The 72089-nt window shown below is 42.2% G+C and overlaps 2 protein-coding genes across 5 annotated transcripts; both read right to left on the bottom strand.

The window, feature by feature from the left end:
- Window positions 1-3757: 3757 nt before the first annotated feature.
- LOC112261492 (thioredoxin-related transmembrane protein 1) lies at window positions 3758-14565 on the bottom strand. Of its 2 annotated transcripts, none has more exons than XM_024436868.2 (8): window positions 14290-14565; window positions 13141-13256; window positions 12623-12668; window positions 12068-12175; window positions 9802-9847; window positions 7781-7882; window positions 7400-7466; window positions 3758-7075 (listed from the first exon to the last, which is right to left on the bottom strand). In XM_024436868.2, the coding sequence occupies exons 1-8, from the start codon at window positions 14490-14492 to the stop codon at window positions 6852-6854; spliced, it is 912 nt and encodes a 303-aa protein (XP_024292636.1). In that variant the 5' UTR covers window positions 14493-14565; the 3' UTR covers window positions 3758-6851. The 2 variants fall into 2 exon arrangements, with proteins under 2 accessions (XP_024292636.1, XP_024292635.1); XM_024436867.2 differs by having other exon boundaries at window positions 12068-12196; window positions 14290-14558.
- A 29710-nt stretch (window positions 14566-44275) lies between these two features.
- LOC112261491 (potassium channel subfamily K member 2) lies at window positions 44276-71352 on the bottom strand. Of its 3 annotated transcripts, none has more exons than XM_024436864.2 (8): window positions 70750-71352; window positions 67451-67670; window positions 65872-65962; window positions 62450-62567; window positions 60867-61027; window positions 59524-59710; window positions 58963-59102; window positions 44276-50116 (listed from the first exon to the last, which is right to left on the bottom strand). In XM_024436864.2, coding segments are annotated over exons 1-8 (1242 nt in total). In that variant the 5' UTR covers window positions 70751-71352; the 3' UTR covers window positions 44276-49792. The 3 variants fall into 3 exon arrangements, with proteins under 3 accessions (XP_024292632.1, XP_024292633.1, XP_024292634.1); XM_024436865.2 differs by lacking the exon at window positions 70750-71352 and adding an exon at window positions 70485-70704; XM_024436866.2 differs by lacking the exons at window positions 65872-65962; window positions 67451-67670; window positions 70750-71352 and adding an exon at window positions 64473-64582.
- Between the last annotated feature and the right edge of the window lie 737 nt (window positions 71353-72089).

Genomic DNA, 72089 nt, shown 5'->3' with positions numbered 1-72089 from the left:
TGCCTGCTGTGCGATTAATACGGAGAGTGAGTGTAGTGCTGTTTGATTAAGGAGTGACCCAACACCACACTGCAACTCAGCACTACACATCTACTGTGACATGACAGCACTAAACTCACTCACTCTCTTTACAGCCAATAAGCGGGATGGACAGAGACACTTGTGTATACAATATATATATACAGTGCGTGTGATACAGCGCGTGTATCACGATGGAATCCTCCAGAGCGCATACCAGGAATCCTCCAGAGCGGAGCATACTCCCCAGTCATTGTCTTTTTCTCATTTGTGCAAAAGTCCATCCTCCTTCCTCTCTACTCCATGACCGGGAAATCGTTAAGTGGTAGAGTGGACGAGGAGTGTGTCAAATAGTAGGCAAATAGAAGGTCCACCCCTCCTCAATAGCCTCCTTTTGGCAAGAAAGCACAAGTGTATCCTACCGCGGAAGAGATTTGATATATGCCACCCCCAGCTGTTGTAATTGTAGGAGGAAAAAAGCATGCACATATTTAAAATTGATACGCTACTTATCATTTTATCTACACTAAACAAAAATAACTTCAACATGTAAAGTGTTGGTCCCAAGTTTCATGAAGAGACATTTTCCATTTGTACAAAAAGCTGATTTCTCTCAAATGTTGTGCACAAATTTGTTTATATCCCTGTTAGTGAGCATTTCTCCTTTGCCAAAATAATCCATCCACCTGACAGGAGTGGCATATCAAGAAGCTGATTAAAGAGCATGATCATTACATAGGTGCACCTTGTGTTGGGGACAATAAAAGGCCACTTTCAAATGTGCAGTTTTGTCACACAACACAACGCCACAGATGTCTCAAGTTTTGAGGGAGGCCCACCCATGGCTGCACCACTGCCCAGTCATGTGAAATCCATAGGTTAGGGCCTAATGATTTATTTCAATTGACTGATTTCCATATATGAACTGCAACTCAGTAGAATCTTTGAAATTGTTGCATGTTGCATTTATATCTAAGTTCAGTATATAAAACATCTTGCACAACGAACTTAAAAAAAACGAATTATCACTTCTCACATTTATTTCTGGATACATCCAGTAAACGTAACTTGCCTGATGATGAGAAGGAGTGGAGAAGGAGCTTCTCATTGCATACAAGCGCATTTTCGTCCAGGTTCACTCTCCTCGCTGCCTCTCCTCGATTATCTTTGACCTTTTTCCAAAGGAGGCGAGAGAAGATGGAGGAGAGAGAAAAATAAAATTGCTCCCATGATAGCACATTTGAAAATGTTGATTTTCTGCAGTGGAAAATAAGTGAAAGACTGCCACCCACTGGACAATATTGGTTTTACAAGCTCAAATCCTGTCACAAAAAAAATGTATGTACTAAAAGCTTGGGCTGTAAACGAAAGTAAATGCTAAAAATGAAACTTCTAGACATCATTGTAAAACTTCACAGTATTTTACCGATTGTGAGTCAGCTAATAAATGTAGATTTCCGTCAAGGTACTGGACTGACAAGAAAAGTTGGATTCAAACATTAGTTGATTCTTTATTTATAGAAAACAGTAAAAAAGCACATGGAATCAGATATTTCAAGCCACATTTCAAGGCACCTTCATAGTTGGTTTGAAGTCAGATACAAATCTGATTCCTGGCCATGTCGCTTAGCTAGTGTCTGAATGGTAAAATCAGATTTATTTGCCCTCAATAGTTTTTTGGTATATTTGTTATTTGGTATAAACTATATATACAAAAGTATGTGGGATACCCCTTCAAATGAGTGGATTCGGCAATTTCAGCCACACCCGTTGCTGACAGGTGTATAAACTTGAGCACACAGCCATGCAATCTCCATAGTATTAACTTACTGAAGAGCTCAGTGGCTTTCAATATGGCACCGTCATAGGATGCCACCTTTCCAACAGATCAGTTCGTCAAATTTCTGCCCTGCTAAAGCTGCTCCGGTCAACTGTAGGTGCTGTGATTGTGAAGTGGAAACGTCTAGGAGCAACAACGGCTCAGCCATGAAGTGTTAGGCCACACAAGCACACAGAACGGGACCACTGAGTGCTGAAGCGCGTAAAAAAACATATGTCCTCGGTTGTAATACTCACCACCGAGTTCCAAACTCTCTGGAAGCAACTTTAGCACAAGAACTGTTCCTTGGGAGCTTCATGAAATCGGTTTCCATGGCCGAGCAGCAGCACACAAGCCTTAAATCACCATGCGCAATGCCAAGCAACAGCTGGGTTTGGCAGATGCCAGGCGAACACCTATCCGAATGCATAGCGCCAACTGTAGAGTTTGGTGGAGGAGTACTAATGGTCTGGTGCCGTTTTCATGGTTCGGGCAAGGCCCCTTAGTTCCAGTAAAGGGAAATCTCAACGCTAGAGCATACAATGACGTTCTAGACGAGATTCTGTGCTTCCAACTTTGTGGCAACAGTTTGGGGAAGGCCTTTTCCTGTTTCAGCATGACAATGCCCCCGTGCACAAAGTGAGGGCCAAACAGAAACAATTTATCAAGATCAGTGTGGAAGAACTTGACAGGCCTTCACAGAGCCCTGACCTCAACCCCATCGAACACCTTTGGGATGAATTGGAACACCGACTGCGAGCTAGGCGTAATCGCCCAACATCAGTGCTGACCTCACCAATGCTCTTGTGGCTAAATGTAAGCAAGTCCCCTCAGCAATGTCCCAACATCTAGCGGAAAGTATTCCCAGAAGAGTGGAGACTGTTATAGCAGCAAAGGGGGGACCGATTCCATATTAATGCCAATTTTGGAATGAGATGTTCAATGAGCAGGTGTTCACATACTTTGATGGTGTATTCCCAGTCATTTGAAAACCCATAGATTAGTGCCTAATTAATTTATTTCAATTGGCTCACTTCCTTAATGAACTGTAACTCTGTAAAATCTTTGAATTGTTGCATTTATATTTTTGATCAGTGTATAATTTAGGTCACCTGCTAAAATAATCTATTATAGCAATCTAAAAAACACCAAATTTTGCCCTTGGTGGGATGAATATACAATGAAATCCATGTAAGGTACAATTCAACATTAGAAAACAGCCTTCTTGGTCCATGTGCTGAGATATAAGGGACAATTCTGTATTCTTATTCATCAGGATGACTACATATCTTACTTACTGACTGTCCCCATGGGGACATTTTGTTGCAGTATCATGTACACGTTTAAAATGGCGTTTAAATACAGTAGAAAACAAATTGACAATACAACATTCATAACAGTTACATACCAATAAAAAGAGACTAGCCTGCTGGTCTTACTGGGTCGATAGGACCATTAGCCCGAGCTGTTTAGGAGGGATATCACACCTGGCACAAATGATTCAATCGAATGTATTTATAAAGCCCTTTTTCACATCCGCCGATGTCACAAAGTGCTATACAGAAACACAGTCTAAAGCGCCAAACAGCAAGCAATGCAGATGTAGAAGCAAGGTGGCTAGGATCACCATGCGCAATGCTGTCTAGTTCCGTCTTTTCTGCCAGGGGGCACCCTATACCTGCACTACACCGCTGCTGTTACGACAGTAGGCGGCAGCATCGGCCTCTCCAACCCAGCTCTTTAAATTAAATGTAACTCTTGCAATAAAACTTCTGACAATCTCTTTAAGTGTTTGAGAACCATATGCTTTTTTCTTCTTCCCTCCTCCTCATGGAGCCCATGCACATGCCATGTGATAAGTTGGATTTTGTTGGTCTTTACTTCCAAATGTCTAAATAATACAAAACACAAAACAGATTAAAAAGTCTCAATTGCTTTACTGACAATAATGCAATATTAAACTAAATCTGATGTTCAGATCTACAAATGTTTTGACATATTACATGTTATCAAGGGTAGTTGTGATCCAGGAAAGTCCAGCATACTGTAGATGAGCAGCCGACATGTTGGTGACACAATTTACTGTAAACGGTCAAAAGGTAATGCAGTAGCATGGGAGTGTGCAGCGCTTCTCAAATGTAAAATGTATGCGTTTCCACACTCTCGTCCTAATAAATGTCACACTCAAGAGAATGCCCTCAAAGACTGCACTAGGAGCACGGGAGTGAGGAGCGCAGTAGTATTTAGAAACACCCATAGTTTGTCCAAAATAGAAGAGCCAGAGTGACCATAGGAGTTGGCAAGGCAGCACAAACAGATCTGGGACCAGGCTATTAAAGAACTCCCTTAATAATTGTAGCTGTAACGACGGGCATGCATTGTGTCTGACGGCTGACTGACATGACAGCCCATTACCAATCAATAATCATAAACGGTTCTGATTAATATGGAAGAACATCACACACAGGTGAACACAACATAAGCTACAAATCCAAAATACAGTCCACTGCCAGCTTTACAAAGGGGTGGATATTAGCTTTACAGTGGAGATTGACAAAACAAGGTTATTTACATTTTACAGCACAATATCTTTGTAACAGGTTGGTGTTGTGAACGAGCCCCAGTATGGCCCTGTTAGGAGAGATCCGCTTGAACACCTCTCCAACTGCTAATTACTAGTGGGAAACTTGTCTATCATCCCTGAGCTCCGACTTCTCCCACATGCTGACCTCTGACGTCACCTACTAAGAATATGACCTCGATAACATACAATTTCAGCACTTAAACACAATAAAACATTATTTATGTAAATAAATCTGTTTTTTGAACATTACAACTTGTTCACAAGCATGACAGCTGTACTTTTTGTTTATGGTTGATACCGCTTGTTGGCCATTAGCCAATCAGCGTTTCTCAACAAGTTCACAACACGCATCCAACTGGTATTTATGACTTCCCAACTGCTAATTACCACTTTTCTAGTTGGTTATGAACTCAGTATTAAAGTGGAGCTGAACTTCCTGATTTAGCCTCGGTTTCAATTCTCATCATTCAGTAAATGCAACTGAGAACAACATCTGGGTTATGGAGGCATGTTTTGATGTGGGTGTCTCTTGTGTGTGTTCGAATGAGGGAAGTGTTTGTACTTTCACTCTGACAAAACAGTCCACAGTTACTCAACCTTCTAGATAACTTGAAACCATCAATCCAGATCTTGTATCTGGAAGTAGCCTAGACTAGCTAGCAAACTAGCTAGCAAGCTTCAGCCAGCCCAAAATTGGTTTGACTTCGTATATCCTATTGTTGGTGCTATTTTTCCTTTTCAGTTTTTTTAAATGTACCCTTTTATTTAACTAGACAAGTCAGTTAAGAACAAATTCTTATTTACAATGACGGCCTACTCCGGCTAAACCTGGACGAAAAATTTGACATGTAAATGGTACATAATTTTCATATTGCACACCTTTTAGTTGCCTCAAATGCTTTCTATATATATATTAATTTCTAGAATTTCAAAAATTGACATTAAGTCATTGAAATCTGGCAGTATTGATATTTTAAAATAACTGTCCCATGTACCTTGAGTAATTCTAACTAGCCCCATAAACATATTGAATGTCAAACCAAATTGACCATGGCATTGTGCTCCAAATTGATGATTACTTGGGGGCAGGATAAAAAAATAAATAAAATAAAAACTTCATTCCATGACACCATTTTTTCCTAATCATCTCATAAACCTGTTATGGACGAGACTGACTTCAGGAGCGAAATGATCCCATTTCCACTTCATAGTCAATTTTGACACTAGAATAAAATGTTTGACTCATACCGATGCAACACCAGCCGTTTTTTAAAAAGGATAAATTCCTTATTACGTTCAGTTGCTCTTTAATAATCCATACTGAACAACATTCACCAGGGAGGTTTAGCACCACAAGCCTTCATACATTGGTGTGAAATTTAATAAAAACCAGGCAGGCAGCAGAGATTAAACCATCCAGTCTTGTAGAGCCAGAGCAGAGCATCGTAACTCAAGTCAACATCTTTGTGCCATTGCTGATTAAAGTCCAAATGGAAACAGAGAGTCCCTGCCCCGAAGAGATTTGATCATAAGTTCCTGTATAAAAGCTTGCCAACTGCACTCATTATGAAGGTGGAAAAGAGGTTCCAGATGTACTTCTGCACAATATTTAACCATTCTAAACCATTATGGAGTAGCACGGTGGGTGGATGCACGTTCTGTCAAGGAAGACTTGGATGAAAATAAATTATGGGATTTCTGAGATACAAAAACAGTGAAAAGGAGAAAAAAAACAAGTACATGTTAGATTATATGGAATATATCATACAATGAAATGCACAAAACACAAGCTGTATATAATTTGTTAAAACATGGATTAACACACAGAGATTCAATAAACACTGAAGAAATGCATAGCATAAAAGTGGCAAAAAAATGTGCCATTTCTACTGCACTCCATACCTAAACCACACCCAATTTAATTGGTTCATTAGGGCACGCAATGGAAAATTAGCATTTTAGATTGGACAAATTTGGATAAACCCTGCCTGTTCCAGTCTGTTCTCTTCAAAAGATAGATAATGAACACGACCCTAGTCTTGGGAGTGTACAGTAGCGGTAGCACCTCCAGTCCAGGAGTGCTGGTGGTGAAAGCAGAGCACTCCCGGTGAAGCAGAGGGAGAATACAGGAAGTACGACGTCGCCGGGGCGTCGCTAGGGCTCTCTGTAAGCGGTCTGCTGTAAACTCTACTGCTGCCAGGTCTAATATTCATAAAGCATGAAAGAGTAGGAGTGGTGACCTAGGATCAGTTACCCCTGCTCATGTAATCTTATTTATTATGATCTAGAAGGCAAAACTGATCCTAGATCAATACTCCTATTCTGAGGCGCTTTATAAATATGAGCTCGGGCCCCGAACCGGGCTGCTTCCCCAGCCCCGCCGCGTCTCCCACGGGTGTTAGGCGGCATCTGCAGTTCCCCTCCAGCCCTCTAGGAGTCCTCCTCCTCCTCACGGTTGCCAACCACCCTCTTTCGCAAGACCTCCTCTGGGTAACCTGGCCCTCTGGCCTCGGGACGGCCCACTGGAGACACTCTCCTCCAGACCTCCTCCTGTTCTCCATCTTCATCGTCCTCCTCATCATCCTCCTCTCCATCGGCCTCCTGCTCTTCCTCCAGCTGCTGAATAAGCCTGGCTTGTTCCATCGTCTGTTTCTCTGGAACAGGAAAGTGACAAAAGCAATGTGAATAACAGAACATGACAATAACAAATATGTTACATTATTATACTCCATGCCATTGCTCCTAAATTAAAACATGTATGCACGCATGATTTTGAAGCTGGGTCACAACTTAGGAAGAATACAAAAAAAGACAAAATGTCTGTTCTCGGAAAGAAATGTTTATGATAAATGATTTCATGTATTCTTCCTCTATAACTTCTCTAAGAGTTCTTGCTTAATGTCGGCACATAAACAGTGCTACATACTTCGCAAAGTTGCATTTGCATGAACATGGATTCGCTGTCATCTCATACTCACTCTGGTAGTAGTTTGGGGAGTTAAATCGTCGTGATGGGAAGACAAAATCAGCTATGAACACCAGTATCTGGGAAGAGAATGCACAAGGGAGGCTGGTGAGGTTATCGAGGAGAGCAGACTTGATGTTACTGTAAGATATTGATCTCTTGCGCTCGTTGCCTCCAATAAGATCCAAAGTCATACATTTTTCCTACATTGCTCACATTTTGTATAGGTGGCCCACTATAAAGGGTATGCACATACTACTAAATAATACTTTGTCAGATGCCTTTCAGGACACCTTACATTATAAGTACATTCAAATCAAAGTGCAAGTAAAATCCATCAAACAAAGACAGAATACATAGGGATCACATATCAAGGGGTATGACTTTAACGAACCAGTCCCAGGGCTAGGCCAGAGAAGAGAGTGGCCAGTCCAAAGATGATGTACGAGCCCCACACTGGAATACCCAACTGCTCTGTCAGGTAGTTATGGCAACGCTGGAGGGGAAAGGACAACAGGAACGCAATAAAAATTTAAGTTAAAGTCAAATGCAAGTCAAACCACCCGGACCATGTTTAAGAAGAACATTCTCCTAAAATTGTTCACAACTCATGTGAAAATTTGTCCCAAATGGCAGCTATTCCCTATACGTGTGCCTTCAGAAAGTATTCACACCCCTCAACTTTTTCTACATTTAGTTGTTATAGCCAATATGTCAAATGGATTCAATTTAGATTTTTTGTCACTGTCCTACTCAATACCCCATAATGTGAGTGGAATTTTCTAGAGCCTATACATGAGGGTGATGGAGAGAGAACTCGCAGGCTGTGGAAATTGAAAATACTGCATTTTAGACAAGCCGGGAGAACAAATACAGCCTATAGCTCAAGTGTCAAACTCAATTCAAATGGATTAAATTCACAACACCCACTAATGTCAAAGTGGAATTATGTTTTTAGAAATATGTATAAATGAAATAGAAATGAAAAGCTGAAATGTCTTTCGTCAATAAGTATTCAACCCCTTTGTTATGACAAGCCTAAATAAGTTCAGGAGTAAAAAAGGTGCTTAACAAGTCACATAAGTTGCATGGAATCACTGTGTGCATTAGTGATTAACATGATTTTTGAATGACTACCTCGTCTCTGTACCCCACACAAAATATATTATATGTAAGGTCCCTCAGTTGAGCAGTGAATTTCAAACACAGATTCAACCACAAAGACCAGGGAGGTTTTCCAATGCCACGCAAAGGACACCTATTGGTAGAATTGTATTCTTTTTTTTATAGCAGACACTGAATATTTCTTTGAGCATGGTGAAGTTTTTAATTACACTTTGGATGGAGTATGAATACACCCCGTCACTACAAAGATACAGGCGTCCTTAACTCAGTTGCCAGAGATGAAGGAAACTGCTCAGGGATTTCACGATGGGGCCAATGTGGTGACTTTAAAAACAGAGTTTAATGGATGTGATAGGAGAAAACTGAGGATAGATCAACAACATTGTAGCTACTCCAAAATACTAACCTAATTAACAGAGTGAAAATGAAACCTGCCCAGAATACAAATATTCCAAAATATGCATCCGGTTTGCAACAAGGCCCTAAAAATAATACTGGGAGAAAAAAAAAAGTGGCAGTTGAAATTGTCATGAATACTAAGTGTTATGTTTGGGGCAAATCTAACACAACATATTATGGAGTACCACTCTCCATATTTAAGCATAGTGGTGGCTGCATCATGTTATGAGTATGCTTGTAATGTTAAGGACTGGAGAGTTTTTACAGGATAAAAAAAATAAACAGAATGGATCTAGGTACAGGCAAAATCCAAGAGGATAGCCTGGTTCAGTCCGTTTTCCACCAGACACTGGGTGATGAACTCACCTTTCAACAGGACAATATAACCTAAAACACAAGGCCAAATCTACACTAAAGTTTGCTTACCAATATGACCGAGAATGTTCTTAAGTGGCCGAGTTACAGTTCTGAATTAAATCTGCTTGAAAATCTATGGCACGACATGAAAAGGGTTGTCTAGCAATGATCAACAACCAAATTGACAAATATTGTACAATCCAGGCGTGCAAAGCTCTTAAGAGATTTAACTAGAAACACTCAGAGCAGTAATCACTGCCAAAGGTTATTCTAACATGTAAATGAGATATTTCTATATTTCATTTTCAATACATTGGTTAACATTTCTAAATACATGTTTTCACTTTGTCATTATGGGGCAGTATGTGTAGATTGGTGAGAATACATTTTTAAATTCAGGCTGTAACACATCGAAATGTGGAACAAGTCAAGGGTTATGAATACTTTCGGACTAGAACCCTAAAGGCCTTGTTCCAAAGTGTGGTACAAATGGGTTCTAACAGCACGCAGGGAGAAGGCAACAGCAGGACTCACCCTAATGAACATTGACAACTTGAAGAGAGCTGACATTGTGTTCATCCTGCAGAGGAAGAAAAGGAATAAAATGCCTTTTAAACTTTTTAAAATGAGAATCTAATAATCAACAGCTAAAAACAAAAGACTGTAACCAGGTTAAAGTGTCAGTGGCTGACAGAGGGAGAAATAAGCATGGTTTGCATCCCAAATGGCACCCCCTTTCCTATATAGTGCTCTACTTTTGACCAGGGCTATGGTCAAATGTAGTGCACTATATAGGGAGTAGGGTGCCATTTGGGTCTGTTGGTTGCATGTCTAAACCTAAAACTAAGTGGCAAGTAACTACCAGGAGAGGTTGGAGTGTAGTATTTGATATTTCCTGTGGTTCTGAAGTGTAGTGTGTGTCACTGACGAGAAGAACAATTGTGGTTAAGAATGAGTAAAAATAAGATGCTGTCTTCATGAGATAGCTACCATACATTTCCATGTAGAGTCATCTACCCCTATATCACATACTGGGTACAGGTCACTCATGTTATAGCCTTAAATATCTCAACAAACCTTTTAGACCGAAACTATAAATATGTATGAAACATCCATCCTCTAAAAGCAGCCACCAACCTCTGAGTCAAGATCACTTTCGCAGTCAAAAAGCAATTAATTTTTATATTTTTTAAACATGGCTTAGAAAAAAAAATGTAAGCCTATGCACCATTAACGTAATAAAAACAGCAGCTCTTTGCTGTATTCTTTGTCAGTGCACTTGATTTAGCCACAGCTCTCGTGGTCCGGTCGCTGTGTAGGTGAACAAATTAAAATGGTTCAAAGGGGAACACTTTTCCAAAGCCCTTCGCACCTAGTAGGAATCAGTTGCACTACCGCCAAGAGCACAAGACCGAAAAAAAACGAAGAAAAAAAAAAACAGTACACTAAGATAGGCAGAAACTGCTTCTCCAATAGAAATCCCCAATCACACATGTAGGTGATGTCATGGCGACGGATAGCTACGCTCAGAAACACGTCATCGGGTCTAACGGTCATCTCGCGCCAAACTGCACAGGCTGTCTAACCAAAAGGCACTCATTTGATATAAAAGTAGTTTTTGATGAAAATGTTAACGTGTCAGTTTGGCACTTTCACGAGTTTGGAGTAATTAACGTTCAAATATTTAAGACTGTGGCTTGAATCTAGGTTGTGCCTTTAAAACGATTGAGACAATTAACTACCATGGGGGGAAAAAAAGTTTGCTTCTCAAACCCCGGCCTGGTCTGCTTGGCCTGTTTTGCCACCGTTTTTTTGGGGTACTCGACTATTTGAATATTTTTTATTTTTATTTTTATTTTTAAGGCCGGCACTGGAAAATACATTTCTAATTTATCTATATGCCAACAGTGAGCAACAATGCGCAATTTATAATAACCACTACAGATAACAAATCCTAATTGCCTCATATATACAGTCATGGTCAAAAGTTGAGAATGACAAATATTAATTTCCACAAATTGCTTCAGTGTCTTTAGATATTTTTGTCAGATGTTACTATGGAATACAGAAGTATAATTACAAGCATTTTATAAATGTCAAAGGCTTTTCAATTGAGTTTATTATGCCTGCTGTGTGGAATTTTCTTTATGACTAACCTTATATTAAGACCAAAAATGATTTTACACGTTAGAGCCAATTTTTACTTTGTGGCTGTGGTAACTAGTGACAACCGGAAAATAGCCTAAGCTGAAAATGACGCAATTATTCCAAAACTGCAGCTCATTGTTGGAACACAAATCACTACTTCAGCCAACCAGTACATTTTGAATTTGTGATAAAACTATAATTTGGCAAGGAATGTAGCTTGTGTATCTCGTCAGTTAGATACGTTTTTATAACTAGGCTTTTACCTCTGTAGGCGCAGAAGTAGAGGGAGGGCGTGAGACATGGAGGGAAAGGGAATTTAGGGAACATAACTCTGATGCTTGGCTTATATACTTTTTGGTCCCTCAAATGCATATGTACAAATGGAACACTAGAATCAAAGCAAATTAACTTAGTCTCCAAGACAAACTTTCAACCAAATAGATTTTTTAAAACATTTTTTAAATTTAAAAAAAATCTCTGCTTAAAGATTGAGTTGACGTCAGTAGGAGTACTCGAGTTCTCAATTACTCATGCCCATCCCCATCTCGAGTTGACCTTTTCATTACAGAAAGATCCAAAAAGGATTTTGTTTAAGTTTCACACAGAACGACCCAGTATGGAGAAGAGACTGACGATCAAACCATCCACTCACATGAAGGAAGATGGTCCAAACCAGGAAGAAACCGGTTCAATGCCCTGCCACTTCTTCTCATCAATAAAGCTTAGGAATTCATCTTTGGTGCGAGCCCCCTGGTACCTCCTGAACACACCATCCTTACAGCTGATTCACACACACAGTTATCACAGAAATCTAGCACACAATTGAAAACAGGTTAACAAGCCAATAGTGGCATTAACCACAATAAGGACAGATGTAGATTATTTGCCTATTGCACCACTAAGCTATAGGGTGCAATTGAAAATCATTTACTTTTTCATAGCAACATAGGAAGCTAGTGTCTAAACTGTGTGTAGGATCACAACAGTAGCAAAAAAAAGAGACATGAGAAAGACACACTAACATGTTGTCTTCCCAGACAAAGTCTGAAGCTATCTAACAGCCTCTCACATTCCAGTGAGGGTTATAAACTGAAATGATCACATTTACTGGTGAGTGCAGTCTACATAGTGGTTAGTTGGCATGCATCTGTGAGAAGAACAGGATATGAGACATACAGCAACTTCACGTAATGGAGAGAATACTTACTGGTAGATGGTCGGAAGTGAAGTGATAATGAATCGTCCACTCAAACCTAAGGTGCGGGTGGGGGAAGGAGAGCAGAATGTTAGTGAATAGGACTTAATATATATAATATGACTTTCTCTGAATGACACCAACATCTTGTTCTTGACTAATATTACAGGACTACAAAAACCTGGTAATAATAGACTATAGCTAGATAGAATGACATGCATTGTCTACACTACAGAACATAGTGGGTGTTGTGGGAAACAGCCAGGGCCTTAATACAAAGCTCTCTGACCCCTCCCCGCCTAATTTATCTGTGAAAGGAGTAGGGTGCAGTTACCCATAGACAGTAATCTTGGGTCAGTTTAGCATTTTCCCTACTAGTAGTTAAGGTTAGGATTGGGGGATGGAGAGCTGATCGCATATCTGTACCTAGGGGAAACTTAATCACGGAGCTCTGTGAAACCTGAAAAGGGAAGTAATTGACAAGCAGACGGTTGGGCAGGCAGTCAGCCAGGGAAGGAGAGTTTACATACCAGGCTGTTCAGTAACATCCACTTTCGCTATGTTGACACCCATGTCCTCCCCCCAGTCGGCAAACTCATTCCACATGGGCTGGAGCTGCTGGCACGCCGGACACCAGGGGGCAAAGCTGCCGGGGAAGAGTGAATTGAGGCCAAAGATTGGCATGACAATAACATTAGCTAGACAGTTTTCAAACAAAATAAGCTGACACAACTACACATGATTCAATGGTAGCAGTTGTCAACATGTTATGAATGATCAACATTAGTCATATCTATGATTGTAAAAAGATTTTAAAATCAGAGTTCTTCATATGGACACTGAAGCATACCTTAGCTAGGTCAACACAACCTACCCCATTCATTGACGCTAACCATTTTTAGCTCCCATGGAGGATAGTATCTTCTGGCTGGGGAGTTTTGTTAAGAGCCCAAACGCTCGTTATGAACGTTAAAATGCATCGCTTGCGGTACGGTTTTGGAAACATACGAAACGCATCTTTCATATTAGCGAGAAATAATTACTTCATACACACATTTATAGGGTTCCAACATGGACACATCTCCATGTTACAGTGCTTGTTTACGAAAGACAGAGGCGGCCACCTGTGCTAATTAACGGGCTCCAAACACCTGTGTGTAAGCACCTGTGTGTAAGAAATGCAAGAAAATGGCTTTAAAACTGCACATTTCTCTCTGCCCTATGACAAAATTACAGGAAATTAGCTTGAAAACAGCAATTGTCTCAGTGGCCAAGAGGGTGTCTACATTTTTTTAAATATATGGTGCCCCCCACCCCCACTAAGTTTGCCACCTCTGCTTAAAGAAATCGTAGTGGAAACACTGCTAATTATATGTAGACGCCTAACAACAATACTCAGTATCCAGCAGCCAAACGCTAGCTTTCCACCTCATTGGACCTGATTTTCATGTGTTACTTGAAAGCATTTCATTTAGATTCCTAGCTGCAAGCCTAGCTACATTGTTGCATATCTAAAGCCAAGGCTACGCTAGTTTATCAAGATCAGAACTAGGTGATTAGGTGTGGTCTGAAAATCCACACGTGCCGATTCAAAACGACAAAAAAACGACTATTGCCGAACAACGTAGCTATATGACTAGCTAAGCAGTTAGATTAGCATGCTTGCTAGCTGTACTTACAATTCAATCATCCATTCCCCTGCCAAGATGTCTTCCCAGTTTCCGTCAGTGATCTCTTTGAGGCTACTCGGTTTGGCCAAAGCTGGCTGCGACGTCAAGTAAATAACCAAAATTAGTGAACATGTTAGGATAATCGATTTTGATCGCAAAGGTAAAGAAGACAACATAGCATCGCCGATTTTATAATCCAGCAAGGGCGCCATGTTTAGGTCAACTCTTCGTCGATCGTTGCTAGTTACCACAGTCACAAAGCCAGAATTATGGCTAAACCCAGCCTATTTATACAATTTCTCTTCTTAAAATCAGATTTGATCCTAACCTTAACCACACTGCTAACATTATGTCTAACCCTAACCTAAAATTTAAAAAAATAATTGTTCACGATATTTTGACTTTGTGGCTGTGGTAGCTAGTGGCAACCCTCTACTTTTTATTTTTTTGCATTACAAGAATATTGTACAAACCAATGTATAAACCGGGTGGTTCGAGCTCTGAATGCTGATTGGCTGACAGCCGTGGTATAGCAGATCGTATACCATGGGTATGACAAAACATTTATTTTTACTGCTCTAATTACATTGACAACCAGTTTATAATAGCAATACCCATGGTATATTGGCCATATAACACAACCCCTCAGACCTTATTGCTTAAATATATCACACATAACAAACAAAAAAGCAACATAAAAACATTCTACATAAAACAAGAGACAAAAAATCCACATATATATTACGCTATGGACAAGTCACATTTTTGACAGATACGTTAGGCACATCTTTGATCATTTGATATTTATATATGTTAGGGATGTTATATAATATTGTAAATCAATGAGATAAATATCTATTTTTTAAATTACCCATGAACTTACCCATGAACATTTTTCCCAATAAAATGTAAAAATGTACAATATATTGGCAGTCACTGTGCGTGTATGTACAATAAAAAAGAATATCACATTTGGTAATGCGTATAGGTTTACTCGTCTTATCACTAATATATATGTTAATATCTGTCCAAAATATTTCACTATGCAAACAATCAAAAAATAAATGCTCTATTGTCTCGTTTTCCAACTCACAAAAGCTACATTCCTTTTCTACATGAATACATATTTAGAAATAAGACAATTACAAAGATAACATCTGTGAAGGATCTTGTAAGAGACTTATCTTACTTTATCAGTTATCAAATATTTATGTGGATTAGTCCACGCTCGCTGCCATTTCACATCAAATGAAGATGTGCATTGAAAAATTGCAGCAAGGGTAAACGTCCTGTTAATTTCTCTGACTAAATTGTTATTCAATTTCTTATCTAATATATTGATGCCATTCATTTCTACACTATCACTTTAAATTCAACCCTCTACTTCCTTTAAACCCAGCTAACTCTGAAACCGCCCCTCAGCAGTTTTCTAAACAACTGTAAAATATACAGTTCACATTGACAGCTCTTTAATGTCACATTAAAATTCATGATTGGTGGGTTTTTATTTCGTAGTTTAGAATTGTTTTCTAATGCTAAATATTTGAGTTTGTTGCATAGTCCGCTGCCACTTTTGGTCACACGGCAAGCAAATAACGTGTTGCAATCAAGACCGCAACGTCGTAAAATCATCCGTCCATGCTTTATCTATACCACTAGCAGGTGGCACTGTCCGTCTTTGAGCTTGAAATCACAAGCTCTGCTGGCCAGCTTCCGCGTAGCAACCTAGGTGTGCCAAAAGCCCTGGTCAAATAAAATCAAAATGTATTTGTCACATGCGCCGAATACAACAGGTGTGGACCTTAAAATGCTTACTTACAAGCCCTTAACCAACAATGCACTTTTAAGAAAAATACCCCCCCAAAATAAGAAATACAAGTAACAAATAATTAAAGAGCAGCAGTAAAATAACAATAGCGAGGCTATATATAGGGGGTACCGGTACAGAGTCAATGTGCGGGGACACTGGTTAGTCAAGGTAATTGAGGTAATATGTACATGTAGGTAGAGTTATTAAAGTGACTATGCATAGATAATACCAAAGAGTAGTAGCAGCATAAAAGGGGGGACAATGCAAATAGTCTGGGTAGCCATTTTATTAGATGTTCAGGAGTCTTATGGCTTGGGGGTAGAAGCTGTTTAGAAGCCTCTTGGACCTAGACTTTGTGCTCCGGTACCACTTGCAGTGCCGTAGCAGAGAGAATAGTCTATGACTAGGATGGCTGGAGTGTGACAATTTTTAGGGCCTTCCTCTGACACCGTCTGGTATAGAGGTCCTGGATGGCAGGAAGCTTCGCCCCAGCGATGTACTGGGCCGTACGCACTACACTCTGTAGTGCCATACCAGGCAGTGATGCAACCTGCAACCCATCAGGACGCTCTCGATGGTGCAGCTGTAGAACCTTTTGAGGATCTGAGGACCCATGCAATATCTTTTCAGTCTCCTGGGGGGAATAGGTTTTGTTGTGCCCTCTTCACGACTGTCTTGGTGTGCTTGGACCATGTTAGTTTGTTGGTGATGTGGAAACCAAGGAACTTGAAGCTCTCAACCTGCTCCAATACAGCCCTGCCAATGAAAATCGGAGCATGCTCGGTCTTCCTTTTCCTGTAGTCCACAATCATCTCCTTTGTCTTGATCACATTGAGGGAGAGGTTGTTGTCCTGTCCCTATAGGCTGTCTCATAATTTCAGTGAACTTAATGATGGTGTTGGAGTCATGCAGTCATGTGTGAACAGGGAGTACAGGAGGGAACTGAGCATGCACCCCTGAGGGGCCCCCGTGGTGAGGATCAGCTTGGCAAATGTGTTGTTACCTACCCTTAATACCTGGGGCCTGGCCCGTCAGGAAGTCCAGGATCCAGTTGCAGAGGGAGGTGTTTAGTCCCAGGGTCCTTAGCTTATTTTTTTTAACCTTTATTTAACTAGGCAAGTCAGTTAAGAACAAATTCTTATTTTCAATGACGGCCTAGCAACAGTGGGTTAACTGCCTGTTCAGGGGCAGAACAACAGATTTGTACCTTGTCAGCTCGGGGGTTTGAACTTGCAACCTTCCGGTTACTAGTCCAACGCTCTAACCGCTAGGCTACCCTGCCGCTTTGAGGGCACTATGGTGTTGAACGCTGAGCTGTAGTCAATGAATAGCATTCTCACATAGGTGTTCCTTTGTCCAGGTGTGAAAGGGCAGTGTGGAGTGCAATAGAGATTGCATCATCTGTGGATCTATTGGGGCGGTATGTGAATTGGAGTGGGTCTAGGGTTTCTGGGATAATGGTGTTGATGTGAGCCATGATCAGCCTTTCAAAGCACTTCGTGGCTACAGACGTGAGTGCTACGAGTCGGTAGTCATTTAGGCAGGTTACCTTAGTGTTCTTGGGCACAGTGACTATGGTGGTCTGCTTGAAACATGTTGGTATTAAAGACTCAGACAGGGAGAGGTTGAAAATGTCAGTGAAGACACTTGCCAGTTGGTCAGCACATGCTCGGAGTACATGTCCTGGTAATCCGTCTGACCCTGCGACTTTGTGAGTGTTGACTTGATTAAAGGTCTTACTCACATCTGCTCCGGAGAGCATGATCACACAGTCGTCCGGAATGCATGTTTCAGTGTTACTTGCCTCGAAGCGAGCATAGAAGTTATTTAGCTAGTTTGGTAGACTCGTGTCACTGGGCAGTTCTCGGTTGTGCTTTCCTTTGTAGTCTGTAATAGTTTGCCAGCCCTGCCACATCCAACAAGTGTCGGAGCCGGTGTAGTACGATTCGATCTTAGTCCTGTATTGATGCTTTGCCTGTTTTATGGTTTGTTGTAGGGCATAGTGGGATTTCTTATAAGCTTCCGGGTTAGAGTCCCAGCTCTACCCTTTAGCTCAGTTCAAATGTTGCCTGTAATCCATGGCTTCTGGTTGGGTATGTACCTGTACGTACAGTCACTGTGGGGACGGCTTCATCGATGCACTTATTGATGAAGCCAGTGACTGAAGTGGTGAACTCCTCAATGCCATCGGAAGAATTGCAGATCATATTCCAGCCGGTGCTAGCAAAACAGTCCTGTAGCTTAGCATCTGCTTCATCTGACCACTTTTTAAATTGACCTAGTCACTGGTGCTTTCTGCTTTAATTTTAGCTTGTAAGCAGGTATCAGGAAAGCCCAGAACGGCCCCCAAAATTATAATTGGACGGCCCTTTTGGGCACTATAATGTGTTTATTTGAACATCATTTGAACATCTTGGCCATGTTCTGTTATAATCTCCACCCGGCACAGCCAGAAGAGGACTGGCCATCCCTCATAGCCTGCTTCCTCTCTAGGTTTCTTCCTAGGTTTTGGCCTTTCTAGGGAGTTTTCCCTAGCCACCGTGCTTCTACACCTGCATTGCTTGCTGTTTGGGGTTTTAGGCTGGGTTTCTGTACAGCACTTTGATATATCAGCTGATGTAAGAAGGGCTATATAAATACATTTGATTTGATTTTGATTTGATTTATTATGATCATATTCGTTCACCAGTGTGAATTGTTGAAAACTTTTGATACAAATCAAGATATTTCTTTAAATAGTGATCCATTCTTACTACTACACTTTTCATCACACAGGATCACGTGCTGACACAGACAAATCACGAGCCAGCACTACGAGGAGGCTCGCACCCTCATGCACGATCTTTGCACGTGCAGCTAAGTGGGTGTGGTGTGCTATCCAGAATCTGATGACAGCTCTGAGTGAACGAGTCTGTAAAATCGAGATTGAGGGGCTGACCGGTTTCTAAGGGGCTAACAGAGAATGACAGAGCTGAGAACAGAGGATGGAGATGGAGGATTGCTCTAATACTATGTTTGAAATATCCATTTAGTATGCAATTATAATTGAATACTTTTTGAATTCCAAATTACATTGTATGTCTGAGGTTATTTTTTATGAGGACAAAATGATGCGGTTGTATAAATGATAAAGATAGTCTACAATCGTATAAAAATACAGAATCGAGATAAAATAATTGCAGAATTGATATATAATTGATATATGTTTTCATCATGGGGTAAACTGAATTGTGATCAGTTGTCTTGATGGTAGCCCATTAACTTTTATTTTCAGGTGGAAGGCTCATGGTCATATGATATCTAGACTACATAGCCTACTCGTGCACTTAACTTTGTGACAATTTGAGTTCGCTTTTACAAAGAGAGTCACCATGCCGGCATGTCCTGTATTTAACTGTACTAATCATCACTCAAAAGAGTCTGATGTTATTTAGTTTTTTGGTTAATTAGTTGCAATTCTGATTATCGTAGATAATATTTGCTGTCTGTTTTGTTTTCCAATGGTAATGCTGAGCTTTCAAATGAACCTTCTGCTGCAAAGGAGTAACAGTAGGCTAGCATCAGGTCCATAGACATTAAAAACCAGGTTGACTCTCACATGCTGACCAGACCGGACACGTCGCGTGCGTGTCGCAAAATAAATTTAGAAATCAATGTTATTCAATTATTGCACCCACACTGCTCGCGCGCACCAACGAGCGTCTGCGTTGCCAAGGGCTAAAATAGAACTCCTTTCTATTTCTGACGCAGATCTTGCTGCAAGTCCTGCCTCTCCCATCTCCTCATTGGTTTATAGCAGCAGGAACCGACGTGCCATCTCCTCATTGGTTATACTCATGTGGGTGATTGAAAGACGAACTGTTTTGCCAGTTGTCGTGGTAAAACTATGAAAGTTTAGATGCGATCACCATATAAGTTCAAAGATGAAAAAGCCTGGAAGGAGAGATGACTAGAAACAATTTGTTTGGCCGTTTTATGTGTGGGTTAATTGTCGGAGTAGAGGACCTTGTGCAGTTCAGGTAAAATAACAACCCAATGTTTATATCCCAGGACAAATTAGCTAACAAGTGCAAGCTAACTAGCTAAATTGCCATACATGTTTAATGCTTTTCGACCTGTCCCCAAATGAATGTAATTGGTTCAGAGTTTGTTTTGATATTTTAACCTGCATGTTGTGATCGGGTTTGGTGTAGGGGGACAAAATATGCATTTATGCAAGATAGCGCACGATGGAACACGGGCGCAGCAGGTTTAGGTTCCGTGTCAGGCAGGATGAAAACAACTATATCGACTATGATCCTTTGCTAGTTTCAGCCACTTTCCCCATGATCCTTAGCACCATTGGTGCCATCAGGAGTTTTCTATAGGAATATATGGATAAGTCAGCGCTATCACTATCTATCTACTGGTTGTATTGTCTATGCACTGTTGCCTATAAAGTAAGAGCGAGTGTGCAAATATGTGTGTGGGAGAGAGAACTCCTATGTCACAGCCAGTGAGCTACAAAAGCACTAGAGACAGCTTCCAAGATGGCCGAGCATTTTCTTTTAAACGTTCGCATACGCCGTCTCGTGCTTGCTGCCATCTTTCTTGATCAAGTTTTACTCGGAGGACTACGCCTGTAATCATTGTGCATTTGAGCCCTGCCCAGCGACAATGTCATTCAGAAGCATGACAGACAGTGGATGAATATAAAAGGTTAATCATTTCAGCTGCAACAATTATTTTGATAGTTCAATGGATGTTTTGTGCACATAGAGGATGACTAAAGTGTATTATTAGGAATTTTCAAATTTGACTTCTCTATGGGGCCGTCTATGGGAATTGTTTTGCTAGGTCAGACAATACCAAAGTGGGTCTGTAGGTGCAGTGGAAAGCGTTCTCCTAGCAAAGATATTGGTAACTAACCCAAGATTTGTCATCACTATTGTTTCCAATGTGAGCAAACGAAGCACAGCGGGCAGAGCAAACAAACAGGTGTTTCATCGATGAGAAAGTGAGCAGAATGTCAGCCAAGTCTCATCTAGCTCCATCGTTTCCAACTTCTCACCACTGGACTTCCTCTCATCACCATTCACTGAGTGTACAAAGCATTAGGAACACCTTCCTTCTATTAAGTTGGGGCATGGACTCTACAAGGTGTCGAAAGCTTTCCACAAGGGATCCTGGCCCATGTTGACTCCAATGCTTCCCACAGTTGTGTCAAGTTGGGGCGGCAGGTAGCCTAGTGGTTAGAGCTTTGGGCCAGTAACCGAAAGGTTGCTGGATTGAATCCCTGAGCCGACAAGGTAAAAATCTGTCGTTCTTCCCCTGAACAAGGCAGTTAACAGAGAAAAATGTCCTCCTGTGTGCTACCTATATCCTCACACTAGAATTGCCATTTTCTTTAATGAAAACAGCTTCTCCATCCTGGAGGGGGAAGTCAATCATTTCCAGGCCCAGGGACATGTACTAGTCTGTGGCGACCTAAATGCCAGAACTGGACAATAATCTGACACCCTCAGCAAACAGGGGGACAAACACTTACCTGGAGGTGACAGCATTCTCTCCCCCATATTCCCCCCTAGGCACAAATACGACAACATAACCAACAAAAACAGATACACTTCGAGGGGACTCCTATGGTAGGTATACCTATAGCTAATTTCTTGGTAGTAGTACTGTAGACTTCTTTATCACTGACCTCAACCAAGAGTATCTCAGAGTGATCACAGTCAGCCCACCGACACCCCTAGCAGATCACAGCAAAATCCTAGTCTACTTGAACAGAGCATACTCAATCATGAGGCATCAAAGCCAAAGGAACTGAATAATATTAAGAATGGAAGGAAAGTAGTGTGGAAACCTACCAGAAAAAACATTATGCAACAACAAATTCAATCCCTTTTAGACAACTTCCTGGACAAAATGTTTCATTGTAATAGTTGTGGTATCCCAGGAGGTCTACCCTGGGGGATGGTAATAGAGCGAAGTACGTGATGCGACGTTGGCTCCCTCTGCTGGGAGTACATGAGCTGGGCACCCCGACACGGATAGCTCCAAGTGGAGGTAATTAGGGGAAAGTGCCAACCAGCCGTGGAGACCAAATACAGTGCCTTGCGAAAGTATTCGGCCCCCTTGAACTTTGCGACCTTTTGCCACATTTCAGGCTTCAAACATAAAGATATAAAACTGTCTTTTTTTTGTGAAGAATCAACAACAAGTGGGACACAATCATGAAGTGGAACGACATTTATTGGATATTTCAAACTTTTTTAACAAATCAAAAACTGAAAAATTGGGCGTGCAAAATTATTCAGCCCCCTTAAGTTAATACTTTGTAGCGCCACCTTTTGCTGCGATTACAGCTGTAAGTCGCTTGGGGTATGTCTCTATCAGTTTTGCACATCGAGAGACTGACATTTTTTTCCCATTCCTCCTTGCAAAACAGCTCGAGCTCAGTGAGGTTGGATGGAGAGCATTTGTGAACAGCAGTTTTCAGTTCTTTCCACAGATTCTCGATTGGATTCAGGTCTGGACTTTGACTTGTCCATTCTAAAACCTGGATATGTTTATTTTTGAACCATTCCAGTGTAGATTTTGCTTTGTGTTTTGGATCATTGTCTTGTTGGAAGACAAATCTCCATCCCAGTCTCAGGTCTTTTGCAGACTCCATCAGGTTTTCTTCCAGAATAGTCCTGTATTTGGCTCCATCCATCTTCCCATCAATTTTAACCATCTTCCCTGTCCCTGCTGAAGAAAAGCAGGCCCAAACCATGATGCTGCAACCACCATGTTTGACAGTGGGGATGGTGTGTTCAGGGTGATGAGCTGTGTTGCTTTCACGCCAAACATAACGTTTTGCATTGTTGCCAAAAAGTTCAATTTTGGTTTCATCTGACTAGAGTACCTTCTTCCACATGTTTGGTGTGTCTCCCAGGTGGCTTGTGGCAAACTTTAAACAACACTTTTTATGGATATCTTTAAGAAATGGCTTTCTTCTTGCCAGTCTTCCATAAAGGCCAGATTTGTGCAATATACGACTGATTGTTGTCCTATGGACAGAGTCTCCCACCTCAGCTGTAGATCTCTGCAGTTCATCCAGAGTGATCATGGGCCTCTTGGCTGCATCTCTGATCAGTCTTCTCCTTGTATGAGCTGAAAGTTTAGAGGGACGGCCAGGTCTTGGTAGATTTGCAGTGGTCTGATACTCCTTCCATTTCAATATTATCGCTTGCACAGTGCTCCGTGGGATGTTTAAAGCTTGGGAAATATTTTTGTATCCAAATCCGGCTTTAAACTTCTTCACAACAGTATCTCGGACCTGCCTGGTGTGTTCCTTGTTCTTCATGATGCTCTCTGCGCTTTTAACGGAACTCTGAGACTATCACAGTGCAGGTGCATTTATACGGAGACTTGATTACACACAGGTGGATTGTATTTATCATCATTAGTCATTTAGGTCAACATTGGATCATTCAGAGATCCTCACTGAACTTCTGGAGAGAGTTTGCTGCAATGAAAGTAAAGGGGCTGAATAATTATGCACACCCAATTTTTCAGTTTTTGATTTGTTAAAAAAGTTTGAAATATCCAATAAATGTCGTTCCACTTCATGATTGTGTCCCACTTGTTGTTGATTCTTCACAAAAAAATACAGTTTTATATCTTTATGTTTGAAGCCTGAAATGTGGCAAAAGGTCGCAAAGTTCAAGGGGGCCGAATACTTTCGCAAGGCACTGTATAAGGAGCACTGTGGCACACCGCGAAGGAAGACGGGGCGAGACCGACACAGAGCAAAAGCTGAGAAGAAGGACCGAATCAAACGTACATGATTTTCTTTGTTATGTTTATTTCATGTCCTAGAAAAGTTGTGTTTATGGATTAAAACCTCCCTGTCTCTGTTCATCTCTGCACGCTCAACCCAACACCCCACGGTTTACCTCATAGGACAGGTGTAACTTGGCAGTAGAAAACCTACAGTATATTTGACATCTCAGCTTCCCTATCAAATCTAAACATTTCAAGCAGACAACCTAAGAAAATTAACAATGACAAATGGTTTGATGAAGAATGCAAAAAAATAAGAAATTGAGAAACCTATCCAACCAAAAACATAGAGACCCAGAGAACCTGAGCCTACGCCTTCACTATGGTGAATCACTGAAACAATACAGAAATACACTACGGAAAAAGAAGGAACAGCACTTCAGAAATCAGCTCAATGTCATGGAAGAATCCATAGACTCTAGCCACTTCTTGGAAAACACTAAACAAACAACACGAAGAGTTATCTATCCAAAACGGAGATGGATAAACCACTTCTCCAATATTTTTGGCCCTATAACAAAGACCAAACAGCAAAACATATACATGATCAAATACACATTTTAGACTCAACTATTAAAGGCTACCAGGACCAACAGGATTTTCCATTTACATTGAATGAACTACAGGACAAAATACAAACCCTCCAAACCAAAAAGGCCTGTGGTGTTGATGGTATCCTAAATTAAATTATAAAATATACAGACCACAATTTCCAATTGGCTATACTTAAACTCTTTAACTTCATCCTTAGTTCTGACATCTTCCCCAATATTTGGAACCAAGTTCTGATCACACCAATCCACAAAAGTGGAGACAAATTTGACCCCAATAACTACTGTGGATATGTGTCAACAGCAACCTTGGGAAAATCCTTTGCATTATCCTTAAGAGCAGACTTGTACATTTCCTCAGTGAAAACAATGTACTGAGTAAATGTCAAATTGGCTTTTTACCAAATTACCATACAACAGACCACATATTCACCCTAACTGACAAACAAATAAACCCAAATAAAGGCAAAGTCTTCTCATGCTTTGTTGATTTCAAAAAAGCTTTTGACTCAATTTGGCATGAGGGTCTGCTATAGAAATGGATGGATTGTGGTGTTGGGGGAAAAACATACATAACATCCATGTACACAAACAAGTGTGCAGTTAAAATTGGCAAAAAACACACATTTCTCTCCACAGGGCCATGGGGTGAGACAGTGATGCAGCTTCAGCTCCACCCTCTTTAACCCACTGTTCCCCGGTTGGCTGTCATTGTATATAATAATTTGTTCTTAACTGACTTGCCTAGTTAAATAATTTTATTTTTATTTTTTTCACCTTTGGGTGGCGGACCATTCTTGATACACACAAGAAACTGTTGAGTGTGGAAAACCCAGCAGCATTGTAGTTGTTGACACCCTCAAACCAGTGAGCCTGGCACCTACTACCATACCCCACTCAAAGGAACTTAAATCTTTAGTCTTGCCCATTCACCCTCTAAATGGCACTACATACACAATCCATGTCTCAATTGTCTCAGGGCTTAAAAATCATTATTTAATCTGTCTCCTACACTTCATCTACACTGATTGAAGTGGATTTAACAAGTGACATCAATAAGGGATCATAGGTTTCACCTGGATTCACCTGGTCATTTCATATCATGGAAAGAGCAGATGTTAATAATGTTTAGTACACTCAGTGTATTTGTCTGGGTTTCCCCTTTTGTCTGTACTTCCAGACCAGAATCCTGGGCCTTTGTGCTACTTTCAAAAGCAAGTAGGAAGGTGGTATTTACAACATACTGTATGACTGGGAAAAATCCACTTGAATGCCCCTCGAAGTGGTAATTACTAGGGGGAAACTCCAAATGAAATACCTTGATAACAGCATTTTTGGCAGTTAAATGGACCAACAAAACATTTTTTATAAAAAGCAATCTTGTAATATGGTTTTTGAGCACGACAATTTGTTTACAAGGTGTAGCTATACTTAGTTCATGGGGGACGCAGCTTGTTGACCATTGGCCAATTGCGTTTCTCAACGAGTTCAAAGCATGTGAATGCATCCAACTCGTGTTCAGTATTTACGAGTTCACAACTGGTAATTACCGCCTTCCCACTTGGTTTTTTATTGCAAAATTGGTCACAGCTCCACTAATGCCAGAGAAGCAGACTAAGTGGGGATTTTTTTGTATGGAGGTCAATGAGAGTGATGAATTTGGTCAACATAAAATGTAATTGCTAATTTGCTAAGTAAGGCTTATTTGACCGAATAGAAGTTTCGTAATATTTAGGTAGTTACGAATGTGCAGTTATATGTGGCATCCTGGCAACTTTGAGAAAAAACGTTTATATTGTAGTTGTGCCTGTTGTTCACACATGCGTATCTGCCCTCTCATTGGCTAGAATGTTCCCGTCTCCTTTCGCCTGCCTTCCGCCTTTTCCGAACATGTATCCCCATTGTTAGAGCAGACAGTCCAATCTTGTCAATACTGTATATAGATAAACTTTCCTGAAGCAGCCACGAGCCTCGCAAGCCACACTGATCTCATAATCTTACACAAGGGGCAGCCGTATCATCACTGTAACAAATGAATAACAGCGCCATGTTCAGGCTTCTGAGTCCTGGATGATGAGTGGAGAGTGAGTGGTGCAGTGTGGGAGTCAGTTGGAGTGTGGAACCAAAGAGTGGGAGCTGTAGTAGTTATTACTGTATGTGCTCTGCTCTCATAGACTACTAGAGCCTCTTATTGGTGGCTAGGAAAAAAAGATGACCCGGTGTTCCAGAAGGTAACATCAATCTATCTCTCTCTCTCTTTCTCTCTCTCTCTTCTCTCTCTCTCTTCTCTCTCTCTCTCTCTCTCTCTCTCTCTCTCTCTCTCTCTCTCTCTCTCTCTCTCTCTCTCTCTCTCTCTCTCTCTCTCTCTCTCTCTCTCTCTCTCTCTCTCTCTCTCTCTTTCCCTCTCTCCATCCATCTCTTAATGTATCTGTAAATTAGGCAGGCCTACACATTTCCCTGCTAAATACTGGTCAGTTGTAAGGTTGTGTTAACTGTTGTAAGGTTGTGTTAACTGTGGTAAGGTTGTGTTAACAGTGGTAAGGTTGTGTTAACTGTGGTAAGGTTGTGTTAACTGTTGTAAGGTTGTGTTAACTGTTGTAAGGTTGTGTTAACTGTTGTAAGGTTGTGTTAACTGTTGTAAGGTTGTGTTAACTGTTGTAAGGTTGTGTTAACTGTTGTAAGGTTGTGTTAACTGTTGTAAGGTTGTGTTAACTGTGGTAAGGTTGTGTTAACTGTGGTAAGGTTGTGTTAACTGTGAGCTGTGGCGACCCGTCATACAGGGCAGGTGGTGCAGAGCTACCTGTTTAGCTAAAAAATATATATACAATACCAATCAAAAGACACACCAACTCATTCCAGGGTTTTAATTTATTTGTACTATTTTCTACATTGTAGAATAATAGTGAAGACATCAAAACTATGAAATAACACATATGGAATTAATGTAGTAACCACAAAAATGAAAAACAAATCAAAATACATTTTATGTTTTAGATTCTTCAAAGTAGCCACTCTTTGCCTTGACAGCTTTGTACACTCTTGACATTCTCTCAGCCAGCTTCACCTGGAATGCTTTTCCAACAGTCTTGAAGGAGTTCCCACATATACTGAGCTCTTGGCTGCTTTTCTTTCACTCTTCGGTCCAACTCACCCTCAACCATCTCAATTGGGTTGAGGTCAGGTGACTGAGGTCAGGTCATCTGATGCAGCACTCCATCACTCTCCTTCTTGGTAAAATAGCCCTTACACAGCCTGGAGGGGTGTTGGGTCATTGTCCTGTTGAAAAACAAATGATGGTCCCACTCAGCGCAAACCAGATGGGATGGCGTGTTGCTACAGAATGCTGTAGTAGCTATGCTGCTTAAGTGTGCCTTGAATTCTAAATAAATCACTGACATTGTCATCAGCAAAGCACCCCCACACCATCACACCTCCTCCTCCATGCTTCATGGTGGGAACCACACATGCAGAGATCATCCGTTCACCTATTTTGCGTCTCACAAAGACACAGTGGTTGGAACCAAAAATCTCAAATTTGGACTCATCATACCAAAGGACAGAATGATTGTGTTTCTTAGCCCAAGCTTATTATTGGTGTCTTTTAGTAGTGGTTTCTTTGCAGCAATTCGACCATGAAGGTCTGATTCACGCAGTCTCCTCTGAACATCAGTTGATGTTGAGATGTGTCTGTTACTTGAACTCGGTGAAACATTTATTTGGGCTGCAATTTCTGTGGTGCAGTTAACTCTAATGAACTTATCCTCTGCAGCAGAGTTAACTCTGGGTCTTCTTGTGGACAAGAATAGTTAAACACATCCACACATAGGTGGGCAGCAGAGTCCAGAAGGTGAGCCACACACTGCATATAAATTACACTTGAGTCTCATTAGCCAGCAGAGGGTAGTAGAAGCCAAGATAAACAATGTGCCACGATGAAGCTGGAGAGAAGGGAGGGAAAATAAGAATGGGAAGGAGACGGACAGAGGGAGCGTGAAAGCTTTCTTTCTGACCATGTCATGTCACCCAAGAGAGAGTGGGAGGGTATGAAAGTTTATTCTGAGTGTGTCACTAAAAGAAAGTTTGAGAGATGATGGAGAGAGAGATGGTTGTATTCAGTCATCCTATCCTGGGCCGCCATGTCTGCAATGTGGACCGTTTCTCTCCTCCTCTCAGCCTACGGCTGGAGACCGGACTACACACACATTCACTGACACACACTCACATCATTTTCACACTCACACACATCTGCTTTCTGGTCAAGTAGATTTTCACCCAAGACATTCAGGAGTAACGCTGAAAGAACACCCTCTCCATAACTTCAGTTTAACAGAAGATAACAGATCTCCATATTGGGGGCATATTCACTTGTGGTGAAACATCCTAAAGCATCTCTGTGGTAGTTGCAGAGGAACTTTGTTGTAATTAGCTCATCATACCAGGTACCTTAGAAGCTGGAGTGATACCCCTTAAATCTAGAAAGAGGGGGAGAGTTTGTGCGTGTCTCTGTAATAACATGACCATTGACCCTCCAGGGCCCTGTCGGCTAACAACCCTGGTGGCAAAGGCCTGTGTGTTAGTCCAGCCCCCAGCGGCGAGGAGAGGTGTTTTTCTCTGAACCTTGTCTATATTTTCTATCCCATTAATGGCACGAGAGACTTCTGTATATTTGATTTGAATTAGTTTTAATCTCTTATAGGGATGGTTTCCCAGACCCAAATGAACCCAAAAAAGCCTGCTTAATGTAGAATCCTTTCCATTTAAAGTTATTTTAAATCCAGGAATAAGCTTAAATCTGTGTCTGAGAAACCAGCCCATTACTAAACGTTCTGATCACGTTTGCGTCAACCTTCCATTCTCTCTTTTAACCCATGGTCTCACATTGGTGTACATTTTGATTGAATTCTTGCCAGCTGTATTCAGTCAGGCAGCAACTAGTGTGTCGACACACACACATCTCGGCTCCGTCACACACACCCCCACAGCTAAGGAAATCAATATATCTGCTCCAGAATGTCTCAGAGAGGAATACCTTTTGAAGCCAGCTGCAGAAAGATTTGTAGTGAGAGAAAGTCGGGATTGTTGAATGTTGATTGGAGGAGGAACGTGTGCGTGTATAGCCGTGTGTGTAGCCGCGGGCTGAGTTTCATTATTCTGATCCCAGTGCTTCTTCCTTCTGACACATACATCGCTTCTCTCTTTTTTGCTCTCTCTCCTACAGCAAGACTCTCTGGTCCCTCTCAGAGCAAACACTCATTATACCATTCCAACAGGAGACCCCAGTTTGTGTGTTTCTCCTTTGCAAATAATTACACATTCAAAGACTGAAATGTGTTTATAATATTCCATAAGGAACAATAAGCTCTCAGGAAAACACACATAGGCCTATAATGCATACAGTGTGCTATGACTTCACAGCATGCACTCACAATCTATTGGTTGGTCTTTCTACAACTGATTTAACCAATCACGTCATGTTTTTATTTGCATACACATTGTCAGACGTATAAAAGCCTCTTTCTGTTTTACTTCTCTAAAAACTCTTGAAGGCCAAAAGCCGAAACCCATTGGTTCTACTTTGAACAAGTAAGCCTTTTATTTAATTGAGTTCTCCTCCAAAAGTTGCTGAATCTCCTCTACTATAGCTTCACAGTTTCACAGTCCCGTATGTAGTTTCTCTCAGACAGAGTTTCCATTAGTTTGACCTAAAGGACCTTTGCAAGAAGCTGTTCCCTTGGGGATAGAGCTGACTCTAGGAGAGGAATAAAGCTTATATGGTTTGATTACGGTCCCAACAGAGACTGCACCTTAAACATCTGTTACTTTGACTCCCACTACCCCCCACCATTCCAACATTTTATTATCTCTTCAATAAAGCAAAACAAAAATGAGGAAAGGTGTGGGACTGCACCACTCCTCACAAAATACAGTGCGGCTCTACCGTTATGACGAGCCTGAGAGGAGAGAGGCATATTAATAAACCCTTTTAAATAAAAACATTAACCTCCCATAGTTTTCAGGTTTTAAGCTTCATCTTCCATTCGAAGGGAAACTTGTTGAAATTAGATTGTTTTGCAGGCTAGACTGGTGGACCCCCCCTCCTCAACTGCAGGAAGAATAATACAATGTAAAGAATTGAATGTAGCTAAATATAATAGAAAGTGGAAATATATTTAAATTTGCCAAATTGTAGAAAAGGGATATTTTTGTGAATGTGAAGGAGCGTCTTTATTGATATTATTATCTGTGGTGTGTGCGTTGTGTATGATTGGGTATTATGTATGGAAGATTCTTACTTCTGGACATAGATACAGTGCATTCCAAAAGTATTTAGACCCCTTCACATTTTCCACATTTTGTTAAGTTACAGCCTTATTCTTAAATTGATTAAATAGTTTTTTCCCCTCATCAATCTACACACAATACCCAATAATGACAAAGGCAAAACAGTTTTTTTTTTAAATGTTTGCAAATTTATTTCTAAGAATGTACTGAAATAACACATTTAAATAAGTATACAGACTATTTACTCAGTACTTTGTTGAAGCACCTTTGGCAGCGATTACAACCTCGAGTTTTCTTGGGTATGACAGTACAAGCTTGGAACACCTATATTTGGGGAGTTTCTCCCATTCTACTCTGCAAATCTTCGCAGGCTTAGGTTGGATGGGGAGCGTAGCTGCACAGCTATTTTCAGGTCTCTCCAGAGATGTTAGATTGGGTTCCATGTCCCGGCTCTGTCTGGGACCCTCAAGAATATTCAGACACTTCTCTCGAAGCCACTCCTGCATTGTCTTGGCTGTATGCTTAAGGTCATTGTCCTGTTGGAAGGTGAACCTTCACCCCATTCTGAGGTTCTGAGCACTCTGGAGCAGGTTTTCATCAAGGATCTCTGTACTTTTCTCCGTTCATCTTTCCCTCGATCCTGACTAGTCTCCCAGTCCCTGCCGCTGAAAAAAATCCCCACAGCATGATGCTGCCACCAGCATGCTTTACCGTAGGGATGGTGCCAGGTTTCCTCCAGACGCGACTGTCATGGTTCCTGGCACCAGAGGGCGGCTAGGAGACCGCCCTAGAGACTTTTATTGGACTTATTAGGTGTGTCTTATTATTTCATGGTTGTGTCCCTGTTAAAATAGGTGTGTTTTCAGTGGTCCTTTGCAGAAGCTTGAATTGTTTACCGTGTGCGTTCGTTTCCTGATTGAGTTTTCAATACTTTTTTCAAGTGTACTATGATTCTACGGCTACCGTTTCGCAGTAAAATATTATGTTTAACCTTAACCACTGACTCCTCATCTGGTCTCTTCTCTGCACCTGGGTCCAACCTTACCACATCACAGTGACGCTTGGCATTCAGGCCAAAGAGTTCAATCCTGGTTTCATCAGACAAGAGAATCTTGTTTCTCACGGTCTGAGAGTCTTTAGGTTCCTTTAGGCAAACTGTCATGTGCCTATTGCTGAGGAGTGGCTTCCGTCTGCCCACTCTTGATTGGTGGAGGCTTGATTGGTGGAGCGCTGAGAGATGTTTGTCCTTCCGGAAGGTTCTCCCATCTCCACAGAGGAACTCTGGAGCTCTGTCAGAGTGACCATCGGGATCTTGGTCACCTCCCTGACCAAGGCCCTTCTCCCCCGATTGCTGTTTGGCCGGACAGTTAGCTCTAGGAAGAGGCTTGGTGGTTCCAAACTTCTTCAATTTAAGAATGAAGGAGCACACTGTGTTATTGGGGACCTTCAATGCTGCAGGCATTTTTTGGTACCCTTCCCCAGATCTGTGCCTCCCTCGACACAATACTGTCTCTTAGCTCTGCTGATAATTCCTTCGACCTCATGGCTTGACTTTTGCTTTTACATGCACTGTCAACTGTGGGACCTTATATAGACAGGTGTGAGCCTTTCTAAATCATGTTCAATCAATTGAATTTACCACAGGTGGACTCCCAAGTTCTAGAAACATCTCAAGGATGATCAAAGGAAACAGGACGCACCTGAGCTCAATTTCGAGCCTCATAGCAAAGGGTCTGAAAACTTATGTAAATAAGGTATTTCTGTTTTAATTTTTTTTTAGAAATTGCCAAACATTTCTGAAAACCTTTGTCATTATGGGGTATTGTGTGTAGATTGATGAGAGAATTAAAAAATATATATACATTTTAGAATAAGGCTGTAATGTAACAAAATGTGGAAAAATAGAAGGTGTCTGAATACTTTCTGAATGCACTGTATAAAATCCTAGATAGGCGGTTGTCATAGAGCCCCTTCACATCAAAATGTGTCTGCCATTTTTAACTGGGTCCTGCTCTGATTGGGGTGTCAAATATAATTAGGATTCCTGTCTAATGTCTATGCTTCTGCGGGAGTCACCTGAATTCTCCTTTTCAACTGTGAAATGCAGTGTCTTGGGAACTATGTTGACCGGATTGTGTGTGCACATAGGCTTTAAATGCATGTGTGAGAACAAAGAGACAGAAGATGAAGACAGTTTAGCCCAAAATGCCCTTTTCAGAGAGTTTCAAAGGTCACCACCATTTATAAACAGACATTTTGTCCAGTGAAATGTACAGTAGTTACACACAGTAGGGGATGGGACTTCATCTTCAGATCCAGTGGCGGATTTAGGCATAGGCGACATGGGCAGTCGCCCAGGGCGGCATCTTGCCGGGGGCGGCATGGAGCGCCCACTCAAAAAACGAAAAGTATTCAGAATGGTGACATTTACACGATCGGTTTTCTATCGCTCTTTTGCAAGTCACGTCAATGATATCATGTCACCGTGTGGGACTGTGGGTCAATTAACCTTGTCGGAGTGGGCACCCTGATTTTAGTTTGTGAGCTAGGCTCACTACTGCCTGGAAAGGTCTCCCACTCAGAAGTACGAGATGGGGAGGGGGCCGGGGGAGGTTGACAGGTCTCCCCACTGGAAGCCTGAGGTAGGGGGAGCGGGTGTCACATCTGCTCCTGCCATGCCCTCTAGTGCTCATCCGGTGTCTCCTTGACCTGCCGCCACTCCCACAGTGCTCCCTCTCCCTCTCTCTCTGTGTGTGTGTGTGTGATTGTGTGGGCGGAGACAGGTGTGCTGGAGTCAGAGCAGATCCCCACCAGCTGCAATCTGTTCCATAATCAAGACCTCTACAAATACTCAGTCCTGCCACTTCCACACTGGCAGATCGTAATCTCTGCCCAGTCAGTCCATGTTTCTAGCCGTTTGTTCCTGTTGTTCTGTTGTGCCTGTTTTCCTTGCCTGATGCTGTTTCCTCTCCGCTACAGTTCTGCCCGCTCTAACTCTGGTCCCTGTCTCCAGTCCGACTTCTCATCAGTCCTGCTATTCTGTCCTGGATACCCCACTCTACGCTCCCTTGGATGCTTACCCTGTCCCCACACCTCTCGCTCCAGCCTCAGCCTCCACACCTGGTTTCCAGCAACCCGCCCGAGCTTCCTCTGGCCTGCACTCAATCTTCCCCCTGTGTTTCAATAAATACCTTGGTTACCTCATCCCAGTCTCCTTGTCTGAGTCTGCTCTTGGGTTCACCTGTTCCGCTCCGCATGACAGTGGGGGAATCTATCAAATAGTGCACCTCTAACTTTGTACAGTATTATTGCAATTAGTTGTGCAATTTAGTTTGTTTCTTGTTTGAAGTGCAATAGTGTAATCATCAGGTTCTCTTCTTTATAAGTGTGTTATTATAGTTGTGTATTTGTGTGATATAGGATTTGTGCAATTTAGTTTTATTTGTTTGTTTTTGTTAGCAATAGGGTAATAGTGTAATAATTTGATTCTCTTTTTTATTTGTATTTAAATACTACACTTTGTTTCCATTTGTCTTTGTTATTACTTTTTGATATTTCTGAGTCTTATTTTTGTATATAGATTGATATAGTTTTAAATGTTAGGATTATTTGTGTTGTTCCAAATGTCTGAATAAAAATGTGTTAGTGCAGAATAGTGCTTTTTTGTTTTGTTGGGGAGGGGCGCTGAAGGGGGGTTGGCCCAGGGAGCCATACAAGCTAGAACTGCCACTGTTCAGATCCATATCAATAGATATTGACCAATAATGTCTTTGACAGCTCTGAATATCACTCTTCATCTCTGTGCCCTGCCCTAACACACCTGATGATAATCTTATGAAGCACTTAAGTAGTTGAATCAGGTCTGTTAGTGTTGGGCTGGAACAAAAATGTGCAGTCCTGGGTATCGGATTTGTGGGTACAAGAAAGTGGGAGCTATGTAGCACTGTCTTAGACTTCTGATATAAACATCAGTTGTCTGTAATAGATTCATAAAATATATGAGTTTATTTATAAAATGCCATATCCACCAACATTTTTTATATCGGTGTTTTTTCATCAGAAATGTTTGCTTATGTGTACCTTCATGTGTGTGTATTCACAGATTTGAGATGTAACTGTTTTTGTTGTTTTTGCGAAATGCGATATGTTCTGTTAATTACTTTAAGAATGGAACACCCTTGGTCATGCACAGTGTTGTTCCATGTTCCATGTTTTTATGGTGCTAACACGTTTTAGTAAATGTGAAGGTCCAGTTTCACTTCCTTGTATTCGCTGTCTTTATTATTATATTTTTAAGTAATAAGCTAAAACACTACAATGGCGACGAGGATGATTACCTGCAGTATGCATCACGAATGCAGATGGAGCTCGTAGGAAGAGAGGAAGATTTTGACCCTGTAGCACAACAGCTAGCAAGCAGTGACGACGAGGGGAGAGCTGACGAGAACGAGGCGGCAGATCAAAGACCCGTGGAGCCGGAGGTAAAGAGAATGGCTAGCATCGGGAAAATCGACGTGTTTGATGACACGCAAGAAAACTGGGCAACTTACATTGAACGACTGGAACAGCACTTCATTGCAAACGACATTGCTGATAACAAGAGATTACCAGCAATGTTGCATTTAATTAGCCCAAAAACGTACAGTTTGCTAAGAGATCTGACTGACTCTGAAGCCCCTCAATAAAACATTCACAGAGATTGTGGAGATATTGCAAAATCACCTATCACCTAAACCACTCCTCGTCACGGAATGTTTCGTTTCCACAAGAGAGATCAGAATGAGGGGAGGGTGTTAGTACATATGTAGCAGAGTTGATGAAACTGTCTTGAGCATTGCCAGTTTGGAGATCCTAAATGACACATTAAGGGGGCGGCAGGAAGCCTAGAGGTTAGAGCGTTGGACTAGTAACCGAAAGGAGACAAGGTAAAAATCTTTCGTTCTGCCCCTGAACAAGGCAGTTAACCCACTGTTCCTAGGCTGTCATTGAAAATAAGAATTTGTTCTTAACTGACTTGCCTAGTAAAATATAATAAATAAAAAGGGATAGATTTGTTTGTGGCCTGAAACATGAACACATTCAAAAATGTTTGCTCAGAGAATCAGATCTCACTTTTGCAAAGGCTGTTGAAATTCCTGTAGCTATGGAAATCGCGACCAATTGAGTTGCATTGTAAAATAAATACTGACCTATCACAAACTTCCCTGCACATGTTTTCACGAAGCCGACAGCGCCCCCGTGTGGCCGAAAAATACAACCGGCATGACAGAGATGGTCACAGACTAAATTTGTCACAAATGCAATAGAAAGGGGCACATTCAAAGAGCATGCAGTGCAAAATTCAGTCACAATAGGGTCTGTGAATGCACTAGCAGAGAACAGCGGCAGTGATTCAGATGAACGATTTTGTTTTACCTTTATATAACTAGGCAAGTCAGTTTAAGAACAAATTCTTATTTACAATGACAGCCTACCGGGGAACAGTGGGTAACTGCCTTGTTCAGGGGCAGAAAAACAGACAGCTCAGAGATTCAATCCAGCAACCTTTCAGTTACTGGCCCAACACTCTAACCACTAGGCTACCAGCATCCCCATGTTAAACACAGTGACTTCTCCCAGCAGTAGCATAATATGGGTGACGCCAGAAATCGAAGGCAAACCCCTCAAAATGGAGCTGGACACAGGATCTGCAGTGGTTATAATTTCCACGACTGTTTACAATGAGCACTTCAAAGCTTTCAAGCTGAAGAAGACAAATGTGTTGCTGAAGACATACTCAGGAAAGAGATTGAGCCCAATGGGGGCGTTGCAGGTCAGAGTGCATTATGGGGAGCAAACACAGCAGTTACAGCTGCATGTGGTGCCTGGAACTGCCCCCCCCCCCCATTATTTGGCAGGAAATGGCTTTCAAAAATAAAGCTGAACTGGTGTGACTTGAAAATGCTACACACGTTCCAGTCCAAAGAGAAAGGCACAGACCAAACACTGGAACACTTGTGGAAGAAATACAACACAGTTTTCAGTGATCAGATGGGAACAGTAAAAGGCTTCACAGCCAAACTTGTACTGAGAGATGACCCAACCCAAAAATTCTGCAAAGCTAGGCCTGTTCCATACTCCCTGAGACCAAAGGTGGAAGCGGAAATTGATCGCTTACAGGATACAGGGATCCTGACGAAAGTGGACAGCAGTGAATGGGCCACACCCATTGTTCCTATTGTAAAGAAATACTGGTTTGTTAGAATGTGTTGGGACTTCAAGGTAACTGTGAAGTCAATGTTGCATGTGGACCAATGCCTCCTACCATGACTGGATGACATCTTTGCTGCACCAGCTGGTGGGAAACACTTCAGTAAAATTGACCCGAAACAGGCTTGCATGCAGCTACCGGTTGAAGAGAGCTCCAAACAGTACCTGACAATAAACTAATAGGAGAATTATGTTCTCCAGGTACATCACCCAATTTAATTATATCACTCTCTGTCTGCAAACATGAATTTGTAAGATCCTGGTCGAATGAAAACAGACAGAGGCCCAGTCTACCACAGTTAAATGTTTATTCACGGGAACGTTCTGAAGTCAAGAATACAAATCAATTTATTTTATACTGACTTCTCACGCCCACACATACACACAAACATACGTACACGCAAACATACACACACACACACACGTCCTGCTACGCACACACTGTCTGTCTCACTTCCCAGCCGACAGAGATAGTGACCTTGTCCTTGAGACGTACTCCCCGTTCTCTCCCAAATCTCTAGTCAGGTCAGCACCAAGCTTAAACAGTCTGTGTTTAAAATACCATAAAGACATATTGTTTTACCCTAATTCTGACTACACATTTATTGATTATGATTTCATACATTCTAATCAATTCCATACAATTATATGTTTCAGGGCGGAATATTCTAATCATTCAATTAACAGACAATTCTCACCTATCATAAACACACACAAAGATTTATACAGGTATAACCGCCTGGTTTGTGGCATTGCATCAGCCCCAGCCATTTGGCAACGAATTATTGACCAGATTTTGCAAGGAATTCCAGGAACCCAGCGTATCCTGGATGACATGATCATAACAGGACGCACAGACAAAGAGCATCTGGCTAACCTGGAAGAGGTCCTGAGAAGACTGAAAGAGTATGGACCACAGGCAAACTTACAGAAGTGTGAGTTCTTCAAAGACAAGACTGTCTTCTGTGGACATGAAATCGACTGCAATGGATTGCACAAAACACAAAATCAATGCAGTGGTACAGGTACCACGACTGCAAAATAACTCGGAAGTGAGATCTTTCACGGGACCGATCAATGACTACAGAAGATTCCTCCCAAACGTTTCAACAGTACTCCAGCCTCTCAATCAGCTCCTGGAAAGGAATTGGACATGGCGGTGGACAGAACAGTGTGAAAATGCGTTTCTGGAGGCAAAACGGCTCATCACATCTGAATAGGTCTTAATGCATTACGACCCCGAACTGCCAGTGAAGTTGGCTTGTGAGGCGTCCCCTTATGGATTAGGGGCCGTCCTTTCACACACACCGAAAGATGGGTCAGAGACGCCAGTTGCATTCGCGTCACGAACCTTGAATGATGCAGAGAAGAACTACTCACAAATCGACAAAGAAGCACTGGCATTAGTGTGGGGCGTCGAGACATTCCACGCATACCTATATGGTAAGCGTTTCACACTGGTTACGGATCACCAGCCTTTGCTTTCCATCTTCAGTCCAAAGAAAGACACTCCGGCGATGACACCGGCCAGGTTACAGCGATACACCTTGTCCTTGCCAGTCATATGTATGACATTGAGTTTAAGCCATCATCCCGCCACACAAATGCAGATGGAGAAAGACAAAGGAGTGTGGATGCAGTGGACATTTTCCTTACCTCTCAGCTCGAGGCACTACCTGTCACACGCACAGTTATCAAGCGGGAGACAAGGAAAGATGTGACCTTTCCAAAGTATACACCTACACCATGTCAGGATGGCCAGCTACTGGCAGAAAGGAGCTGACTCCGTATTTCCAGCGGAGAAACAAAATTACAACGTACCAAGGATGTTTGGTGTTGGGGAATGAGAGTCATGATACGCCAGAAATGCCAACATCAGGTTTTGCAGCAACTACATGACGGTCATGGTGGAATTGTCAAAATGAAGCTGCTCGCAAGGAGACACTTCTGGTGACCGGGTCTGGATCAACAGATAGAAAACATGGTGAAGAACTGTAGCGGATGTTTGGAAACCCTTCACATGCCTGCTCCTGTCCCAGTCCACCCATGGGAATGGCCCGCAGAGCCATGGCAGAGAATTCATGTGGACTACGCTGGTCCCTTTGAAAAGCACAAGTTTCTGGTTATAGTTGATGCCCATTCCAAATGGCCAGAGGTGTTTTGCACGGACTCCTCCACCTCAGCTCAGACTGATAGAGTGTCTCAGAACGACATTTACACGCTTCGGATTGACGCTGCAGCTGGTAAGTGACAACGCGCAAGATGTTGTAAGTGACGAGTTATGTCAGTACACGGAATCAAACACTCAACCTCAGCTCCATACCAACCTGCCACCAATGGGCTGGCAGAACGCTTTGTGCAAACCCTAAAAGCAAGGACTCCGTGCAGCAAAACGAGAAGAAGGGACTTTGCAAACAAAACTGGTCAAGTTGCCGGTCTCCTACCGAAACACCCCACATGCCACAACAAATGAAAGCCCAGCCGCACTGATGTTCGGGAGGCCTCTCCACACACAGCTGAACATCATGAAGCCAAACAGGCTTAATGAAGTGATGAACAAATAAGCCAAGATGCTCTACGGTGGCTTAGTTATGGTGTGGTGCAAGTTATGGTGCAAGACTACAGAAGAGGAGGGAAATGTACAAGAGGGACCCGTACACACACAAACGGGACCCAGAACTTACCAGGTTCAAGTGAGCCCAGACATAATGTGGCGGCGTCACATTAACCAAATGCATTCCACGGAAAACAGCACAACAATCAAGAGAGAACAGGCACAGAGAGCTCCTGAGAGTGACACACAGGGAACTGTAGAGGACAATGGGGCAGTAAAGAGACCCCAGGCTGAAAGAAGGGAACGTGTTGATGAAGGTGCTGCTATAGCAGAAGCTATAATGGAGCGATCACACACTGAGGATGTTCAGGAGCCTCCAGACAGTCCGAGGCACCGTAGACCAGACAGACTGGACTTAGGAAAAAAATCGAACTAAGACTGTTCAAGGTCAAATAACTACCATTTCTGATAAATGTGTTGGTTGTGGTGTGGTAAAAATACATTTGGTTGTGTAAGAGAAGGAATGTCATGTTCTGTTAATTACTGATGCCCCCTTTAAGAACGGAGCGCCCTTGGTCATGTGCAGTGTTCTATGTTATTCTGGTACTAACTCGTTTTAGTAAATGTTTCATTTCCTTGTATTCGGAATCTTTCTTATTATATAAATAAGTAATAAAAGCTAAGACACTATAGCCATTGTTTAGCTGGAATGGAATTTTAGTGTCCTGTATATTTGACCCTAATATGTGGTTGTCTCACGTAGCTATCTTAAGATAAAATGCACTTTCGCTCTGGATAATAGCATCTGCTAAATGACGAAAATGTCAAATGTAAATCTTTTACATACAGAGCTGATATTACTGTATCGATTTTCACCCATTTTTTTCTTTGTAAAAAAAGGAGTTATTTGTTACATTTGACTGTGTAAAACCTAGCAACACTACTTATTTCTCTGAGCAGCACAACTTATTTCTCTGAGCAGCACTACTTATTTCTCTGAGCAGCACTATTTATTTCTCTGAGCAGCACGACTTATTTATTTGAGCAGCACTACTTATTTCTCTGAGAGTGAGGCAGATATATAGCATTATGAAAAAAAACACGATTATTTGTCTCTCTGAAAGTAAACCATCAACACACACACACGCACACGCACACACACATACAAAGTTCTCATCTATATTATTCGTAGTCGTCTATTTACCACGGACTTTAATGCAGTCTATTTACCACGGACTCTTCCAATGGCATTGAGGGGTATACCACCTCAGTCATCGGCTTCATCGATAAGTGCATCGACGACGTTGTCCCCTCAGTGACCGTACGTACATATCCCAATGAGAAGCCATGGATTACAGGCAACATCCGCATCGAGCTAAAGGCTAGAGTTGCCGCTTTCAAGGAGAGGGATGCTCCAGATGCTTATAAGAAATCCCGCTATGCCCTTGGACGACCCATCAAACAAGCAAAGCATCAATACAGGATTAAGATTGAATCCTACTACACCGGCTCTGACGCACGTCAGATGTGGCAGGGCTTGAAAACTATTACAGACTACAAAGGGAAACCCAGACGCTAGTTGCCCAGTGACGTGAGCCTACCAGACAAGCTAAATGCCTTTTATGCTCTCTTTGAGGCAAGCAACACTGAAGCATGCACGAGAGCACCAGCTAGTCTGAATGAATGTGTGATAACGCTCTCGGTAGCCAATGTGAGCAAGACCTTTAAACAGGTCAACATTCACAATGCCGCTGGGCCAGACGGATTACCAGGACCTGTACTCAAGGCATGCACGGACCAACTGGCAAGTGTCTTCACTGACATTTTTAACCTCTCCCTGACCGAGTCTGTAATACCTACACGTTTCAAGCAGACCACCATAGTCCCTGTGCCCAAGGAATGGAAGGTAACCTGCCTAAATGATTACTGCCATGTAGCACTCACGACGGTAGCCATGAAGTGCTTTGAAAGGCTGGTCATGGCTCACATCAACAGCATCCTCCCTGATACCCTAGACCCACTCAAATTCACATACCTCCCCAACAGATCCACAGATGACGCAATCTCAATCACACTCCACACTGCCCTTTCCCACCTGGACAAAAGGAACACCTATGTGAGAATGCTGTTCATTGACTACAGCTCAGCTTTCAACACCATAGTGCCCACAAAGCTCATCGCTAAGCTAAGGACCCTGGGACTAAACACCTCCCTCTGCAACTGGACTTCCAGACGGGCTGCCCCCAGGTGTTAAGGGTAGGTAACTACACGTCTGCCACACTGATCCTCAACACTGGTGCCCCTCAGGGGTGTGTACTTAGTCCTCTCCTGTACTCCCTGTTCACCCACAAATGTGTGGCCAAACATGACTCCAACACCATCATTAAGTTTGCTGACGACACAACAGTGGTAGGCCTGATCACCGTCAACGATGAGACAGCCTACAGGGAGGAGGTCAGAGAACTGACAGTGTGGTGCCAGGACAACAACCTCTCCCTCAATGTGAGCAAGACAAAGGAGCTGATCGTGGACTATAGGAAAAGGCGGGCTGAACAGGCCCCCATTAACATCGACGGGGCTGTAGTGGAGCGGGTCGAGAGCTTCAAGTTCTTTGGTGTTCACATCACCAACGAACTATCATGGTCCAAACACACCAAGACTGTCATGAAGAGGGCACGACAAATCCTTTTCCCCCTCAGGAGACTGAAAAGATTTGGCATGGGTCCCCAGATCCTCTAAAAGTTCTACAGCTAAACCATCGAGAGCATCCTGACCGGTTGCATCACCGCCTGGTGTGGCAACTGCTCAGCATCTGACCGCAAGGCGCTACAGAGGGTAGTGAGTACGGCTCAGTACATCACTGGGGCCAAGCTTCCTGCCATCCAGGACCTATATAATAGGCGGTGTCTGTGGATAGCCCATAAAATTGTCAGAGACTCCAGTCACTCAAGTCATAGATTGTTTTCTGTGCTACCTCATAGCAAGCAGTACCGGAGCACCAAGTCTAGGACCAAAAGACTACTTAACAGCTTCTACCCCCAAGACATAAGATTGCTAAACAATTAATCAAATGGCCACCGGACTATTTACATTGACCCCTCCCCCCCATTTGTTTTCTACACTGCTGCTATTCGCTGTTTATTATCTATGCATCTGCACTTCACCCCTACCTACATGTGCAAATTACCTCAACTAACCTGTACCTCTGCACATTGACTTGGTACTGGTACCCCTGTATATAGCCTCGTTATTGTGTTACTTTTATAATTATTTACTTTAGTTTATTTGGTAAATATTTTCTTAACTCTTTTTGAAATGCACTGTTGGTTAAGGCCTTGTAAGTAAGCATTTCACAGTAAGGACTACACTTGTTGTATTCGGCGCATGTGACAAATAAAGTTTGATTTGATTATATACACTCATTCTATGCACACTCTTACACACACACCTAATTTGCTCAGACACACATCATATGCACAAACATTCATACTGACTCTACACACACTCACACATCCAATCACCATATACTTCACTGCTACTCTGTCTATCATATATCCTGATGCCTCATCAGTCACCTTACCCCAACACATATCTACACCTACCACTCCTGGCACTCCTGGCACTGACCTTGGAACTGACCCTCTATATACAGTAGCTTACTTAATCGTGTTCTTATTTCTATTTCTTGTGTGTTTTTGTTCTACTTTACTTGTTTTATAGTACTAGTACTGCATCAAAGAGCTTGCAAGAAAGGCATTTCACTGTACTTGCGCATGTGACAACTTGAAACACACACACTAAGAGCCGACACACTCCAAAACACATACCCACACACCCCACGCCCTCTCTCTCTCTCCCAGAGCGAGCGGATGCAGTCCCGGAGGGCCGTGCTGTGCTGTTCGTGTTGCTCATTCTGTCTGTGGAAGTCAGCAGTAAAAGCTGAGCCATTAACAACTGGGCCTGGGAGAAGCGCTGGGACAGGATATGATGTGCTAACTCGGCCGAGCAATGTTTTGACTGGCACTGAGACGGGTGTGTGTGTTGGGAGTTGTTGTGTGTTTTGACTGCCGTTGAGACGGGTGCGTGTGTGTGTTCATTCGTTAAGACTGATGTGTGTGTGTCGGTGTATGCATGAACTGCTCTATTCTCTCTCCGGCAATACTGTCTAAGCAACCGTCACCAGGGCCAACGCCTGAGCCAAGCCACAGCAGGAAGTTGAGACTGACTGGTGAACGAGGGATGGAGCAAGGGAGGAGAGGGGGGAACCAGGGACACCAGGGGATGTTTCTGTAGTGGGAGAGCAGGTCAGAGGACCCCTGCACTATGCTGAGTCAAGGAGTTAGAGAGCCTTGTTTTGCCCAATTTAAAGTGTATTCCTAGTCTGGTCTGGTCCCATCTGTATGTGGTTTAGTCAACTCCTCAGACACACATCCTGTGTCTGAGGGTCGTCTGAGAGTGTGTTGTTACTTGTGACAGTCATGTTACTGTAAATGCACTATAACAATAGTTTGACCTATTCCACTGGGGATGATTTTAGGGGTCGGACTTTGGCCTTTTTAACCAGGACTCTTTTGATCAGCCTTTATATGAAGCACAACCCAACCTGAATGGAGCTAGAGTAACATGACTATGGAGAAGACTGTTGGTCATATTGCTGCATTAGCTACATACACTACATGCATGTTGATGATATAAACATCCCTGGCAGAGTTACCAGGACCATGAGGAAACACAGAGAGAGTCTGTCAGTTGTTTAATCATGAGGGATTGTGCAAGTACATGTACAGTGGAACTCCAGTCAGAGAACGTTAGAACGTAGAGCACTATCTACCTTCAATTCTCTGATGTCCCCATACATTCTGGCATTTATAATATTTCTCCCAGTTCTACTGTAAATTGTGGATATGGCAGTAGTACATGGTTTAAGCTTACAGGGTCAGCTAAGTAAAGAGTTAGGCCTACAGTACAGTAGGTTTAGGAAAGAGTTATTCCTACAATACAGTAGGATGAATAAAGAGTTAGGCCTACAATACAGTAGTTGAGTAAAGAGATAGGCTGTAACGGAAAACTGTCATTTATACAGTAATTTGGGGTATTATCAACAGTAAAATACTGTAAAATGTTTTACTGCAACATACTGTAATTTATGCTGCATTGTGGAAACATTTTGTGGGCAGGGAAAGAACTGCTGTATTTCAAATGGTACTGTATTCCATCTCACAGAATAAAGTACCGTACTGTATTTTGGTATACTGAGTAAAGAGTTAGGCCTACAGTACAGTAGGCTAATTCTCTAGTAATTGCAGATGCTGTTGTTGGTTAATGACTACAGGTCCCACAGTAGTCCATTTAGTTACTGTCACATGTATAGGTCATAACTTTTCTGCAAAAAGATTTAGCAGCTGAGTGATTGTACGTTATGCAGTTATCCACTGTGGGAGCTAGCTAGGTATGGTAACATCCTCCATGCTTGCACACTGCTGTGCATATCTATGCTTTGTGCTGTGTGTGCGTCCGTGCGTGCCTGTGTGTAGTAGCCGGTGGATTAATAATATCCATGGATTGCTGTATCTGAGGCCTGGGACAGTAAAATGCGTCTGCATACCGTCTGTCTGTCTGTTGACTTTGGCCACCCAGTCCTGCTTACATAACATCACTTTCATGCTCCGAATGGTCTGTTCTGATTGGTCAACAAGGACAGACCGTCTGTTCCAACCAGAGACGGAGTCTGGGGTGTCTCTCTACTCTCTCATCATCGGATTAAATTGATAGCTCACCCCGAAACAAAACCCTGTCACCCCTTTTCATTCCTCAAAAATGGTCTAAAGTCGAGTGCATATCACACACTCTCTGTGTAGATACTGTAAGGAAAATGAGAAGTCTGCAGGCTTCATACAAATATCGTTGTGAAATGATACTGAAGCAACCATGAAACACTCATCTATATGAAGCATCAGTTCTGTGTTTGTATGTTTTCTATTGAACACAACCACTGTACAGTTGGACCACCACATGTTATATCAATAGAATAAGTCATGAGGCAGATGGGTGTTTTTGAATAAGACGGTAAACAGAAAAATAATTGAGAATACTGTATGTTTTCAAGTCATTAGATATATATATTTAAAAACAAACCAGTTAGATTGTGTATAGACTTGTTCTACAGACATTTTACAGAATTAACTTTATCTCTGGCAGACAGCCAGTATAGAAATGTCCCAAACAAACAGAGAAAACAAAAAGATGAACAATCATAAAAGCCTGAACATATCTGATGTTGTATTTGCAGAATAGAGTCCAGGCATGGAATTAATAACAGTCAGTTTTTTTTTTTAGCACAGCTAAAAATATCAAACATGCTAACAGTCATCAATAACCCATATTAAAGTCAAAGCTAAAGATACTGGGCATCCCAAGTTGCGCAGCGGTCTAAGCCACTGCATCGCAGTACTAGAGGCATCACTACAGACCCGTGTTCATTCCGGGCTGTGCACAATTGGCCCAGCGTTGATCGGGTTATGGAAGGGTTCGGCTGGTGTGGCTTTACTTGGCTCATCGTGCTCTAGCGCCTCGTTATGGCGGGCCGGGTGCCTGCAGGCTGACCCGGTCACCAGTTGAACGGTGTTTCCTCCGACACATTGGTGCGGCTGGCTTCCGGGTTAAGCTGGCGGGTGTTAAGGAGCGATGTTAGGCGGGTCATGTTTCGGAGGACGCATGACTCCACCTTCGCCTCTCCCGTTGCAGTGATTAGACAACATCTAAAGATATTGTAATAATAGCCAGACCTGGGCCATTTACACACATTTAATATATTACAAATACTTGAGCTGTGTTTGATGTAGCTTGTCCAGCACAATGGAACTAATGGTATAGTCCCAAGTGCAAACTCTGCATGCTAGTCAAGCTAAATCAAGCGCACCTGAAGTATTTGAAACAAAACAAATGCATATTGGGCCCAGATCTGAGAGTAGCACAGACAGAGAAAAGTCAAGGACACTACTGTGGCACTGCTGTGGACACAATCAAGTAACACATCGCCATGACCTGAATGACACACACGTTGTGTGGTGCTGCTCCACAGGCTTTTTAGACCAAGTTAGTACAGTACTTTACTGTCCTCTATCCTCCTATCCACTCCTCTATGTCTCTCCACCTACTAGTGATGGTCAGTCAGAAATAATAGTACCCTGAAATGTCAGGGATTTCACATATGGGCTCTATTCCAATATTCACTTTAGCATCTAGCCTAATACTTAGAATGAAGCAGTGTATTGAGCTTGCCTAGGTGGGACGCTAATGTGGATAATGGAATTTAGCCATGGTTTGACACTGGTGTTAATGAATACAACACAGCCATGTGGACTGTGTGCTAGACGTGCAGTAACATCGCTAGAAAGAGAAGCGTTGCAGTTTATCTCCGCATTACGACGATACAAAAGCCTTTCGTGGTGAAATAGTTAGCCGTGAACACAATAAATGTTGTAACTTTAAACACAGGCAGTTAAATAAAAGTGCATTTTGAATGGCAGGTGTACACGGGGTGTGAGAGAGAACCCTCAGGTGTGTGAGCGTGCGTGTGAGTGAGCGTGAGTGTGCGTCCGTGTGAGTGCGTGTGTAGAATACAGAGTGTTGATGGTTCTATAGCCTGTTAAAGTGCTGTGTCTCACCAGCGCATTCATTGTTTTTGTAAGACTTCAAGTAACATTCAAAGTAATTTGGCCTGTGCATCCGTCTGCAATGTGCAGAAAATTCACAACACATCCAAACCATATGCACAAGCGGACAGTTGACTAGATCTCAGGGCGGCTGACGTCACTGCACGATGGCTAGCTCTCAGTATCTAGAGTACATCAGCTGGCTCAACCCCCTCCTCCTCAAATACCCCTCTATGGTTTCAGTCAAAAATACTGTACGTCACACTGAACATAGAAAGGGCTGCTATAAGATAAGATATCGTATTGCTATGAAAAATAGATATGCATGTGATAAAAAATAAATCATGAATGGATATGCTGACAGTCGTGGCTGAGAGCTGATGCTTTTCCATCAGAATTGAACAGACTGATAAGCCATGTGGATCTACTTCATCCATCTCCTTTAAGGAGAACACGATTTACAGATCTGATTTAGCAATTCTGATCTATTTCCAGTAATTGGTCTTTTAACCAACCAATCTGCCTATGGCCTTTTGACCAACCTGATCAGCTCTTTTGCCAATAATTGGGCAAAATCTGCCTGATAGTCAACCGCCACACCCTCATCTCCTTCGGATTTGGCATAGCTCTCAATATGGGAACATGATGTTGATCAGAACTGTCGATTTCGGAAACATGTTGAACTAAAAGCAAGATGACGAGGGCTGTTTTCCCTGGTAGCAGAGACACTGACTAAGAAGACATTTCTGCCAGCCAATTGCAGTTAGCCTCACCCTCTCTACATGGCTGTCACTATCTGGCCATCCTAGAGAGGACAGAAGTATAGCGCCATAAATCTGTGGCTAACTAACCCGTCACACATACCCTAACCGTTACCCTAAAACCAGCCTACTCTAAATTAAGACCAAATAGTTTAGAAGAAATGTATTCAACATCTGTGACGATATGTCCTCCCCACCCCCCATATGTAGTAGGACTCCATTTTGACATCGCAAAAAACTGGCACCAATGTCAACTATAACACTTTTTTTGTATTGCACCTTTTCTTATACATAATACTAAAATGTGCAAATGAGGCAATATCATTAAATATGCACATATTTTCCTATGCCGCAAATCCATTTTTCGGGACACTGGATTAAGTCAGCCTAAATATTTTGGTTTCATTTTGTTAAGCCACTTCAGGACAGACTTACTCTGAGCAGATTGTGGATAAATACGTTTTTTTTAACATCTTTCTATGTGTAAAATGCTAAAGTACGTAACATTGTACAGAAATTTGTTGGTGGGTGGGTCTGCAGATATTTGGATGTGCCCTCACTGGCCCACCCATGCCTAGGCCCCTGTATAGATATCTGAGAATATGTCCATGGATAAACCATACACAATTTGGTGAACGTAGATGCTTCTGAAGATGAGGAAAACGAGTTGGGGTGTGGAAAGAGTCTGACTTTCTGGAAGTGGCCGTTAAAGATAAATACACTGAATTTAGACTACCAAACGCAAAACGCCTATTAGGACCCAATCACCATCTCTTCAAAGTAAGTTACTACATATGGTAAAGTTTGTTACATTCTTTATGAAATGGGCTTTTAAATTATGTGTAATTCAATGTAGTGAGCTTTGAAATTATGGATGTATGTCCATTTTAAAGTGGTTAAAATCCATGACATTTTTGACTGTAGTATGATAAACTAAAGAAAATATCAATTTTCATAAAGATTTTGACATTTGTATGTTTACTTTTTGAAAATACTAATATTAATTGACCAAAATACCAACAAATCTAAAAATGTATAGGTAGCTGCAAAACTGTCATTTCAGTCTGTGGTGTCTGGCCTTAAAATGTCTGCCCTGAAACAGTCATAGTGGAGCCTCCATTTGCTGCTCCACACTCCCAGCGGCCCAGAGGACTACAGTCACGTACTCTAAATGACAAACTGTCTCGCTGTTTAAAACGACAAGAGAGAGAGTGATAAAAGAGAAAGAGAAAACACTGTTAATTCACATGCATGTACAGTCTGTTGGTAGAAAAAGACTAAGACACTGCTGTGATTCCTTCAGTAGAAAGAAAGCTAAGAGGTCCGGTTCTGAGTAACAGTCAGGGGAAAGGTTCACTCTTAGAACCCCATAGAACCCATTCACACATATGCACACCCACACATTCTCTGACTAAAGGCATATAGACATCCTCATTAATATTCCTCATACATTGGCAACGTAATAAATAGGATACATATGTCTGAAATGACACCCTATTCTTTTGACCAGAACCCAGTGAGGTTGTGGCCAAAGGTAGTGCACTAGGATTAGGATGTCAATTCAGATTTGCCCTGACCTTAAATGTACTCCCCGAATGTAACTCTTCCATTCAGATCCATAAAGATATGTTCCTAATTCATGTTGTGATTCTGTTGTAGTTAATAATCAAACCGCTTCATAATCATAGTCATATAGTCATATAGACTGTCATCGGGGCAGCTGTTGATAAATGATGTCATACACCCTGTGCTGAAAGATGGCTGCCATTTCTTGTTGTAACCAGGTGGGTGTGGCTTGTGCTGAAGCTGGGTCAGGGGTCAGAGGTGAACGTTTGTGACCTCTACTTGAGGTACTCTATAATAGCCACGTCACCTCTCCTAGGCTCTCCCCCTAGTCCATTCTGAAAAATACTTCCATTTTTGGTCATATACGGGAACATCGGCTCCCTCTCCCGTTCATCTGTGAAGTTGACGGGCAGTATCCTCTTGGGTGGGGTAAGCTCGGGGGTGGAGTTTAAGCCCAGATCGGTCGACAGTTTGCGTTTGATTGATGCGGCCCGCTGGAACTTGTCGTAGACCTCGACACTGAGGCGACGTCTGGTCTCCTTGAACTCTGCCGAGACATTAGCCGTCCACTCTGCTGCGTGAGCCCTGATCTCCCCTACCTAGAGACAGAAAGAAAGAGGATGGAGAGAGGAGGAGAGGAGGGAGACAGGTGAGGAAGAGGAGGGAGAAGAGAGGGAGAGAGACGAGGGGGAGGGAGAGATTCTGTGAAAGACTGCTGTTCTCGACGTATCCTGGAAGTCACCTCAATTACATGTGTGTTCAATTACAGCAGCCTGGCCGCACACACCATGGCATTATCAACATGTGTGATATCTTTAGTGGTTTAGAGGTTGTCAAACAGAGAGTTATTGGGATGATAAAGTATTGATATAAAGATGCTCTGGGCGAACAAGACTTGAAAAAGAGAGCTGTGTAAGTGCAGAAGGTTCGAGCTCTGACAAATGCAAGTTATTCTATTCTACACACATATACACATACATAGACACACACTCTCTCTCTCTGTCACTCTCACTCTCTGTATACTGGCTGGAGAGTGTCACTGGAAAGTCTCACAGTAATGTTCATCAGAGGATATAGGTAGTTGATTTGATTAGGAACGTTGTATTGAATTGGAAAACATTCTTATCAAAGGAAAGAGGTAAGCCAGGGGAGAGAAGTCTGCAGAAGGTCGGAGCTCTGACAGGTCAGAGCTCTGACAAAATGTGTGGGTTTGGGTGGTAGCTACCAAACTCTGGAACAAACACATTAAATAGAGTTCCTTTGTGATAGACCGAGGAATATCACCTGTTTCATTACTGTTGTGTGTCATTACTGGTACCATGCACACACAAATAGGGCTGTTGGGATGACGGTATTACCATCATACCGGCGGTCACAAGTCATGTACGCAGTCAAATTCCACGTGACCATTTAGTCACGGTAATTAGGCTTCTCCAAGCTCTGATGCTGCTGCTGGTCATTAGTAGCCTACCAAACGTGCTAACTGCCTGGAACTCAGCACTCTATTGTCCCTCTAATCACTCTGACATCAATGCAAATGTGATCGAAAATCAAATCCATCACTTCATGAGAGCCCATGAGCTAATGTTGCGCAACATTTCTATAGGCTATGCAATTGCATGAGAAAACAGAATGATGGCCTCTACTAAAAAGAGGATCCCATCAGCTTTCTAGAGACTAGGCCTACTATATATTTTTCTCAACTTTCCTAATATTAAGCACATTGCTTATATTTTACAACAGGAGTATAACCTACCTGGCTGGCAAGAAAATAAACCACAGGAAAAGCTTCCTCCATTAGCTATTTAAGTGAATAGATGACATGTATTTTTTTCCTGCAGCCCCTGTTTTGGTGCATGATAATGGTCCATTTTAAATCAAAACAAATTCCACACATATATTATTTAGTATATGTAAAGACAATATTAAATCAAGAATAGTCTGATCGGTAACAATATTAACCTATCATAAGAAACTTTTTTTTCAACTTTTTTTTCAACTTTTTCGAATCATAGTCGCACACCTCATGTAGGCTAGCCCATAGGCTTATATGTTTTGATAAGGTTTGTATCACAACTAAAGTGGCCAAAGAACTTCTTAAAATTAAGCACATTAATCTGCTTTACAAGGGGTGTAGACCCTAACTGGCATACATAAGCAGCATGTGAGTTTCAAGTTTGAGGAAGATAATTATCACCATAAAAATTAACCTTTATAATAAAAGCATTACAAGCAAAATCGCATTTGCTGTCACTTTTGATAATGGTGTTTCCTGCTAATGGAACATTTGGGCTTATAGCCTACTACCATGAGTGCATTGCTGTGGAAGAAATAGCCTCACAGTTTATCAACATTTTAAGCTAAACGTTCTAATCTGTTGCGTCAGCCACATTGCTTAAAAACGTTTTTTGATGCTAGTGGTTGTATTAATTAGGGATCTATCGCATCCCACAACTGTCCCAGACTATGTTTGGAATATTTATTTCTCGCACAGAATAAAATAGTTTGACTTTGCACTATGCGGGATATTAGATTGACATAGGCTAATGATTTTGCTGTTCATTAGGCCTACTCATCTTGTTGGCTGATGAAAAGTAAATGTGGATAGTTCTTTCAATATCTTCAATATGCACCACGGAATTGGATAAGGGAGCACCCAGTTGCATCCCCTATGTGTCTGTCTTCACTTGTAGCCTGTGAGAAAGAGCCGATCACGTGATGGAGCATAATGTGTACTATGGCGCCGAAGAGGATGGCTTACGTTTTACATGCTCCTAACCAATTGTGCTATTTTGTTAGTTTTTTGCGTTGTTTGTAACTTCGTTTTTAACTTATTTTGTACAGAATGTCTCTTATGACCAAAAATAACTTCCGGACATCAGAACAGCGAGTACTCACCTCGAACTGGAAGAAGATTTTTCCTTTAATGAGTCCGACGAGAGGGATATACTGCTTTTCCAGGTACAGGCCCAAATCCCTGTCATTTGCGTGAAGAAAAGACAGAGGAAAAGGGAGCGCAGGTCGGGCTGCATTCTGAGAATCCGTAGGCGAATGATTAAACTCCCACTGCCGTCAATTCTACTGGCTAACATGCAATCATGATTAAAAATAAAATTGATGACCTATGATTACGATTATCCTACCAACGGGACATTAAAAACTGTACTATCTTATGTTTCACCGAGTCGTAGATGAACGGCGACACAGATAATATAGAGCTGGCGGAATTTTCCATGCACCGGCAGAACAGAGAAGAAGCTACGTCTGATAAGACAAGGGGTGGGGGTGTATGTCTATTGGTCAAAACAGCTGGTGAGCGATGTCTAATATTAAAGAAGTCTCGAGGTATTAATCGCCTGAGGTTGAGTACTTTATGATAAACTGTACACCACAATATCTACCTAGAGAGTTCTCATCTATATTATTCGTAGCCTTCTATTTATCACCACAGACTGATGCTGGCACTAAGACAGCACTCAACCAACTCTATGAGGCCATGAGGCCAGCAAACAAGAAAAAGCTCATCCAGAATTGGCGCTCCTAGTGGCCGGGGACTTTAATGCAGGCAAACTTAAATCAGTTTTACCAAATTTTTACCAGCATGTCATATGTGCAACCGGAGGAAGAAAAACTCTAGACCACCTTTACTCCACACACAGAGATGCATACAAAGCTCTGCCCCGCCCTCCAATTGGCAAATCTGACCATAATTCTATCTTCCTGATTCCTGCTTCCAAGCAAAATCGAAAGCAGGAAGTACCAGTGACTCACGAAAGTGGTCAGATGATGCGGATGCTACGTTACAGGAATGTTTTGCTAGCACAGACTGGAATATGTTCCAGGATAAATCCAATGGCATTGAGGAGTATACCACCTCAGTCATCGGCTTCTTCAATAAGTGCATTGACGAAGTCGTCCCCTCAGTGACCGTACATACATATCCGACCAGAAGCCATGAATTACAGGCAACATCCGCATCGAGCTAAAGGCTAGAGCTGCCGCTTTCAAGGAGCGGGACACTAATCCGGACGCTTATAATAAATCCCGCTACACCCTCAGACGAACCATCAAACAAGCAAATAAAATATTAAGATTGAATCCTACTACACCGGCTCTGATGCTCGACGAATGTGGCAGGAATTGAAAACTATTACAGACTACAAAGGGAAACCCAGACACAAGCTGCCCAGTGACGCGAGTCTACCAGACAAGCTAAATGTCTTTTATGCTCGCTTCGAGGCAAGCAACACAGAAGCTTGCACGAGTAGCCGGTGTGAGCAAGACCTTTAAACAAGTCAACATTCATAAAGCCGCTGGGCCAGACGGATTACCAGGACGTTTACTCAAAACATGCGTGGACCAACTGGCAAGTGTCTTCACTGACATTTTCAACCTCTCCCTGACCGAGTCTGTCAAACATACGTGTTTCAAGCAGACCACCATAGTCCCTGTGCCCAAGGAAGCGAAGGTAACCTGCCTAAATGATTACCCCCCCGTAGCACTCACGTCGGTAGCCATGGTGCTTTGAAAGGCTGGTCATGGCTCACATCAACAGCATCCTCCCTGATACCCTAGACCCACTCCAATTCACATACCGCCCCAACAGATCCACAGATGACACAATTTCAATCACACTCCACACAGCCCTTTCCCACCTGGACAAAAGGAACATGACAAAAGGAATGTGAGAATGCTGTTCATTGACTACATGTGGTAGTCAATGAACCCCCAGGTGGTAAGGGTAGGCAACAACACATCTGCCACGCTGATCCTCAACACTTGGGCCCCTCAGGAGTGTGTATCATCAAGGACACGACTCCTCATTAAGTTTGCTGTTGACACAACAGTGGTAGGCCTGATCACCGACAACGATGAGGCAGGCTATAGGGAGGAGGTCAGAGAACTGGCAGTGTGGTGCTATGACAACAACCTCTCCCTCAATGTGAGCAAGACAAGGGAGCTGATCGTGGACTACAGGAAAAGGCGGGCCGAGCAGGCCCCCATTAACATCGACGGGCTGTAGTGGAGCGGGTCGAGAGTTCCAAGTTCCTTAGTGTTCACATCACCAACGAAATATCATGGTCCAAACACACCAAGACACTTGATTGGACATGATTTGGAAAGGCACACACACCTGTCTAAGGTCCCACAGTTGACAGTGCATGTCAGAGCAAAAACCAAGCCATGAGTTTAAAGGAATTTTCCTTAGAGCTCCGAGAGAGGATTATGTCGAGGCACAGATCTGGGGAAGGTTACCAAAACATTTATGCACCATTCAAGATCACAGTGGCCTCCATTCTTAAATGGAAGAAGTTTGGAACCATTAAGACTTCCTCGAGCTGGCTGCCCGGCCAAACTGAGCAATCAGGGGAGAAGGGCCTTGGTAAGGGAGGTGACCAAGAACCCGATGGTCACTGACAGAGCTCCATAATTTATCTTTGGAGATGGGAGAACCTTCCAGAAGGACAACCATCTCTGCAGCACTCCACCAACCGGCGCCGACAGAGATGGCCGCCTCGCTTCGCGTTCCTAGGAAACTATGCAGTTTTTTGTTTTTTTTACGTGTTATTTCTTACATTAGTACCCCAGGTCATCTTAGGTTTCATTACATACAGTCGAGAAGAACTACTGAACATAAGAGCAGCGTCAACTCACCATCAGTACGACCAAGAATATGACTTTCGCGAAGCGGATCCTGTGTTCTGCCTTTCACCCAGGACAACGGAATGGATCCCAGCCGGCGACCCAAAAAAACGACTTCGTAAAAGAGGGAAACGTAGCGGTCTTCTGGTCAGACTCCGGAGACGGGCACATCGTGCACCACTCCCCAGTATACTTCTCGCCAATGTCCAGTCTCTTGACAACAAGGTTGATGAAATCCGAGCAAGGGTAGCATTCCAGAGGGACATCAGAGACTGCAACGTTCTTTGCTTCACGGAAACATGGCTCACTGGAGAGATGCTATCGGAGTCGGTGCAGCCAGCTGGTTTCTCCACGCATCGCGCCGACAGAAACAAACATCTTTCTGGTAAGAAGAGGGGCGGGGGCGTATGCCTTATGGCTAACGAGACGTGGTGTGGTCACAAAAGCATACAGGAACTCAAGTCCTTCTGTTCACCTGATTTAGAATTCCTCACAATCAAATGTCGACCGCATTATCTACCAAGGGAATTCTCTTTGATTATAATCACAGCCGTATATATTCCCCCCCAAGCAGACACATCGATGGCTCTGAACAAACTTTATTTGACTCTTTGCAAACTGGAATCCATTTATCCGGAGGCTGCATTCATTGTAGCTGGGGATTTTAACAAGGCTAATCTGAAAACAAGACTCCCTAAATTTTATCAGCATATCGATTGCGCAACCAGGGCTAGGAAAACCTTGGATCACTGTTATTCTAACTTCCGCGACGCATATAAGGCCCTGCCCCGCCCTCCTTTCGGAAAAGCTGACCACGACTCCATTTTGTTGATCCCTGCCTACAGACAGAAACTAAAACAAGAAGTTCCCGCGCTGAGGTCTGTTCAACGCTGGTCCGACCAATCTGATTCCACACTCCAAGACTGCTTCTATCACGTGGACTGGGATATGTTTCGTATTGCATCAGACAACAACATTGACGAATACGCTGATTCGGTGAGCGAGTTCATTAGAACGTGCGTTGAAGATGTCATTCCCATAGCAACGATTAAAACATTCCCAAACCAGAAACCGTGGATTGATGGCAGCATTCGCGTGAAACTGAAAGCCCGAACCACTGCTTTTAATCAGGGCAAGGTGACCGGAAACATGACCGAATACAAACAGTGTAACTATTCCCTCCGCAAGGCAATCAAACAAGCTAAGCATCAGTATAGAGACAAAGTAGAATCTCAATTCAACGGCTCAGACACAAGAGGTATGTGGCAGGGTCTACAGTCAATCACGGATTACAAAAAGAAAACCAGCCCAGTCACGGACCAAGATGTCTTGCTCCCAGGCAGACTAAATAACTTTTTTGCCCGCTTTGAGGACAATACAGTGCCACTGACACGGCCCGCAACTAAAACATGCGGACTCTCCTTCACTGCAGCCGACGTGAGGAAAACATTTAAACGTGTCAACCCTCGCAAGGCTGCAGGCCCAGACGGCATCCCCAGCCGCGCCCTCAGAGCATGCGCAGACCAGCTGGCTGGTGTGTTTACGGATATATTCAATCAATCCCTATCCCAGTCTGTTGTTGGGCCACCATTGTTCCTGTTCTCAAGAAAGCTAAGGTAACTGAGCTAAACGACTACCGCCCCGTAGCACTCACTTCCGTCATCATGAAGTGCTTTGAGAGACTAGTCAAGGCGCTACAGAGGGTAATGCGTACGGCCCAGTACAACACTGGGGCCAATCTTCCTGCCATCCAGGACCTATATAATAGGCGGTGTCAGAGAAAAACCCATAAAATTGTCAGAGATTCCAGTCGCCCAAATCATAGACTGTTTTCTATGCTACCGCATGGCAAGCGGTACCGGAGCGCCAAGTCTAGGACTTAAAGGCTCCTTAACAGCTTCTACCCCCAAGCCATAAGACTGCTGAACAATTAATCAAATGGCCACCGGACTATTTACATTAACCCCTCCCCTACCATTTGTTTGTACACTGCTGCTACTCGCTGTTTATTATCTATGCATCGTCACTTCATCCCTACCTACATGTACAAATTACCTCAACTAATCTGTAACCCCGCACACTGACTCGGTACCGGTACCCCCTGTATATGGCCTCATCATTGTTATGTTATTGTGTTACTTTTTATAATTTTTTACTTTAGATTATCTGGTAAATATTTTCTTAACTCTTCTTGAACTGCACTGTTGGTTAAGGGCTTGTAAGTAAGCATTTCATGGGAAGGTCTACCCTTGTTGTATTCGGTGCATGTGACAAATAAAGTTTGATTTGATTTGTGAGTGAGAGATGATTCAGAGCGCGCAGCACTCAGGGGGAAGGGCACAACGCAGCACTCGGGGAAGGGCACAACAGCCACTGGCCACAAAAGGCATGGATTTTTTTAGGGTGCATTTCGGCCACACAAAGGGGATGCCACCATGAAATTATAGACATTATTAAGTATTTGTCAAATTGTGAATGAGTGACTGATGTAGTGTGAGCAGCCTGTGCAAAAGAAAAGCAGAGCTCATGCCTTTCAAGCTACTTTTTTCAAATCATCATCAGGGTCGCATCATGCAGCCTTACAATGTATTAAATATCAAAACATATAGCACAACATTTGTAGAACAACTAAAGTTACATTAATAACTCTAAATTAAGCATATAGGAATACCTATTTATTTGTTAACCGCTCAACATAGAATAGCCACATGTGCGCACTACCTCAAATCATTTGGATAAAATATCCTTTATTTTATTCAGCTTTGTTCAGTTGTATTCTTCATACTATAAATAATACCACAGAATTCTAAATTCTGTCTGCTAAATGAACTAGTGTAGCCCACAGGCATTTGGCATAGCCAGATCAGGACCTAACATAAGGACAACTCAGAGTATGCTATTCTGTTCTTCTGAAATAGACTACATTTTCTTCATTTCATGCTTCTTTAGTCCTGTCTAAAATAAATCATGGATTTATTGTGAAGGTGAAGGGTATATTACATGGATTTATTAGACTTTTTAAAATATAGATGTTCCAAAGGTCTATATCAGTGGCTTGTATTCTATGTGTGGAAGCCAGGAGATGCTAAATGTTTTTATGTTAATTAAGTGTCAATTACCGTGAGACCAACAGTTATTTGCTTGACAATCACCGGCTGACAAAATTTTGTGACCGCCACAGCCCTATGCACGAACACACAGCCATGTACACACACAAACACACACGTCTGACCATCATAGACGGAAGCGTGATGTCACTTGTGGAGTGATGACGCTGCGTAAAATAGCAGGATGTCAGCGTGATAACTCTGAGGGGGCAATAAGGATTCTCTTTCTCTCTCTCCTCTTTCTTTCTCTCTCTCTTTCTGTATAATGTGTTACTCTGTTCAGCTGGAGAGTGTCACTGGAGAGTCTCACAGTAATGTCTATCAGAGGATATACTGTAGGTAGTTGATTTAATTAGGGACAGTGATGAGGTAGCCATGACTGCGACTTCAAAATCAGAGTCAGCTCGTTCCCGAATAGGACAATTCCTCTTGGTTTAACGGTCAAGACATTGGTTTCTCCCGTGGGGCCGAGACCCGGGTTCAGATCCTTTTCTGTGTTTGTGTGTTTGTGTTAGTTTTTCCCAGCCACTGTTCTTCTGCATCTGCATTGCTTGCTCTTTGGGGTTTTAGGCTGGGCAACTTTAAAGCACTTTCTGAAAGCTGCGGATCTAAAAAGGGCTTTTTAAAATACACTTGATTGATGTGTTTGTATGTGAGAGAGAGAGAGAGAGAGAGAGAGAGAGAGAGAGAGATACCTCCTCTTTGGTCTTCTTAGAGATGACTCTGAACCAGTCTCCTATCATGCTGAGAACAGCAGCGAAGTACGCCAGCCCCACCAGGATCCAGAACCACACCACAGGCTTGTAGTAGTCCAGATACTCAATCTCTGAACCACCTGGAGAGGACACACACACACACAGTAACACACAGACACAAACACACACACACAACCCCTTCATTTCTCTCTTTATCTCTCCGTCTAACCAGGTCCTTGTTCTAGTTCTGACCCTGCAGTAAATTCTATCTCTGTTCTGTCTCCGTCCCCACTTCCCTGAGTGAATGGGGAAAGTGTGACAGAGACAAGACACTTTTCTCACTGATAGCTGCGGTTAAATCATTCCTTCTATACTGTCTCTCCCTTCTCACTGTAGCTCACTTCATGTGCTGACTGCTGCAGCCTTTAACTGGTCTCTAAAAGAGATTCATATCTTCATGAAACAAATCTGTATAAATAAAGGTTTGTGTGTGTGCGTACATGTACTTAAGCATACACATTTCAAGTTAGGACTTGAATGACTATCTTCGTGATGATTTACCTGCGACAAAGTCCCCAAAACCAATGGTTGTCAAGGTGATAACGACAAAGTAAAGGGACTCCAGAGCGCTCCAGCCCTCAATGTGTTTAAAGATGGCCGCCGGCAGCGCCACGAAGAGCAGACATCCGAACAGGATGAAGAGAACGGTGGAGATGACACGGATCTTAGTCTGACTAACATCCCACTGCTACAGCGGGAGGCCGGGAGAAAGGGAAAGAGAGATCTTTATTAATCAACAGTATTTAACCCTAATTTCACCAGCTAAATTGCAAGGATATTATAGTTTTGTGTTTATCTGAAATTCTGTTTAGTTTCAGTTAGTTTTCAGATCCACTCGTTTTTATTTCGTTTGAAGTTTCATAAAAACATTTCTATTTAGTTTGTTCTATTATTTAGTTTCAGTTTTAGTTATAGTTATAGTGTTAGGGACAGAAAGAAGCCTATGCGGAGGAGGCTAGGAGACAACTATGTGTTGTACTGTATAAGTTTGGTGTTTTTGTGAATGTCAATTCTTGCCATTGTGAGGCACTAATGCATAACGTGATGGGTCCGGTTTAAAGGTAGACTCAGCGAGATGATGTAGATGCATGAAGTAAACAGTAGTATTGGGTCAATTTCTGCAACAACCAGGAGCGTTGAAACTTCTCCACTGTTTTGGTCCCGTAGATACCACCTTGTAGTAGTGTGAAGCGCACCCGTGCACATGCGCAAAACTATATGTGACTCTATGCTTGTGGCAACATCATCTCGCTGAGTCTACTTTTAAATTATAAAGTAAATCTCAATGTGACCTGCCAGATTCCTGAAGCACGAAAATCCCATTAGAAAAAAAGCTTGGAAACTCCATTGAAAGCTCCATTAGATCCCCCAAAAAATGATGCTTTCATAGTTTCAGTCAGATTTTTTAATTACTTTATTTCAGTTTACAAAATGTTTTTTTTCATGATTAGTTTTAGTTAAGTGTTTTTTTACTATAATAACCTTGGTAAGTTGACTGAGACCACATTTCTATATACAGCAACGACTTGAGGAAGAGTTGCCAGGTTAGCCAACTGAAATCTAGGGATGATTAGGAGGTGGCCATGATGAACAGTATGAGGGGCAGATTGGACCATAAGAATTGAATAGCTACTGTATTCTCAATGCACTAGACCTCTCTTCCAATTGTTCCTGGCAATACACTAGGGTGTTATTAACTGTAATGAATAGACATTCACAACCTTCATCTGGGATAGACTGACAGACAGGCCTCTACTCTTCTGGGATAAAGAAGTAATTAAGAGTGGCCTCACACATGTAAGGACACACACACACACACACACATCTCCTCTACATGGACTCACCACGAACATCTTCTCGACCCTGGCGGTGGCCTTCCCAAAGATGGTTCCCAATTGGTCTCCTACTCCAGCCAGTAGGAAGCCAAACAGAGGGATCCCCAGCAGGGCATAAATTATACAGAAGATACGCCCTCCCTCCGTATGGGGGGAGATGTTCCCAAAACCTGGAGGGACAGAAGAAAAAAGGCCTCTTCAAAAATAACACTTTGCCATTTTAAAGCTAATTTCCTGCAATTATACAGATTTTGCGATGACGCTGAGAGAAAAGGCTGCAGTTTTAAAGTAACTGTCCAGTGAAAAAGTAACTTTAAAAAGTTAATATTCTGTTAACTCATACCCAAATAATATTGTTGACTGATCCTATACTTGTATTTGTGGCCAAAGCATAAACTGGAGAAAAAACATCTCAAAAACCCCACCTCAAACTTGTATCTCAAACAGACCGCTTCAGAAATGCTTGCTAATTCTTCATTGAGGAAGATGTCATCCTCCTGAAGAGGATGAGCTGGCCAGTCAGCAGACTACTCGCATGAATATTTTTAATGTCCAGTAATCAGTGCCTTGCAAAAGTATTCATCCCCCTTGGCGTTTTTCCTATTTTGTTGCATTACAACCTGTAATTTAAATGGATTTTTATTTGGATTTCATGTAATGGACATACACAAAATAGTCCAATTTGGTGAAGTGAAATTTAAAAAATAACTTTTAAAAATCATTAAAATTAAAAACGGAAAAGTGGTGCGTGCATATGTATTCACCCCCTTTGCTATGTAGCCCCTAAATAAGATCTGGTGCAACCATTTACCTCCAGAAGTCACATAATTTGTTAAATAAAGTCTACCTGTGTACAATCTAAGTGTCAAATGATCTGTCACATGATCTCAGTATATATACACCTGTTCTGAAAGGCCCCATAGCCTGCAACACCACTAAGCAAGGGGTACCACCAAGGAAACAGCACCATGAAGACCAAGGAGCTCTCCAAGCAGGTCAGGGGCAAAGTTGTGTAGAAGTATAGGTCAGGGTTGGGTTCTAAAATAATATCAGAAACTTTGAACATCCCATGGAGCACCATTAAATTCATTATTAAAAAATGGGAAGAATATAGCATCACAATAAACCTTCCAAGAGAGGGCCGCCCAACAAAATTCATGGACCAGGCAAGGAGGGCATTAATCAGACAGGCAACAAAGAGACCAAAGATAACCCTGAAGGAGCTGCAAATCTCCACAGTGGAGATTGGAGTATCTGTCCATAGGACCACTTTAAGCCATACACTCCACAAACCCAACGCCTCTCATCACCTCAGGGACATTGAAACTGGTCAGAATTGAAGGAATGGTCGATGGTGCTAAATACACGGAAATTCTTGAGGGAAACCTGTTTCAGTCTTCCAGAGATTTGAGACTGGGACAGAGGTTCACCATCGAGCGGGACAATAACCCTAAGCATACTGCTAAAGCACCACTCGAGTGGTTTAACATTGTAATGTTGACTGTACTGAGAGGTTAAATTAGATTTCGTACACATCATACTACACACACAAGACACACACACAAACGCAGCACACACACACACATCCTTACCGATAGTAGTGATGACGGTCCCCGCGAAGAAGAAGGAGGAGCTTAGGTCCCAGAGACTGCTGTGATTGGTCAGAGTCCCTGCTGGGTTCACCCCTGAACGGATCGCTGACACCACTTGCTGTGGATGAGACACACACATAAGCCATGTCCGAATACCTGTACTTCTAAATAGTACGTTGATTGGGTGTGAAAATGTAACGTTTTTTAGACTGTGAAATTTCAAAAATTTAGTATGCCCGGATGTCATACTCATTTCGGGTTTAATCTAATAGAATTTGCTGCATGCGAGAAGAAGGGAATTATTTTATCAGACCTAAGTTTGTTTGACAACAGTTGGTAATAACCTGAGGGGCACACTGTACCAAAATGAATAAATGGTGGGTAACATCGACATTGTGCATAAGATGATGCATTCTCAGTATGGGTGAGCCTAGTATGTTTAAGTGATAATGCCCGAGAGGCCCGTGTTTGGAGGATATATTGGCACGGTTTGCCAATATAACAACACCCGTGCCAATATATCCTCCAAATACCGGTATGGAGGCCATTATCACTTTTACACAACGGGTTACCAACATATTCAAATAATGATTGCCATTTTCATTCTAAATGTTATTTGATGAATTAATTCATACTATTTCATCCTTCCACAAGATATTGTCTCGAAACAAATCTAGGGTTGCTACGGCTGGTCGTTCATTCTATTGGCTCGGTTGCGAGACGTGACACAGTCGTTTAGTATTTTTTTCTGTATCTATTTGGCCATCTATTCGTTCTTTACTATTCGGCCACCAATGCTCCTTATACGACACATCACTGCAGTCGATAATCCTCTGTATACCCGTCGCAAGACCCACTGGTTGATGCTTATTTATAAAACCCTCTTAGACCTCACTCCCTCCTATCTGAGATATCTACTGCAGCCCTCATCCTCCACATACAACATCTGTTCTGCCAGTCAAATCCTGTTAAAGGTCCCCAAAGCACACACATCCCTGGGTCGCTCCTCTTTTCAGTTCGCTGCAGCTAGCAACTGGAACAAGCTGCAACAAACTCTCAAACTGGACAGTTTTATCTGTCTCTTCTTTCAAAGACTCAATCATGGACACTCTTACTGACATTTGTGGCTGCTTTGTGTGATGTATTGTCTATACCTTCTTGACCTTTGTGCTGTTGAATGTGTCCAATAATGTTTGTACCATGTTATATTGCTACCATGTTGTTGTTATGTTGTGTTGCTGCCTTGCTATGTTGTTGTCTCTTTGTGTAGATTTGTTTTGTCTCTCTTGTTGTGATGTGTGTTTTGTCCTATGTTTATTTTGTATTTATTTATTTTAATCCCAGGCCCCCTCCCCGCAGGAGGCCTTTTGACTTTAGGCCATCATTGTAAATAAGAATTTGTTTTTATCTGACTTGCCTAGTTAAACAAAGTTTACATTTAAAAAATACAAATCTATGGACATGAACCAGTTGTATTATCTAAATGTTCCATTGTTATACTGGCTTGCAACGTTCTTATCCCTTGCTTGCTAGCTCGCCAACTACGGCGATTTTACAGTCACGTCAAACAGTGCAGACAGAATAACAACAGTAGTTGCATTTGTTTAAGCTGTTTTCTAGTGACATTTATTTCGATACATCCATAACAATGAGCTAACGAGGCACGATTTCGCCTGTCATAGAAAATAGGCTCACTCGTTAGGACACTGATGTTCAGAGAAGCTAGCCAACAACACAGCTAACACAATAACTTAAAAATGAAGCTGGATAGATCGCAAACTAGCTGCACTCAGTTTAATTTGACCCCTTTTCACTTGACATCTCTTTGTATATATCCATAAATGCATGATTTCGACTGGCTGAGAAATGCTGCCTGCCTGCCTCTCTGTCTCTCTCTACCTCCCTCCCTCCCTCCGAGTCACGTCACAACACAACACGTGTCACGACTTCGTCCTTTCCTTGTGTTCCCTCATGTGCTTTATGTATTGATTTGATATTAATAAAAAATAAATTTAAAAAATACTTTGTCTTTTCCTTGTTCCGGCGGTGTTCGTCGGTCGACCTCACCGACCTTCGAGCCATCCCTGATCCATTTTTCATTTTCCATTGGTTTTGTATGGTCTTCCTTCACACCTGGTTCCAATTCCATCAATTACATGTTGTGTATTTAACCCTCTGTTTCCCCTCATGTCCTTGTCGGAGATTGTTTGATTGTATGTTTGTGTATTGGTGCGCGACGGGTTTTGTACCCACTTTTTCTTATTTTGTAATTTTGGTTTTGGAGTTTTGTGAAGCACTGATTAAAAAACTCAGTTTTTTTACTAAGTTCGATTCTCCTGCGCCTGACTTCCCTGCCACCAACACGCACCCAATTACAACACGTTACTATGGGACAGTTGGAGATCGAATTTGAATATTGAAACAATGTTGCAAATGTTGGCGAGACAGACAGCAAGGTTTAAAAAAGAAATACAAGATAATGTCTAGATGCGTTTTATAGTGGAGATCAAGTTTATAACTTTCCTGCCTGGACTGATGAGGCAGTAGATTGCGCAGTCAGATGGAACAGAGTAAATAGGCAATTTAACGTCACAGATTTAGCCAGTGGAAACTTGTGGAATAGACACCAGCTGGAATGCACTTATAACCAATCAGACCCACCCATATTTACTGCACACATTTGTATTAAACAGTAACATCTCAATAGTATGCAGTATGTTTAGTACAAAGCATGTTGTTTTGTTAGTAGTAGGCATGACAGATTTCGGACATGGCCATTCACACACACACACACATTTGACTTCATTATTGTTTTCTGATTATTACTTCTTTAATTAATAGACCAATCTATACAAGAGGTTTTTAATAGCAGAATAAGAAAGTAAAACCAACGCATTACTGTGTGTGTTCTGACGTTTCACTGGCTTTATAGACTGGTTGGTCGTTTAGCAATAAAACCGATGCATGCGCAACTATGGGGCAAAACAGAAAGGGTTGGGTTAGATTGTTGACAACATGTAAACTATATTTTATCTCTAATGTTTATTTAAAACATAAATACATTTGCACAATGAGCACTTGCTGTCTCTCAAAGACATCGTTACAGTTTTTTGGGTAGCTAGCGATTTTTTTTTGCCATATTAGCATTTACATGAAATCACCGGTAGTTCATATCTCATGCTGAGATCATTATGAGGGATGATTTCTGGCGCAACACCAGCATCGACAGCAGAGATGCATTCTCAATGAGTCACTCTGGCTATAAACATGATCCTACACACACACACACACATGCTCACACAAGTCTGCACAAAAGTGCAGAAGGTGTACAGAGAAAGCGGTGAAAGCGAGGGAGGAGAAAGCTCTGCTTTGAAGAGACAAGGGAGTCCGTCCATGTGCACATGCGCAAACAAACATAGTACCTTGACCAATTCCTCCAGATGGCTGTGGTTGACACAGGTGTGTGTGGAGAGGAACTCTAGTTTCTGATTCAGGATGGCCAGGCGCTGAGCACTGGAGCGAGAGAGAAAGAGAAAGAGAGAGAGAGGAGGAAGACAGAATGAGAAAGAGATAAGGGAGGGATCTAGGAGAGACCACGGTTGGTTATCTCACAGGTTAGTTGTCACAGTGCTTATTTCTCCCAATCTAGAGTGTGCCATGTGTAATAATTTTAAGATGAAAAAGTATGAATTCTTTTTAAGAACTCAGCCACCTGGTCAATTCATGTTAGCATGGCAAAATATAGTGTTTTTCATAGTTGAAAGTAAAAATATGTGTTTTCTTGGTACTTACTTTTGCAATGTTTGAATTATACGTGAGTATAAATGAAGAATTATGTTTGTTGGAATCAGGAAAGGGAGAGCTAGATTCCAAACCTATTTCTGAGTTGCTACAGTAGGTCAATCCATTTGGTAACTAGCATCTTAATTAGCATTGGGGGATGAGGGGGTTGGGGATAGTTGTCACTATATTGGGCTCCCGAGTGGTGCAGCGGTCTAAGGCACTGCATCTCAGTGCTAGAGGTGTCACTACAGACCCTGATTCGATTCCAGGCTGTATCACAACCGGCTGTGGTTGAGAGTCCCATAGGGCGGAACACAACTTGCCCAGCGTCGTCCGGGATAGGCCATCATTGTAAATAAGCATTTTTCTTAACTGACTTGCCTAGTTAAATAAAGGTGAAATAAATAAATAAAAATCAACTCCATTATAACCATATTGTTTGGGGACATTGCCACTGCCAGTATACAATAAATCCCATGCTCTTTTCTGCTGTTGCTATAAAGACCTCCCTTCCCAGTAAACACGAACACCTTAGGCTGACCTATCAAAATGTGTTGGGAGTATGTAGTGTGGAGAGTGTTTGCGCATTGGAAGGACTTCGCAGAGACTTCAGAATATAATGTTGATGCCTGGCCACATCTGTGAGACGTCTTGCCAATTAACGATGTCTAAACTGCAATCTTCCCGATGCATCATGTATACATCTGTTGGGAAGAGGTATCTTTGCTATCTGGGTTTGTTGCCTCACACACACATTTTTCAGTCACACACCCGCACATGTACACAGGCATGTGCAAACACACGCATACACACACAAATCTACTCAAAATGTCATATGTTGTTCTCACGGTATATAATGCTGAATTTTGTTAGCAATATTGTTTTACCAAAGAAAGGCTTGGCTATTTCTATGACTCTGTTTGCTATATTGCTTAACTTTCTGTTACAAAAGGAATAAGCTACAAACATTGTGACAACCAACTCTATACTGTGTGACAACCAACCCCGCGATGGGGCTAGTTGTCACAAGTGGACAGAATGTGTTTTAATGACTTATAACTCCATGTTGAAATAAGATGTGAGGATAAAAAGGGTCCCTATTTCAACCCAACACGTTGGTCTTTGTATTACTGTTGAAAAGAGTCTTCCAATATATACTGGTGCTGAGAAATACACACGAGAGTAAAAAGTGTGACAACCAACCCCGGTCTCCCCTACCTCTCGTGGGGTTGTTCCAGGGCCCTGAACACGGCAGCTCCCACCACCAGGTAGAGAACCACCAGGAGGAAAATGGCCAACACCGTCTTCCACTTCATCACCGTGGCGATGGCCTGACACTCCTCTCTAGGGCTCAGCGTGATTGACTTGGCGGAGAAGGAAAGGCAGGGCTTGCTGTTGTGAGTGGCGGATTTTGGATCCAGTAGGTTAGGTGCTGCCACTGTTTGAGGTTGGGGGTGTGGTGGGAGGTCAGGGAGCAGAGATTATTAGTTGATTGGTTCATTGATAGTGTATTTTTTAAAGTATGTTCTTTCATTTCCTGTTAAAAACTCAGATAGTTCATACTTTAAGTCTCATTGATATCACATCATCATACACATGCCTTAAGGGAGAGCACAAATTGGGCAGAGCCATGTGGCTGGTGAGTGATTTTTGTGTGTGCATTTTCCTTATGTTATGCTTTGGTGCTGTGTACAGTAGATCTAACACGTGATCTTCAGCAGAATGAAAACACATTTGTTGCTAATGTTAGAAATGTATCAATAAATAATGTTGTGTGAGACATGGTCGGTGAGCAGCAGGGCTCTTAAACTGCTGTGGCAACGTAAATCACACACACACATCTACTATTCTGCTGCTTTCACCCATTTACTGGGAGTTTGTGTGTGTGTGTGTGTGTGTGTGTGTGTGTGTGTGTGTGTGTGTGTGTGTGTGTGTGTGTGTGTGTGTGTGTGTGTGTGTGTGTGTGTGTGTGTGTGTGTGTGTGTGTGTGTGTGTGTGTGTGTGTGTATGCATGTGTGTGTGAGTGCATGCGTGTATCCACGTGGGATTAGGAAAAGGGCTGTTTTAAAACAAATCAGGTAGAGGAGAGTGTGTGTGTGAGTAGTCATAAAGAAGCAGTAGCTGAACGTTGATTATTGTGAGAATAAGGATGCTGTAGGCTGCTGTAGTGGACAGTGTGTGTGTGTGTGTGTGTGTGTGTGTGTGTGCGTGCGTGCGTGCGTGGTTTGGCCCGGTCCTCAGACGCCTTGGTTTGTGAAGGGTAAAAAAAAGTTGTGCAAGACTTGCAAGAAGAATGGAGCAATAGTTTCTCTCTTTCTCTCTCTCTCCTCTCTCTTCTTAACAAACCCTTCTTCCTGGGAGCTAACTTGTAACAAATAAAGAAGTACAGTCACATTTAACATGCTAAATCCATTAGCACGAATAAAAATGATATAGAAAAGGATCATTTTCTAATGAAAAAGGTTTCTATTGTGAAGTGATGAGCGCAAAAACTAGTAATAATTGGTAAAGGTTATATTGGGCACAATTTTCAAAGACAATTTAGGTAGTATTATAAACGCAATCCGGGATACTTGGGATGTCCCTACCCTAAATCATAACCTTAACCCTTACCGTTACCCAACCATTAACCATAACCATAGCCCTTGCCTTACCTAACCCTAACCTTACCTTGATAATTACATTTAAACTTCAATGGGTAGGGATGTCCCAAGGATCCGGGGATAGCACGGACCTATTATAAACTTTGAAACAACTGTTTTTTAGTAGGCTACAGAACTAGAGAAGGGCTGTTTCTCTGAACCTCAGGCAGTAGGCTCAAGCAAGCCTGTTTCTCTCCCCAGTCAGTGGCAGCCAGCCTGTCTCACAGACGGACCAGCAGCAGCAACCTATCCTCCTTACTTATGTTTAGAAAACAAATGTGAAGGCCAACATTGTGGGGGGGAAAGCACTCATCATGTTTATGCAACCGAATATTCACACTAAGAATAGTTCCAGAACCATCTTTATATTTGATTTACAAAATAAATTGGATGTTCCCCCCATGATGAAAGGAGGCCATCACTGAAAAAGTTTGGGATGGGCATGATTCAGCCTATTTATTTGCAGCCACTACGCTGAATCACTAGGGCTATAGGTGATCATGCGTATTGCTAAATAACACACCAGCCTGATAATATGGACCAATATGTTGTTAGTCTCATTTCTGGAGGGAAAAATTATATTTGAATGGTCACCATCATTTTATTTTCATTCATTTTGGAGTAGAAAAGTCACCAGGGCTGCGTTCAGTACAAAAAAACCGCAACACAACGTTCAGTTAAACAGAAACAGTGCTATTCTGAACAACCAGTTTAAAAACAGGGAGCGGTTGGATTGTGCGTTCAAAATACACCCCTGCCCTTCAAATACATCACTCATTGCAAGCCACACCTGTCACACACACCAAACAGAGAAAACTTAGGCTATCTCAAAGTTTGTTCAAGAACGTTGAATAACTTTTTGTGGAAAAGTGTAATTCAGTACAAGCCATTACGCAACGTAGCAAACGTTCAATCGAACTGAATGCACCCGAGAACTGAATTTCTCACAGTCGTTCTACAAACAAATTGCCAAGCTCAATTACTTTCTGAACTGTTAGTTAGACCAACAGTTTAAAGTAATACACACATTATTGGTATTTCAGTTGTGGTTGGGATACATTGACCAAATGATCCGGAATATGTTGGATGTATTTTCCCTTCAAAATCTCACCGGGTGCATCCCCGGACCCTCCTAGAGGGAACCCATTGACCTAGGACATATCCAGGCGATCCAATCTCAACCACATACAGCCAATGCTTATTATTGTTTAAATTATATTCTAAATGTGCAGAATAAGCGAGTTAATACATGTTTGCACAGATTGAGGGCTGGGGATAAGATATGCCCGTAAACAGTGCGCTCCACCTGTCCTTAGGCATACGCACGGGATAAGGCAGTGCTGCTTGAGTAAGATTGAGAAAGAAAGAAAAAACTACTAATCATTTTAGACTTTTTTAGGTATGTGTAAAAATTGTATACCAATTGTCTAAATGCACAAGGGAACTCACATCCCACCATAAAACTCCAGAACCCAACAAAACTCAAAAAGTGCAAAATATTATTTGCAGAACTTTACAAACAAAACATCATCACTAATAGTATTATCTACGGAACAGTAAGTTTGTGCAGTGACTACTTTTCACTAAACTCTGGTCTAACTTTGTCTCACCACAGTGAACCAGCTGCCAGTTCTGTCGTCCGGAGGGGAATCTGCATCATCAGATTGAACAATAATAGGCTACAATCGTTCAGCACTTTCATTCAATAGCCTATACGGTCTACACCGGCCAGTTGCCGGTCCTCTCTCTATAAGAGATTGGATCATCACCTAGTCTTTATTCTCTCACACAAGCACGTACACGTAACTTACACGCGCGCACATACACACACACCAGTCTGGTAAACATTAAAAGACATGAACGCGAGCCACTTACTTCTTCGCTAGCCGATGCCCTCTGCTCTCCGCTTCTCACCAGACGTTCTCTCCGTGATTAGTTGAACGTTATATCTCCTTTTACCGTTTTCTCCAATTCCCTTTCTTTGCCCCGTCGGGTGCTCACGGGCAGATGCGTGCAGGCGGACGTTTCCACATGGCACCAGAGCCGAGCCCTCTCTCTTTCTCTCTCTCGCGGTTTGACCGGTCGTTTCACTTTCGCATTAAGAGACCTGGGACAGAGTAAACAGAGAAGACCCACTGGGCACAAACTGGTTGAATCAACGTTGTTCCCACGTCATTTCCATGAAATTACTTTTAACCAACGTGAAATAGATGTTGAATTGACGTCTGTGCTCAGTGGGAAGGGACGAGAGGCGGCAACAGGGGGAAAGGAGGAGAGAGGGGGACAGGTAGGAGAGGAGAGGAGAGGAGAGGGGAGGAAAGGGATAGGCATGGGGCTCTCTGGGTTGATAGTGGGGTCAAATTGCTTCCAGCAAATTCAGGAAAGTGCTGTTGGACACCAACAGCATTGTGCTACTGCACTGTTAAAATGAAGTCCTTTGTAACACCAAAACGAATGGCATCTGAGCTGCCACCAACGCAAAGGAGTCAAAACCTTAACTTTCCTTGAGTATTGAAACACGTCATCCTGAGATGTTTTTAAACCTGACACAGTGTGTTGTAACACCACTTAATGAAGTGTTGTGCAACACCTGGCCAGGGACTGGGAGTACTACCAGAAGGGATTGAAAACATTATTTGGGTGTTTCAAGTACTGTTTAGTGCATAATTAGATCACTTCTTCTGGAGCATTTTTGTGCAATCCACCAACAGTAACTGGCAGTTTTACAGCAAGCATTGAGGAAATGTGGGAATGGGCCTTCTCATCATTAAATATTATTTTGCCTGGTTGGTTTTGATATCCGTTTATCATGATCCATTAGACCTACACCTCATGGCACAACAAGCTGATTAATACTAATATTGAAAGAATACTTTTCTTTCTTCAAACATACATACAACATTGTGTAAAATAATCAATAAGTCAACAAAATGTTGAATTACCCACAATCCCCACGTGACAAGATAGGAAGTGCAAGGAAATTAAAACCAGACTTCTAGTTCATTCACTTTATTTTCTCTATCTTTGGTTGTCCTCTTGTTTTAAAAGAGGACAACCAAAAATATTTAAGTTGGATTTATTCTCCCATTGAATGGCAAAATAAAATTAACAAATCATTGAAACAACTTGCAGAAATGCTGGTTGATTTTTTTGAGTAAATATCAATTCACCCAATATTTTTTTTTTTACGGTGTGGCTGTGTGGTTGTGTGTAAA

Source organism: Oncorhynchus tshawytscha, linkage group LG11, assembly GCF_018296145.1.
Source record: "Oncorhynchus tshawytscha isolate Ot180627B linkage group LG11, Otsh_v2.0, whole genome shotgun sequence".
Lineage (NCBI taxonomy): Eukaryota > Metazoa > Chordata > Actinopteri > Salmoniformes > Salmonidae > Oncorhynchus > Oncorhynchus tshawytscha.
This window is presented reverse-complemented; position numbering and strand designations above follow the sequence as displayed.

Bases quoted from the DNA above. Each gene is read 5' to 3' on its own strand.
- LOC112261492 (XM_024436867.2), bottom strand. From the start codon at position 14,492: ATGGCGCCCTTGCTGGATTATAAAATCGGCGATGCTATGTTGTCTTCT. The intron at 12,197-12,622 runs GTAAGTATTCTC...TGTGTGAATCAG, and splicing joins TCACTTCCGACCATCTACCA to CTGTAAGGATGGTGTGTTCA. The intron at 7,076-7,399 runs GTGAGTATGAGA...TTCCTGTTCCAG, and splicing joins CTCCCCAAACTACTACCAGA to AGAAACAGACGATGGAACAA.
- LOC112261491 (XM_024436864.2), bottom strand. The intron at 65,963-67,450 runs GTAGGGGAGACC...CTCTCGCTCCAG, and splicing joins CTGGAACAACCCCACGAGAG to TGCTCAGCGCCTGGCCATCC. The intron at 59,711-60,866 runs GTGAGTCCATGT...CTCCCGCTGTAG, and splicing joins GGGTCGAGAAGATGTTCGTG to CAGTGGGATGTTAGTCAGAC.